Source organism: Carassius gibelio, chromosome A22 (assembly GCF_023724105.1).
Source record: "Carassius gibelio isolate Cgi1373 ecotype wild population from Czech Republic chromosome A22, carGib1.2-hapl.c, whole genome shotgun sequence".
Taxonomy (NCBI): Eukaryota; Metazoa; Chordata; class Actinopteri; order Cypriniformes; family Cyprinidae; genus Carassius; species Carassius gibelio.
The window spans coordinates 18,682,581-18,753,945 of NC_068392.1; the positions used below are offsets into that span (position 1 = coordinate 18,682,581).

The window sequence follows — 71,365 nt, forward strand, 5'->3', positions numbered from 1 at the left end:
ATGTGATAAATGAATTTGTCCCATTATAATGAGTGAGATGAAAAACGTTTCACAACACATTCAAGATTTCAGACATTGAGATAGTACAGTCATTGCAAAACATGTCTGTAACTTTCATTGCAAAATGTGTCTTTTAGAATTGAGTAACCTATTAAATAATAATAATAATAATAATAATAAAATAGAGGGAGAAGAAAAGTTTGACAACTGAAGTATTTGACTTAAATTGTTTAAATTGTCATTGACTCCTAGATGACCTAAGGAAGGTTCCTTCAGGTGAACAGTATACCGTATATAGTAGACTTATGTATATGTATGTATAGTAGACTTGTGTTAGACAGTACATTAAATGATTAACTCTTATTGTTAACTGCTGTCACTAAGTGCTTTGCTAGTATTTTAAGACAGTTCAATCTCAACAAAGAAAAAGAATGTAAACAGTGAAGTGACATTCAGCCAAGTATGGTGACCCATACTCAGAATTCGTGCTCTGCATTTAACCCATTCAAAGTGCGCACACACACACACACACACACACACACACACACACACACACACAGGGAGCAGTTGGGGGTTCAGTGTCTTGCTTAAGGGCACCTCAGTCGTGGTATTGCCTGGTGTAGTGAAAAAAAAGTGGAAGTGACGTGACATTCAGCCAAGTATGGTGAACACACACCCGGAGCAGTGGGCAGCCATTTATGCTGCGGCGCCCGGGGAGCAGTTGGGGGTTCGATGCCTTGCTCAAGGGCACCTAAGTCATGGTATTGAAGGTAGAGAGAGCTGTTCATGCACTCCCCCCACCCACAATTCCTGCGCAGTTGCAATAGCTAAATAAGAGGGAGACCGTTGCTATTGAGTGACTATATTGTATTGCAACATGTTGCACTTCAAAGCTAATACTGAATCAAATGAAAAATGGTGTGTCTGATTGGTCCAGACACTACAATAAAGTTGTGTTGAATCTGTGACATAAGTACACATACATACATGTATTGATCATTTATAACATGTGAGTTAAAAATGGCTCACTGTTTGGCAGGTATTGAATTAAAACCACTCTTTAAATCCAGATTCATGATTTATTGAAAGATGCAGTAAAAATAGACTTTTATAATGAGACTGAAGGGTGTTTTATTTGTGGTTTTCTTATTGTGGGGAGTGGGAACGAGGGGTGGGGCGCAGGTGCCCCATGTCATCCTGGATTTGAACCAGTGCAGCCTGTACAAATCATCTGTGATTCCCAGGGCCTGTGGACAGACATACAGTAAAGAAACAGAAAGAAAAGGCAGACCTCATTTTTGTAGACTGTTTGTTTAAAGTGCCAAACAGTTATTTCCTTTTGAGACTAGTTCTGTTTGAAAGGTCAAACTACTTCAGTCACAATTATGTAACATCCTGTATAGACCGCAAACAAAAATAAGCAACAAAATAAAGTTCCAAAATAGTGGATGTTTGGATGTACAAAAGCTGTGACGTTTCAATAGGAACACCTTTGTGCCTAAAAGGACCATAAGACACGTACAGTTGTCTAAAAGGTACAAAAAGAAAGCATTATTGTCCCTGTTGGACAGTTTTTTTATATCATTTCCTCAATCAATTGTGTATTCTGTAACAGTAGTGGGTTACATCACATTTGGTTTTACACATGCCTGATGTACTTTCTTGCTGTTGTGGGTGGATGTATGTGTTTCACTACTCGGGTATGTTAATTGGTATTTAAGAGAAACTGTAGTACTCTTATGAACCATTTGAATATAAAAATGCTTTCCATTTCTAATTATTAGTAACAATATTATTATTTGTATTACTATTATTATTATTATTATTATTATTATTATATTTAATGTAAGTGTGTGTTTGAATTCTATTTCCGGCGAGGTTATTAGAAAGGCAATGCAGAGCAAGCATCACTGTTAACCGTGCATGAATATTTCAGTTTTACTACTCTTAATTAAATCACACGTGACAAAAACCCAGCTTTGTGTGGATATTTCTTTTATTAACATCACAAAAATCAACATGGTGCTGAGGAACAACCACTACACATTCCAAAAAAATAAGAATGAATAAATAAACTGAATTAAAACAGGATTGATACATGCACTTTTTTATTTTTATATTGTTTAAAAAAAAAAAAAAAAAAAAAATATATATATATATATATTTCTCAAGCATCAGGGAATTTTGGGATCTTTTGTAATGTTTGCAGCAGTATCTTGTAAAATATTACACATTTTAAATTATATAGAATGATATAAAAGAAATACCACATTCCTTGTTATTCCTTTGTTTCCATTGTGAAAACCATTTATAATAATAAATAAGAACCATGCGCTGATTTATCTGTGTCAGTTGGCCTGAGTGCAGACACCCTTATGACAGGCTTCACAGTGAGCAGTTTCATGCGGCCCATTAACTCTGCCACTGAACACGGAGGATCTGTTCGGCTGACCCAGGTCTTCTCTGTAGCATTTCACACGGATATTTTTAACCAGTCTCTCAACAAGCACATCGATGTTTTCCACTGGGAAGTTTGGTTCCTCCCACGGAGCTTGGGTACATCTCCTGCACTTCTGTTTGAAGCGTCGCACTTTAATGGTTCCCCGATTTCTTGCTGAGTTCAGGTGGAAATGGAACAGCACCTGCACTCTTTTAGACCCCCAGCCTTTTTTACAAAGAGAACACTTGAACCTACAAATGAAATGGAGAATAGATGTTTTAGTACAGTCTATACTGATACTTCTAGGACCATTCATTAGGACAGTGTGTCTGATGTTTTAATGATTCACTCATATCTTTTATTTCACCAGGTTGGCAGTTTTGGGCAGTATTTATATCAAAATGAAAGTGAAAGTGAAGTGACATTCAGCCAAGTATGGTGACCCATACTCAGAATTTGTGCTCTGCATTTAACCCATCCGAAATGCACACACACAGAGCAGTGAACACACACACACACACACTGTGAGCACACACCCGGAGCAGTGGGCAGCCATTTATGGAGCAGGGTTCGATGCCTTGCTCAAGGGCACCTAAGTCGTGGTATTGAAGGTGGAGAGAGAACTGTACATGCACTCCCCCCACCCACAATTCCTGCCGGCCCGGGACTCGAACTCACAACCCTTCGATTGGGAGTCCAACCCTCTAACCATTAGGCCACGACTTCCCCCTAAAATGTTGTTGTTGATTAAGTTTCTGTTTTACTGATAACAGCCATAAACTTTTGTAGTGGTCATATGCATGTTTATGGTTATTGCATTCATACAATATTAACATGACACATAAACTTGAATTTAGATGTCTTACATTTCATTTATAACGTTTTAGCTGAGGAAATCAACCGGCTTAGCCTTGATTGTTTGTTTAAAAATGGTAACGTAAATGAAAAATACATCTAAACCATTTATTTATCTTAATGTTAATTTGAACATTTACTAATACATACTGCCAAAAGTTGTATTTGTTGATATTATTTAATGCACAAAAGCTTACATGGAAAGTTGTAATTGCAAGACCTATACAATTTCAAACTAAGCTTTTTAAGCCAGATTCTGCATTAAATAAGCAATAAAGCATACGACACATTTGTGTCTTAATAGTCCAAATACACAAATACATATTTGACATTTGTGCTCTTACTGTGCAAAGGAGCCAGAAATGTACTGGTGCCAGTCACGAGCTGGTCTGTTTTCCTCAATCGAGTCATTAATTTCAATGCTCCAGGTGTCGTCATGAAGCTCGCCTATCTTCTCCTGTAAAGAACTGTCCCACAGAGATATCATGTCTGTTTCCTCGCAGAGATCTCACTGGAAGGATGCTCTGCTTTCTTATTACCCGCTATATATATGCAGCTAAGCTCTCAGTTCACCAAAAACGAAACTGAAAGTAACAAGTAGGTATCTGTTTTCTACAACACAAGAGTGAACATTGCTTTGCAAGTCAAAGAAACAGAGACAGTGAATAAGGACTATGGAAGAATAAGTAACTTATCACCAGTAATAGTGTTTGAATGGTTTTTATTATTATTTTACTGTAAACATACGGTAAACCCGCCTGGATTTCCTGATGCTTAAATCCAACAAACAAACCTTTATAATCTGCACTTCATTAACACATAAAGATGCTATATATATATATGTGTATGTATGTATGTATGTATGTATATCTGTATATATGTATATACTGTATATCAAATAATTTCAGATAACAGAGACCGTGGTCACACTGTTTTATTACTGAATACTCAATCAATCTTTCTTAGAGAAACTGCAAGTCTCTTTTGCAGGTGTGTTCAGTGTTATACTGTTGAGCCAGCAGGACATTGGGAGATAGAGAGACAAGCCTGACTGTCTTGGTGCCGATTGATTTGAGGGGCGACTCCACGCACTGACAACCATCGTGATTCGTGATTGACTCCGGCAGCGAACTGCGGTCAAGCCAGCCGCCAAGTAGAAAAGCACGGTCAATCTAGCCGCCACGTTATTTCGAGGGTCGCGTATAAACTACGTATTACGGTAACACCGTCAGAGAACTGATCTGAATGGAGTGCTCTTCCAGCGATCGCTACTTTTTTCCCCCAACACACAGTCCGTTACTGTCTGCTGCTGAATACCAAAATAAAAACCCTCGAATACTCATATTACAAAATAAGAACAATAATATATGCTTGTTGCATCTCTACATTCGAAAAGCTATACAAATAAAAGTTCTAGAATGCACAGACAGAAAGTACAGTGTCAGCTGCATGCTGCTGCATCTACTTTAAAAAATCTATAAAAATTAAAGTTATAGATTGCACAGGCCACTTTCACCTCAGATTGAGAGTACACCTTGCCACGATGTCAGATGCATCGTTTCAGGACAGTCCGATGTGGAATTACAATATAAGAGCCTCCCAAATCTCATAAATGGGATGCTGCAACTCTATTTTCAAAAATCTATAAAAATCTAAGTTATAGATTGCACAGGCCACTTTCACCTCAGATTGAGAGTACACCTTGCCACAATGTCAGCTGCATCGTTTCAGGACAGTCTGATGTGTAATTACAAAATAAAAGCCTCTCACATCTAAGAAAAAAAACTGCTGCATCTCTACTTTGAAAAATGTAAATTTAAAAAAGTTATAGATTGCACAGGCCACTTTCACCTCAGATTGAGAGTACACCTTGCCACAATGTCAGCTGCATCGTTTCAGGACGGTCTGATGTGGAATTACAAAATAAGAGCCTCCCAAATCTCATAAACAAGCTGCTTCATCTCTACTTTCAAAATTATATATTTAAAAACAGTTATGGATTGCACAGGAAACTTTCACCTCAGCTTGAGAGTACACCTTGCCACAATGTCAGCTGCATCGTTTCAGGACAGTCTGATGTGTAATTACAAGATAAGAGCCCCACAAATATAATAAATGAGATGCTACATCTCTATATAAAAAAATCTATAAAAATTAAAGTTATACATTGCACAGGCCACTTTCACCTCAGATTGAGAGTACACCTTACCACAATGTCAGATGCATCGTTTCAGGATGGTCTGATGTGAGATTACAACATAAGAGCCTCCCAAATCTCATAAATAGGATGCTGCATCTCTATATTCAAAAATCTATAAAAATCTAAGTTCTACATTGCACAGGCCACTTTCACCTCAGATTGAGAGTACACCTTACCACAATGTCAGCTGCATCGTTTCAGGACAGTCTGATGTGTAATTACAAAATAAGAGCCCCCCAAATATCATAAATGAGATTCTACATCTCTATATAAAAAAATCTATAAAAAGTAAAGTTATACATTGCACAGACCACTTTCACCTCAGATTGAGAGTACACCTTACCACAATGTCAGCTGCATCGTTTCAGGACGGTCTGATGTGGAATTACAAAATAAGAGCCTCTCAAATCTCATAAATGAAATGCTGCATCTCTATATTAGAAAATCTATAAAAAATTAAAGTTATAGATTGCACAGGCCATTTTCACCTCAAATTGAGAGTACACCTTGCCACAATGTCAGCTGCATCGTTTCAGGACAGTCTGATGTGGAAATACAAAATAAGAGCCTCCCAAATCTCATAAACAAGCTGATTCATCTCTACTTTCAAAATTATATATTTAAAAAAGTTATAGATTGCACAGGCCACTTTCACCTCAGATTGAGAGTACACCTTGCCACGAAGTCAGATGCATCGTTTCAGGACAGTCTGATGTGTAATTACAAGATAAGAGCCCCCCAAATATAATAAATGAGGTGCTACATCTCTATATAAAAAAATCTATAAAAATTAAAGTTATACATTGCACAGACCATTTTCACCTCAGACTGAGAGTACATCTTGCCACAATGTCAGATGCATCGTTTCAGGACGGTCTGATGTGAGATTACAACATAAGAGCCTCCCAAATCTCATAAATGGGATAGTGCATCTCTATATTCAAAAATCTATAAAAATCTAAGTTCTAGATTGCACAGGCCACTTTCACCTCAGATTGAGAGTACACCTTACCACAATGTCAGCTGCATCGTATATGGACGGTCTGATGTTTAATTACAAAATAAGAGCCTCTCAAATCTCATAAATGGGATGCTGCATCTCTAAATTAGAAAATCTATAAAAAATTAAGTTATAGATTGCACAGGCCACTTTCACCTCAAATTGAGAGTACATCTTGCCACAATGTCAGCTGCATTGTTTCAGGACGGTCTGATGTGGAATTACAAAATAAGAGCCTCCCAAATCTAATAAATAGGATGCTGCATCTCTATATTCAAATATCTATAAAAATCTACGTTCTAGATTGCACAGGCCACTTTCACCTCAGATTGAGAGTACACCTTGCCACGATGTCAGATGCATCGTTTCAGGACAGTCTGATGTGGAATTACAAAATAAGAGCCTCCCAAATCTCATAAATGGGATGCTGCATCTCTATATTCAAAAATCTATAAAAATCTAAGTTATAGATTGCACAGGCCACTTTCACCTCAGATTGATAGTACACCTTGCCACAATGTCAGCTGCATCGTTTCAGGACAGTCTGATGTGTAATTACAAAATAAAGGCCTCCCACATCTAAAAAAAAACTGTTGCATCTCTACTTTCAAAATGTATATTAAAAAAAGTTATAGATTGCACAGGCCACTTTCACCTCTGATTGAGAGTACACCTTGCCACGAAGTCAGATGCATCGTTTCAGGACAGTCTGATGTGTAATTACAAGATAAGAGCCCCCCAAATATAATAAATGAGGTGCTACATCTCTATATAAAAAAATCTATAAAAATTAAAGTTATACATTGCACAGACCATTTTCACCTCAGACTGAGAGTACATCTTGCCACAATGTCAGATGCATCGTTTCAGGACGGTCTGATGTGAGATTACAACATAAGAGCCTCCCAAATCTCATAAATGGGATAGTGCATCTCTATATTCAAAAATCTATAAAAATCTAAGTTCTAGATTGCACAGGCCACTTTCACCTCAGATTGAGAGTACACCTTACCACAATGTCAGCTGCATCGTATATGGACGGTCTGATGTTTAATTACAAAATAAGAGCCTCTCAAATCTCATAAATGAGATGCTGCATCTCTAAATTAGAAAATCTATAAAAAATTAAGTTATAGATTGCACAGGCCACTTTCACCTCAAATTGAGAGTACATCTTGCCACAATGTCAGCTGCATTGTTTCAGGACGGTCTGATGTGGAATTACAAAATAAGAGCCTCCCAAATCTAATAAATAGGATGCTGCATCTCTATATTCAAATATCTATAAAAATCTACGTTCTAGATTGCACAGGCCACTTTCACCTCAGATTGAGAGTACACCTTGCCACGATGTCAGATGCATCGTTTCAGGACAGTCTGATGTGGAATTACAAAATAAGAGCCTCCCAAATCTCATAAATGGGATGCTGCATCTCTATATTCAAAAATCTATAAAAATCTAAGTTATAGATTGCACAGGCCACTTTCACCTCAGATTGAGAGTACACCTTGCCACAATGTCAGCTGCATCGTTTCAGGACAGTCTGATGTGTAATTACAAAATAAAGGCCTCCCACATCTAAAAAAAAACTGTTGCATCTCTACTTTCAAAATGTATATTAAAAAAAGTTATAGATTGCACAGGCCACTTTCACCTCTGATTGAGAGTACACCTTGCCACGATGTCAGATGCATCGTTTCAGGACAGTCTGATGTGGAATTACAAAATAAGAGCCTCCCAAATCTCATAAATGGGATGCTGCATCTTTATATTCAAAAATCTATAAAAATCTAAGTTATAGATTGCACAGGCCACTTTCACCTCAGATTGAGAGTACACCTTGCCACAATGTCAGCTGCATCGTTTCAGGACAGTCTGATGTGTAATTACAAAATAAAAGCCTCCCAAATCTCATAAAAAAGCTGCTGCATCTCTACTTTCAAAAATCTATAAAAACAAAAGTTATAGATTGCACAGGCCACTTTCACCTCAGATTGAGAGTACACCTTGCCACAATGTCAGCTGCATCGTTTCAGGACGGTCTGATGTGGAATTACAAAATAAGAGCCTCCCAAATCTCATAAACAAGCTGCTTCATCTCTACTTTCAAAATTATATATTTAAAAACAGTTATGGATTGCACAGGAAACTTTCACCTCAGCTTGAGAGTACACCTTGCCACAATGTCAGCTGCATCGTTTCAGGACATTCTGATGTGTAATTACAAGATAAGAGCCCCCCAAATATAATAAATGAGATGCTACATCTCTATATAAAAAAATCTATAAAAATTAAAGTTATACATTGCACAGGCCACTTTCACCTCAGATTGAGAGTACACCTTACCACAATGTCAGATGCATCGTTTCAGGACGGTCTGATGTGAGATTACAACATAAGAGCCTCCCAAATCTCATAAATAGGATGCTGCATCTATATTCAAAAATCTATAAAAATCTAAGTTCTACATTGCACAGGCCACTTTCAACAGAGATTGAGAGTACACCTTACCACAATGTCAGCTGCATCGTTTCAGGACAGTCTGATGTGTAATTACAAGATAAGAGCCCCCCAAATATAATAAATGAGATGCTACATCTCTATATAAAAAAATCTATAAAAATTAAAGTTATACATTGCACAGGCCACTTTCACCTCAGATTGAGAGTACACCTTACCACAATGTCAGATGCATCGTTTCAGGACGGTCTGATGTGAGATTACAACATAAGAGCCTCCCAAATCTCATAAATAGGATGCTGCATCTCTATATTCAAAAATCTATAAAAATTAAAGTTATACATTGCACAGACCATTTTCACCTCAGACTGAGAGTACATCTTGCCACAATGTCAGATGCATCGTTTCAGGACGGTCTGATGTGAGATTACAACATAAGAGCCTCCCAAATCTCATAAATGGGATAGTGCATCTCTATATTCAAAAATCTATAAAAATCTAAGTTCTAGATTGCACAGGCCACTTTCACCTCAGATTGAGAGTACACCTTACCACAATGTCAGCTGCATCGTATATGGACGGTCTGATGTTTAATTACAAAATAAGAGCCTCTCAAATCTCATAAATGGGATGCTGCATCTCTAAATTAGAAAATCTATAAAAAATTTAGTTATAGATTGCACAGGCCACTTTCACCTCAAATTGAGAGTACACCTTGCCACAATGTCAGCTGCATTGTTTCAGGACGGTCTGATGTGGAATTACAAAATAAGAGCCTCCCAAATCTAATAAATAGGATGCTGCATCTCTATATTCAAATATCTATAAAAATCTACGTTCTAGATTGCACAGGCCACTTTCACCTCAGATTGAGAGTACACCTTGCCACGATGTCAGATGCATCGTTTCAGGACAGTCTGATGTGGAATTACAAAATAAAAGCCTCCCAAATCTCATAAAAAAGCTGCTGCATCTCTACTTTCAAAAATCTATAAAAACAAAAGTTATAGATTGCACAGGCCACTTTCACCTCAGATTGAGAGTACACCTTGCCACAATGTCAGTTGCATCGTTTCAGGACAGTCTGATGTGTAATTACAAAATAAAAGCCTCCCAAATCTCATAAAAAAGCTGCTGCATCTCTACTTTGAAAAATGTCAATTTAAAAAAGTTATAGATTGCACAGGCCACTTTCACCTCAGATTGAGAGTACACCTTGCCACAATGTCAGCTGCATCGTTTCAGGACAGTCTGATGTGTAATTACAAAATAAAAGCCTCCCAAATCTCATAAAAAAGATGCTGCATCTCTACATTCAAAAATCTATAAAAACTAAAGTTATAGATTGCACAGACCACTTTCACCTCAGATTGAGAGTACACCTTGCCACAATGTCAGCTGCATCGTTTCAGGACAGTCTGATGTGTAATTACAAAATAAAAGCCTCCCAACTCTCATAAAAAAGATGCTGCATCTCTACATTCAAAAATCTATAAAAACTAAAGTTATAGATTGCACAGACCACTTTCACCTCAGATTGAGAGTACACCTTGCCACGATGTCAGATGCATCGTTTCAGGACAGTCTGATGTGGAATTACAAAATAAGAGCCTCCCAAATCTCATAAATGGGATGCTGCATCTCTATATTCAAAAATCTATAAAAATCTAAGTTATAGATTGCACAGGCCACTTTCACCTCAGATTGAGAGTACACCTTAGCACAATGTCAGCTGCATCGTTTCAGGACAGTCTGATGTGTAATTACAAAATAAAAGCCTCCCAAATCTCATAAAAAAGCTGCTGCATCTATACTTTGAAAAATGAAAATTTAAAAAAGTTATAGATTGCACAGGCCACTTTCACCTCAGATTGAGAGTACACCTTGCCACAATGTCAGCTGCATCGTTTCAGGACGGTCTGATGTGGAATTACAAAATAAGAGCCTCCCAAATCTCATAAACAAGCTGCTTCATCTCTACTTTCAAAATTATATATTTAAAAAAGTTATGGATTGCAGAGGAAACTTTCACCTCAGCTTGAGAGTACACCTTGCCACAATGTCAGCTGCATCGTTTCAGGACAGTCTGATGTGTAATTACAAAATAAGAGCCCCCCAAATATAATAAATGAGATGCTACATCTCTATTTAAAAAAATCTATAAAAATTAAAGTTATACATTGCACAGGCCACTTTCACCTCAGATTGAGAGTACACCTTACCACAATGTCAGCTGCAACGTATCAGGATGGTCTGATGTGGAATTACAAAATAAGAGCCTCTCAAATCTCATAAATGAGATGCTGCATCTCTATATTAGAAAATCTATAAAAATTAAAGTTATAGATTGCACAGGCCACTTTCACCTCAGATTGAGAGTACACCTTGTCACGATGTCAGATGCATCGTTTCAGGACAGTCTGATGTGGAATTACAAAATAAGAGCCTCACAAATCTCATAAATGGGATGCTGCATCTATTTTCAAAAATCTATAAACATCTAAGTTATAGATTGCACAGGCCACTTTCACCTCAGATTGAGAGTACACCTTGCCACAATGTCAGCTGCATCGTTTCAGGACAGTCTGATGTGTAATTACAAAATAAAAGCCTCCCACATCTAAAAAAAAAACTGTTGCATCTCTACTTTCAAAAATGCATATTAAAAAAAGTTATAGATTGCACAGGCCACTTTCACCTCTTATTGAGAGTACACCTTGCCACAATGTCAGATGCATCGTTTCAGGATGGTCTGATGTGAGATTACAACATAAGAGCCTCCCAAATCTCATAAATAGGATGCTGCATCTCTATATTCAAAAATCTATAAAACTCTAAGTTCTAGATTGCACAGGCCACTTGCACCTCAGATTGAGAGTACACATTGCCACAATGTCAGCTGCATCGTTTCAGGACGGTCTGATGTGTAATTACAAAATAAGAGCCTCTCAAATCTCATAAACAAGCTGCTTCAGCTCTACTTTCGAAATTATATATAAATAAAATGTATAGATTGCACAGGCCACTTTCACCTCAGATTGAGAGTACACCTTGTCACGATGTCAGATGCATTGTTTCAGGACAGTCTGATGTGGAATTACAAAATAAGAGCCTCACAAATCTCATAAATGGGATGCTGCATCTATTTTCAAAAATCTATAAACATCTAAGTTATAGATTGCACAGGCCACTTTCACCTCAGATTGAGAGTACACCTTGCCACAATGTCAGCTGCATCGATTCAGGACAGTCTGATGTGTAATTACAAAATAAAGGCCTCCCACATCTAAAAAAAAAACTGTTGCATCTCTACTTTCAAAAATGTATATTAAAAAAAGTTATAGATTGCACAGGCCACTTTCACCTCTGATTGAGAGTACACCTTGCCACAATGTCAGATGCATAGTTTCAGGATGGTCTGATGTGAGATTACAACATAAGAGCCTCCCAAATCTCATAAATAGGATGCTGCATCTCTATATTCAAAAATCTATAAAAATCTAAGTTCTAGATTGCACAGGCCACTTTCACCTCAGATTGAGAGTACACCTTGCCACGATGTCAGATGCATTGTTTCAGGACAGTCTGATGTGGAATTACAAAATAAGAGCCTCCCAAATCTCATAAATGGGATGCTGCATCTCTATATTCAAAAATCTATAAAAATCTAAGTTATAGATTGCACAGGCCACTTTCACCTCAGATTGAGAGTACACCTTGCCACAATGTCAGCTGCATCGTTTCAGGACAGTCTGATGTGTAATTACAAAATAAAAGCCTCCCAAATCTCATAAAAAAGCTGCTGCATCTCTACTTTCAAAAATCTATAAAAACAAAAGTTATAGATTGCACAGGCCACTTTCACCTCAGATTGAGAGTACACCTTGCCACAATGTCAGCTGCATCGTTTCAGGACAGTCTGATGTGGAATTACAAAATAAAAGCCTCCCAAATCTCATAACAAAGCTGCTGCATCTCTACTTTGAAAAATGTCAATTTAAAAACGTTATAGATTGCACAGGCCACTTTCACCTCAGATTGAGAGTACACCTTGCCACAATGTCAGCTGCATCGTTTCAGGCATAGACAGTAAAAGAAATGGACACAGCGACCCCATTGGAACTCAATTGAGACAAATGAAGCCCAGTTTTAGCGTTTTTTAGCACTTCCGTTTCTGACGCGCAGACTCAAACGAAGCTTGACGACGTCAGCAACCTGTCTGACAGATGTAAACCTTCTAGTAGCTGTGCGTGAAAACTGCCATCGTTAATCTTGCAGAGACGGCGAGCTTGAGCGGGGAGTTCTTTGTCGTGAGTGAGCAGGAGTAAGTATTCTGATTAATTATTTTGTATAGTATTTTAAAATGTAACGCCAGTACGCCATATTAAGTAATTGCCTGCGAGCTTCTCCACCTGTCTGTACGGTAATGCGACAGAGAGCCGAGTGGTTATGACGCAATCGTTAGCCTATTTTTTACAAAAACTGTTTATACGGGGCCATAATGTAACATAGAAGGTAATGGAGCCCTTTATACATTGTCGTGTATCTTTAGAAATAAATAATGGACAAACAGAGTCTTTAAATGCCTCAGATGTAAAGTTATTCGCTGCCAAAGTGACGCCAAAATGAATGGGAGTCAATTGGAATGCTAACGCAAGTGAAGTTCTGCTAAAAGATGGCAGCCCCCACCTGACTTCAACTTCCGGTCGAGTTCCTTGCCCCTTGGTTTCAGGACGGTCTGATGTGGAATTACAAAATAAGAGCCCCCCAAATATAATAAATGAGATGCTACATCTCTATATAAAAAAATCTATAAAAATTTAAGTTATACAATGCACAGGCCACTTTCACCTCAGAATGAGAGTACACCTTACCACAATGTCAGCTGCATCATATATGGACGGTCTGATGTGGAATTACAAAATAAGAGCCTCCCAAATCTCATAAAAAAGCTGCTGCATCTCTACTTTCAAAAATATCTAAAAATAAAAGTTATAGATTGCACAGACCACTTTCACCTCAGATTGAGAGTACACCTTGCCACGATGTCAGATGCATCGTTTCAGGACAGTCTGATGTGGAATTACAAAATAGAAGCCTCCCAAATCTCATAAAAAAGATGCTGCATCTCTACATTCAAAAATCTATAAAAACTAAAGTTATAGATTGCACAGGCCACTTGCACCTCAGATTGAGAGTACACCTTGCCACAATGTCAGATGCATAGTTTCAGGATGGTCTGATGTGAGATTACAACATAAGAGCCTCCCAAATCTCATAAATAGGATGCTGCATCTCTATATTCAAAAATCTATAAAAATCTAAGTTCTAGATTGCACAGGCCACTTTCACCTCAGATTGAGAGTACACCTTGCCACGATGTCAGATGCATTGTTTCAGGACAGTCTGATGTGGAATTACAAAATAAGAGCCTCCCAAATCTCATAAATGGGATGCTGCATCTCTATATTCAAAAATCTATAAAAATCTAAGTTATAGATTGCACAGGCCACTTTCACCTCAGATTGAGAGTACACCTTGCCACAATGTCAGCTGCATCGTTTCTGGACAGTCTGATGTGTAATTACAAAATAAAAGCCTCCCAAATCTCATAAAAAGCTGCTGCATCTCTACTTTCAAAAATCTATAAAAACAAAAGTTATAGATTGCACAGGCCACTTTCACCTCAGATTGAGAGTACACCTTGCCACAATGTCAGCTGCATCGTTTCAGGACAGTCTGATGTGGAATTACAAAATAAAAGCCTCCCAAATCTCATAACAAAGCTGCTGCATCTCTACTTTGAAAAATGTCAATTTAAAAACGTTATAGATTGCACAGGCCACTTTCACCTCAGATTGAGAGTACACCTTGCCACAATGTCAGCTGCATCGTTTCAGGACAGTCTGATGTGTAATTACAAAATAAAAGCCTCCCAAATCTCATAAAAAAGCTGCTGCATCTCTACTTTCAAAAATATCTAAAAATAAAAGTTATAGATTGCACAGGCCACTTTCACCTCAGATTGAGAGTACACCTTGCCACAATGTCAGCTGCATCGTTTCAGGACGGTCTGATGTGGAATTACAAAATAAGAGCCCCCCAAATATAATAAATGAGATGCTACATCTCTATATAAAAAAATCTATAAAAATTTAAGTTATACAATGCACAGGCCACTTTCACCTCAGAATGAGAGTACACCTTACCACAATGTCAGCTGCATCATATATGGACGGTCTGATGTGGAATTACAAAATAAGAGCCTCCCAAATCTCATAAAAAAGCTGCTGCATCTCTACTTTCAAAAATATCTAAAAATAAAAGTTATAGATTGCACAGACCACTTTCACCTCAGATTGAGAGTACACCTTGCCACAATGTCAGCTGCATCGTTTCAGGACAGTCTGATGTGTAATTACAAAATAAAAGCCTCCCAAATCTCATAAAAAAGATGCTGCATCTCTACATTCAAAAGTCTATAAAAACTAAAGTTATAGATTGCACAGACCACTTTCACCTCAGATTGAGAGTACACCTTGCCACGATGTCAGATGCATCGTTTCAGGACAGTCTGATGTGGAATTACAAAATAGAAGCCTCCCAAATCTCATAAAAAAGATGCTGCATCTCTACATTCAAAAATCTATAAAAACTAAAGTTATAGATTGCACAGGCCACTTGCACCTCAGATTGAGAGTACACATTGCCACAATGTCAGCTGCATCGTTTCAGGACGGTCTGATGTGTAATTACAAAATAAGAGCCTCTCAAATCTCATAAACAAGCTGCTTCAGCTCTACTTTCGAAATTATATATAAATAAAATGTATAGATTGCACAGGCCACTTTCACCTCAGATTGAGAGTACCCCTTGTCACGATGTCAGATGCATTGTTTCAGGACAGTCTGATGTGGAATTACAAAATAAGAGCCTCACAAATCTCATAAATGGGATGCTGCATCTATTTTCAAAAATCTATAAACATCTAAGTTATAGATTGCACAGACCACTTTCACCTCAGATTGAGAGTACACCTTGCCACAATGTCAGCTGCATCGTTTCAGGACAGTCTGATGTGTAATTACAAAATAAAAGCCTCCCAAATCTCATAAAAAAGATGCTGCATCTCTACATTCAAAAGTCTATAAAAACTAAAGTTATAGATTGCACAGACCACTTTCACCTCAGATTGAGAGTACACCTTGCCACGATGTCAGATGCATCGTTTCAGGACAGTCTGATGTGGAATTACAAGATAGAAGCCTCCCAAATCTCATAAAAAAGATGCTGCATCTCTACATTCAAAAATCTATAAAAACTAAAGTTATAGATTGCACAGGCCACTTTCACCTCAGATTGAGAGTACACCTTGCCACAATGTCAGCTGCATCGTTTCAGGACAGTCTGATGTGTAATTACAAAATAAAAGCCTCCCAAATCTCATAAAAAAGCTGCTGCATCTCTACTTTGAAAAATGTAAATTTAAAAAAGTTATAGATTGCACAGGCCACTTTCACCTCAGATTGAGAGTACACCTTGCCACAATGTCAGCTGCATCGTTTCAGGACGGTCTGATGTGGAATTACAAAATAAGAGCCTCCCAAATCTCATAAACAAGCTGCTTAATCTCTATTTTCAAAATTATATATTTAAAAAAGTTATGGATTGCACAGGAAACTTTCACCTCAGCTTGAGAGTACACCTTGTCACAATGTCAGCTGCATCGTTTCAGGACAGTCTGATGTGTAATTACAAAATAAGAGCCCCCCAAATATCATAAATGAGATGCTACATCTCTATATAAAAAAATCTATAAAAATTAAAGTTATACATTGCACAGGCCACTTTCACCTCAGATTGAGAGTACACCTTACCACAATGTCAGCTGCATCGTATCAGGACGGTCTGATGTGGAATTACAAAATAAGAGCCTCTCAAATCTCATAAATGAGATGCTGCATCTCTATATTAGAAAATCTATAAAAATCTATAAAAAATTAAAGTTATAGATTGCACAGGCCACTTTCACCTCAAATTGAGAGTACACCTTGCCACAATGTCAGCTGCATCGTTTCAGGACAGTCTGATGTGTAATTACAAAATAAGAGCCTCCCAAATCTCATAAAAAAGCTGCTGCATCTCTACTTTGAAAAATGTAAATTTAAAAAAGTAATAGATTGCACAGGCCACTTTCACCTCAGATTGAGAGTACACCTTGCCACAATGTCAGCTGCATCGTTTCAGGACGGTCTGATGTGGAATTACAAAATAAGAGCCTCCCAAATCTCATAAACAAGCTGCTTCATCTCTACTTTCAAAATTATATATTTAAAAACAGTTATGGATTGCACAGGAAACTTTCACCTCAGCTTGAGAGTACACCTTGCCACAATGTCAGCTGCATCGTTTCAGGACAGTCTGATGTGTAATTACAAAATAAAAGCCTCCCAAATCTCAAAAATAAGCTGCTGCATCTCTACTTTCGAAATTATATATTGAAAAAAAATATTGATTGCACAGGCCACTTTCACCTCAGATTTAGAGTACACCTAGCAAAAATGTCAGCTGCATCGTTTCAGGAGAGTCTGATGTGTAATTACAAAATAAAAGCCTCCCAAATCTCATAAAAAAGCTGCTGCATCTCTACTTTCAAAAATATATAAAAATAAAAGTTATAGATTGCACAGACCACTTTCACCTCAGATTGAGAGTACACCTTGCCGCAATGTCAGCTGCATCATTTCAGGACAGTCTGATTTGTAATTACAAAATAAAAGCCTCCCAAATCTCATAAATAAATTGCTACATCTCAACAATAAAAAATATATAAAAATAGAAGCTATAGATTGCACAAACCCATTCCACCTCAGATTGAAAGTACACATTGCCATAGTTCCACATCGTTTCAGGACTGTCTAATGTGGAATTTTTAAATAAGTGCCTACCAAAATTCACAACGTTGTGTCTCTGCAATCAGAAACCTCACACTTCCACTGTATCCAAACACACACACACACACAAGCACTTTTTTTTTTACAAGACAAAAAATATTTGAAGACATTGTCTACATACACACAGACACACACATATGTACAGGCCCCCTTTTATTACCCATTTCTGTGTTGTTTTTGAGGTTTGTGTTCTTGAGTGTTTGCTGCTAAAAAGCTAATTTTTTGTTTCATCTGACCATAGAAGCCAGTCCCATTTGAGGTTCCAGTAATGTGTGATATCTGAATATGCTTTAGTTTGTTTTTGGATGAGCTAGAATAATTTTTCTTGTAACCCTCCTAAACAACATGTGTTGATGTAGATTTTGTTTGACATTTTTTTTAAGGTTTTCTGAGACTAACTATTTTCTACAATTCTCCAGCTGTGATCCTTGGAGAGTTTTTAGCCACTCAACTTTCCTTCTCACCATGCATTAGGACGATATAGACATACGTCCTCTTCCTGGCAGATTTGTAACATTTTATGTTGATTGAAAATTCTTAATTACTGCCCTGATGGTGAAGATGGTCCACTTCACCAATTTGTGAATCTCAATTATCAGCAAAAGATAATTTTCATTCATCAGAAATATATTCTTTGGTTTTTCTCATTGAGATGGATGGTTGATGGATTTTTAAACTTTGTTTTCCCTCCTCTTTATATTTTTGTGAAACAGGTAGCCATGGCTGGATAATTTCATGTTTATAATCACGCTGGAGTGCTCAAAAATATATATACCTCATTTTTGCTATATGGAATGCAAAAACGTTTAAATTCAGTATATCAAAACTGCTCAGAATGCAGATATAACCTAAGGTTTTTTTCTGTATTGTGAGCAGTATTGAGATACTGATCTTCAAAGTTTTTGCAGAGTTTCATCTGTGTAAACGCAAACTGTTTACTTTTAAGATGTTTTAAAACATAAAACTAGTGTTGTAACAATGTTCTAGTTATAGTTCCTGTGGCTCAAGTGGTAGAGCTTTGCATAAGCACTGCAAGGCTGTGGGTTTGATTCCCAAGGAACACATGTTAGGTAAAAAAAAAAAATGTTAGCCTGAATGCAATGTAAGTTGCTTTGGATAAAAGTATCTTCTAAATGCATACATTTAATTTAATAAAATTAAAATTAAAATGTATATTTAATGTATTCATGACATTTATTTTATATTTAAAAAATCTCTCCGGACATCAGTATGGCTAAAATAACATGCAAACATTTATTATTGTAATTGAGACCAAATCAATTAAATTGTTCTAACTGAAAATAAATTCTAAGTATGGGTCACCATTACTTGGCTGTATGTCACTTCACTTTCTTTAACTTTATTTCTCTACACTGATTTACAGTTTTTCAGCGCTCTCCTCATCGCGCCGCAGTTCAGCGACATGACAAAGAAAGATGATCCTGATTGGTCCTCTTTTGTTTAAAAAAAAAAAAAAAAGTCCCAAAATGTACACAACTTTAAAAATATCACAAAATGTAAACAAGTTGTCCCAAAATATGAATATGAGAATAAGAAAAATGTCAGATAGTACTTTATAATGCCACATTTCAAAGAGCGCAAAATCGTAACGTTAATAAGTTCCTGTCAGGCACTTGTGAGACCTAAACAGCCATCCATCTTGAGGGCATCAACGCCCACTACAGTACGATTGACATTTCGCAACAATATTGCTGCATCAGAGTAAACACATAAAAATCGTAGGGTTGCACGAGGACTGGAAGGATGTCGAAGCAAGACGAAGGGTGACTGCAACTTTTATTACATAATAGAGTTCCTCTGCTAAATTGCTATATTTTGGTTGGACATTTAAGGAAAATTACTTGAATCGACAGTGACGGTGTTTGCTATCCACCATTAGCAAAATTAATGATCAACCAATTGAGTAGCACTATTCAGTCATTTATTTATATACCATTTTACTGTGATGTCTGAGTTAACGTAATACTTTATTTTAAATTAAAGACGTTTTACTAGGACACTCGTAAGATCAATCAATTGCAGAAACTGATGATGCTCGTTGACGCTATCATGTAAAAATAATCACGGTGATGATACTGATGTCATGGTTATGTTTTGAGCACTGTATAGGCCTAAAGCAGAAACATATTTTAATCGCAAGTTTTCATCATACTGACACTTTGGATTTTCTCCCAGAGTGCGCTCATTCAGGGTGTTTGGGGTGAGTAATTTTAGTTTTTTTTTTTATTTTACTATCCATCCATAAAAATGCAGTTCAATAACTATGTCCAACAACTATGTTTTTAACTGTATTAATGGACTTTTTTTCCTCTATAGAACAAAACCAAACTTGTATCAATTGAGGAAATTGTGGAGTCAGTTGAATTCCTGACAAAAAATGTCATCAAATTTGATGATAATGTGACACGAAAAGACGGCTTTTGGGGACAGGTGTGCAGTGCACATACCATTCCTAACACCAAAAACAATCGCTATAGACTTCTTAGAGCATTTCGTAAGGTGAGCACTTCTTTGTTTCACTAAAAGGTTTTCAAAACCAGACTCCTGACACAAATGGTTATTAAAATTACAGTTAAAATATGATTACACACACACACTTTTATGTATAAATATGTTTGTACATATACATTTCTCTTGTTGTTCTCTTGTTGATATGTAGTGTTTTTTACACAATCTTTTAAGGTTTAAAAATTTATCAGTTACATGCAATTTTATATATTTACTAGTGAAATTATAGAATTTTCAGATTCATAGACAAAGTCACAGGTTGACATGTCTGAACCAGTTAGTCAACCTTTTTGGTTCTGACATCTGTTTCATCTACAAATTCCTACCTTGTAAAGCCAACTTTTTCTATCTTTCTGTAAAAGCACCAGCCAGATTCGTCCCCATCTCCAGTGCCATCCGAGGACAGTGGAAGTGCCGCTGGAGATGAAAGACGCAAGTCTTCTGAACCAGTTAGTCAACCTTTTTGGTACCGACATCTTTTTCATGTAAGACTTCTTACGTTGTAATAACAGTATTTTCTGTCTTTCTGTAAAAGCACCAGCCAGATTCGTCCCCATCTCCAGTGCCATCCGAGGACAGTGGAAGTGCTGCTGGAGATGAAAGACGCAAGTCTTCTGAACCAGTTAGTCAACCTTTTTGGTACTGACATCTTTTTCATGTAAGACTTCTTACGTTGTAATAACAGTATTTTCTGTCTTTCTGTAAAAGCAGCAGCCAGATTCGTCCCCATATACAGTGCCATCTGAGGACAGTGGAAGTGCTGCTGGAGATGAAAGACGCAAGTCTTCTGAACCAGTTAGTCAACCTTTTTGGTACTGACATCTTTTTCATGTAAGACTTCTTACGTTGTAATAACAGTATTTTCTGTCTTTCTGTAAAAGCAGCAGCCAGATTCGTCCCCATATACAGTGCCATCCGAGGACAGTGGAAGTGCTGCTGGAGATGAAAGACGCAAGTCTTCTGAACCAGTTAGTCAACCTTTTTGGTACTGACATCTTTTTCATGTAAGACCTCTTACGTTGTAATAACAGTATTTTCTGTCTTTCTGTAAAAGCAGCAGCCAGATTCGTCCCCATATACAGTGCCATCTGAGGACAGTGGAAGTGCTGCTGGAGATGAAAGACACAAGTCTTCTGAACCAGTTAGTCAACCTTTTTGGTACTGACATCTTTTTCATGTAAGACTTCTTACGTTGTAATAACAGTATTTTCTGTCTTTCTGTAAAAGCAGCAGCCAGATTCGTCCCCATATACAGTGCCATCCGAGGACAGTGGAAGTGCTGCTGGAGATGAAAGACGCAAGTCTTCTGAACCAGTTAGTCAACCTTTTTGGTACTGACATCTTTTTCATGTAAGACTTCTTACGTTGTAATAACAGTATTTTCTGTCTTTCTGTAAAAGCACCAGCCAGATTCGTCCCCATATACAGTGCCATCCGAGGACAGTGGAAGTGCTGCTGGAGATGAAAGACGCAAGTCTTCTGAACCAGTTAGTCAACCTTTTTGGTACTGACATCTTTTTCATGTAAGACTTCTTACGTTGTAATAACAGTATTTTCTGTCTTTCTGTAAAAGCACCAGCCAGATTCGTCCCCATCTCCAGTGCCATCCGAGGACAGTGGAAGTGCTGCTGGAGATGAAAGACGCAAGTCTTCTGAACCAGTTAGTCAACCTTTTTGGTACTGACATCTTTTTCATGTAAGACTTCTTACGTTGTAATAACAGTATTTTCTGTCTTTCTGTAAAAGCACCAGCCAGATTCGTCCCCATATACAGTGCCATCCGAGGACAGTGGAAGTGCTGCTGGAGAGGAAAGATGTGAGTCTCCAGTCCAAGTAAGTTATCACTGTTTGTGATTCATTTAAAACAGTTCAGGGTATTTGAGGCCACTAGGCCTGTCTAGTAATTGAAAAGTTTCTGATCCAAATACCTTTGACATTCAGGAGAGTTTTTCACAGTATCCTTTAGAAAGACAATGGTCCACTTCAGGGTTATAATTGTTATGGTTTCACATGATAATAAAGGTTCAGTCTGTGATTTCTCAAAGTCATATTTTTTCAAATTTTGGTTCCTGAGGCTCAGTGGTAGAGCATTTTGTTAGCAGCGCAAAATGTCATAGGTTAAATTCCCAACATACAGTACAGACCAAAAGTTTGGACACACTTTCTCATTCAAAGAGTTTTCTTTATTTTCACAACTGTGAAAATTGTAGATTCACACTGAAGGCATCAAAACTATGAATTAACACATGTGGAATTATATATGGAATTATATACATAACAAAAAAGTGTGAAACAACTGAAAATATGTCATATTGTAGGTTCTTCAAAGTAGCCACTTTTTGCTTTGATTACTGCTTTGCACACTCTTGGCATTCTCTTGATGAGCTTCAAGAGGTAGTCACCTGAAATGGTCTTCCAACAGTCTTGAAGGAGTTCCCCGAGAGATGCTTAGCTCTTGTTGGCCCTTTTGTCTTCTGTCTGCGGTCCAGCTCACCCCTAAACCATCTGGATTGGGTTCAGGTCCGGTGACTGTGGAGGCCAGGTCATCTGGCGCAGCACACCATCACTCTCCTTCTTGCTCAAATAGCCCTTGATGCCTTCAGTGTGACTCGACAATTTTCATATTCATGAAAATAAAGAAAACTCTTAGAATGAGAAGGTGTGTCCAAACTTTTGGTCTGTACTGTACATACATGTTGTTAAAAACGAAGTAAAAAAAAAGTAAAGCCTGAATGCACTGTAAGTAGCCTTGGATAAAAGTGTCTGCTAAATGCATAAATGTTAAAACGTTGATGAACACTATTATTATATTTAAAATCAACCCAAACAAACACATATTCCCTTTATTGCTTCACCTTTAAAAGACATGAAAATGTAAAGCAGTTGTTGAAGTAACTTTGTCACAGCTGAAATGGACCAATATAATGCTTTAGAAAAATAAAGTCCCCCCCATCCACTGTTTAATTTTTTTAAATTATGAATTAAAATAATAATGTTATTTTATAACTATAAGTAATTTGTTTATTTTTGTAATGTCACTTTACATTTTTGATGTTTGAATTTCTACGTAGTCAGGTTTGACAATATTAATAACACAAAAACTGTTTTAGAATTAAACTACATAGTTTGGTTTGGAATATTGTGGAACCATAAATTGATAAATTAATAAAGAAGAAATAGTTATTGAAATTTTGCGCATCCATGTTAGAAAAATGCACATGGACAAGTGAACAGTCCAAATGTGTCCCCCAAATAAGCAGCACCATCTTAAGCAACAGACAAATAATTACGTTTTTCTAGTACAGATTAAACTTTCACACGTAACACATAAGTAGTTTAGTGTAGATGATCGTTTTTAAAAAACTATTTTTTCTTCATGGCAAACCATTAACATTGTACTTTTTCCATTAGGGCTTCATGATTAGTGAATCAGATGAAGACGGGTTTGTCAAAATCTGTGTGCCTAAGAACCCCTCCTTCTTTTTCATTGACAAGAGTGAGTGGGATAACCTGATAAAGAAGAGGAAAAAAAGAGGCTTTGCAGGACTTCAATGGACCACAGTAATTTCCAAAGGGCTGAGGACAATACACCCATACTGTTCATTTGCTTTTAAAAGACACAGACTGAAAGGATTGGGTTTGAAACAAACCAGCCCAGAATTTTCATGTCTTGCCTACTGCCGATTTGAAGATTGTCCAGTCACTGTTACAGTGACTGTGGATAGTGACAAGGACCTTAAAGCAACAGTTGAATTTCAGGGTGAACAGTGCATACATAATCGCACTGAACTTAAAAGAAGACCTGTAAGAGCAAATGACAGAAAAACATTAGGGAAAGAATTACAAAAACAGCTCCCACGAGCAATGTTTCTAGAGAACATAGCCAAAATACCTGAGGATGTAATGGAGTCCGGCTGTAGAGATGTTGCTCCGAGTCGCAATGTCTTGAAAAACATTTCATGGGAAGCCCGTAAGTCAAGCCGCCAACACAGCAATGAAATAATCAGCCTTCAAATAATGCTACAAAAGAGAACAAAGAGTCCAGATGAGGTACTCCAGAAAGTGATGCTACACCCAAAAGGGGTCCTGCTGTGGTCAAAAAGGGGTATACACATTTATCAGGAACGATGCCAGGAGGACATAATTTATCTAGATGCGACTGGAAGCATAATGAGGAGAGAGACAGGATCACCTCCATTCTATGTATATGAGTTGGTGGTCAGAAATCCACACAAAACCTCATCTCCATTTCCTGTTGCCACGTACCTTACTTGCGACCACACCACAGCCTCAGTTTTGTATTTTCTTGAGGCATTTCTAACAGACGTGGCAAGGTGGTTTGGAAGGAAGGGCATGCGGTCACCTGTCATGGTCATTTGTGATGGGTCAATTGTGTTAATGCAGGCTATATGCATGGCATTTGCCAAAAAAAACCTGACTGACACAATAAACCACTATTACAACATTGCAAGTGGAAAAGGGAAACCGGAAGACTTTGATGTGCCAATTCTGCATAGATGCCTCAGCCATGTGATGAAGAATGCAAAGGAAATGTGCAGAAAGTAGTAAGCAGAATGTATTATTACTACAAAATCCTTGTAGTATACATTAAAAAAATATATTATGAAATTTGTCTGCATTAAGTACATTTCTAATACAGCAGCAAGTCTTAAATGCAGAGCATAATGGGGTTTTAGTTCACACAAGTAACGTAATATCCATAAATGCTGTCATGTTAGTTTTTAAAAATTCAAATTCAATTATGATATTACTTTCCTCAGTGCAACAAACCACTACCACCTGGCAATGCATGTCTTTGGTGCCCTCACAACTGCAAGCACTTTAAAAGAACTGGATGACATGGTTCAAAGTGCTACAGTTGTTTTCTCCAGTCCATGCTGTGGTGCAAGTGTTGAGAAGCACTTCAAGAACCTGCAATCGTGGCTGCAGAAAAAAGGGACTCCATTGGATGAGACTACCAAGTCTAGAGGTGATGCAGAGGACTTGAAGGTAAATGTTAGATCTATCATCTGACCTTCCTGATCTATCTATCTATCTATCTATCTATCTATCTATCTATCTATCTATCTATCTATCTATCTATCTATCTATCTATCTATCTATCTATATATCTATCTATCTATAGGACATGGTAACTGTCAAAAAGGTCAAAGTGAGAACTTTTATTATTTTATTATGTTGGGGAATTTACAGTTAAAACCCAAGGACCAGACATTTGGCAATGAAGACCAGGAGTCAGAGATGAGTTCAATTAATAATAATAATTTTATTTGAAGAAAATAGTTTGCAATTTCATCAGCAGAAGTCAGCTTCAATACTCTCGACGGAGTTCGTAGGCCAGCCCCGTACAATACAAAATCAAACACAGTTATACTCCAGACAGAAGACATTAGTTGCGTCAAAGCGCTGGTCAGCAGCAATCTGAGTGGTTCCAAAACCTAGATAAACTTAGACAATCTTCACATATGGGCATAAACATCTTCAGCATATCTCCAATAATTGTAGCAGGCATCATCACGGGTGAAGAAGACACCTCATCTCAGGTCCAGATGTCAGCAATGTCAGCAGAAACTATTCTTCTGTACAGAACATAGGTGCTGACACACACACATACACACAAAGCCCATATCTACAATTCAAGGTTCTCTAGCACTGGCAAGTCTCTTATCACTACGGTTGGATACACACACATAATAGGCCGACATTAATCTTGAGGAATAGAAATAGAGGATAGAACAGGATTCACAGTTCTATATTTCTTTTCGTCCCTCGCAGCGCACGTAGAGGAAGGGCCTCCCCTGACCCTTTTAGTTGACCTTGTGACCCTAGGAGAAGGAATACACTCACATATGCTCCTGTCTCACATATGCTCCTGTCTGTTACTTCTAAACACTTCTAAAAGGGAAAATATATATCTGTGTAAGCAGCATGCATCTATCTATACGTATATAGATGGCTTTTTACTTATTAAGTTAAATCATACAACAATCTTGGAAGTTAAATACTGATCAAACACTTTATTAATAATTACACAATATTAATTAGATAATATATATATATATATTGAAGAAAGGATATGATCAGCGGCATCCACTCAATCCTCTCCTTCAATTATTATTTTGGTTATTGGACTAAGGAGGACATACTGGTAACCACAAAGACTGTTGTCTTCTCTTGAAATGCTGCAAATGTGACAAGTACTACAATTTACAGTTATTATCAGTTAGTTTGGAGAATTTCTTAAATCATTATTAATATTGCAAACCAGTACGTGCATATCTCAAAACAATTTGTACAAACAGCATTCAACAATGGATTACTTGCAAAAGTATTACTCTCCAAAAATCCATAGTTAATCTCTTAAAAGTAAGTATTTGTGTCAAGAAATAGACCATTAACATGATAATGACAAATGACAAAACCCTTTTGTCATTGTTCACAAATGTCAAAAATATTTAAGTCATAATGTCAGTCCGTAAAAGCACGGTTTTCTTACGTGTGTGTTCCTGTGGCTCAGTGGTAGAGCATTGCATTAGCAGTGCAAAAGGTTATGGGTTCGATTCCCATGGAGTACACATGTTAGGAAATGCACAAGGCCGAGTTTCTTATGTATGGAATATATACATTTCAACAGCCCAAATTTACACATTACTGCATGTGCGATATTAATTACAAGACAATGGACATGATTCAAAATTCTGCTGTACTGTACTTGTGGTCTGACCATAAAAATGCATTACAATGTCATTGTGATAGAAAATTAAAAGACACGAAACCAGTGGAGAAAAAGATAAAATAACAGAGGTAAACACACAAAAAAAAAACTTGTGCATGCAGTGTAATTTTAACAGAGAACCAGTATAATATTTTTGGATCATCATTACAAAAAACTATTTATAATGTAGAAAACAGCAAACAGTTGTGCACAGTCAGTAAAATGGTTGTACAAAAGTGGTCAAAATTTGTTCAGAGTAGTGAGAGATTGCTTTTATGATGATGTGCACAAGATAATATATGATGTGGAGGTTGAACAAGTAGTTTTGAAAATTTCATTTCTGATCTGAAAATGCTCCAAAATATCTGAGAAAAACTGTAAAACACCTCTAATAACACATTGTTGCATTCTTTTTAGGATATTACAGGAAGCAACAGATTTGCAAAACGTTGCAATGCAATTATTTCTAATGCCCCACTGGACAAGCATGGAGAGGTCAATGTGTACCAATGCAAAGGGCTTATTGATCACCTCAAGAAATATGTTCTGCCATTTGCTGGATTATGGACCGGGATAATGCTAGGTTTGTCATATAACTAAGTCACATTTCCCTTTTTGGACAGAAATATCAGACGGTGTGTTCTCTGACAATTTGAAAAAAAATGTTTTTTTTTTTTTAATACAAAGGTGACCTTGGACGACATGGGACAGGACCACGATATAAGCAGTGCTCCAGGAGATAACAATGCCCTGAGAAAGCTTACAAGACAAGTAATTATATAGTTTGTACCATTCGAGTAAATTGTGACACAACTCTTATTTTGTCGTACAGATAAATTATGTTTTCCCCTGTCTTTGTATCCTTTCTCAGAACATTACAAAGGACAACAAAACTCAAGGAGTAATGGAAAAGAGCCAGTGGGACTTGAAACATATTCGTTTTACTTCTGGCCGGCTCACCAGGCTTGATGACTTTGTAGCCCAGTATCGGATTAGCCACACTGCACTCCTGAAGGAGTATGAGGACTCCGAAAGAGTTTTCCGAAGGAAGGTTAGAATATTTTGGAAAGGACAGGAGAATTACATGTAGTGTGTCATTCCATTCTATGCTTTGATATGTAAACCATATCTACAAATCCCGTACTTTATGTAGACTTACAGAGTAGAAAAAGAAATATGGAAAGAAAAGCAACAGAAAAAACGGGGAAGATCCAAGCCTTTCCCTTTCAAGACATCAAAAAAGAAGGTATAGTGTCAATGTAATGCTTTCATGCGTTCTACAGAAATAAATGAAATTCATAATCTTCACATAACATAACAGTCCTAATTCTTATGCACCAATGGAAATTTCATCCACTCCAAAAAAAAACAACAAAAACAAATTGATTTAAAAGACAAACAGAAGCACTTTCTCATGAGGCTCCTTAAAAATCTGATCTGTTTTTAAACTGTTGATAGTCCTCAGTTTCTGAGGGTCCCATTGGAAAACAAATCTCGCCCCCACAGCCAAGGTCATCCCTGGAGGGGGACCATGAAAACATTGTTGATATCAAGTCAAAGACAACAGCAACCCCACAGAATCAAGTAAGAATGCTTTATTTTATCAAATGTTCATACTCATAGTATTACCTTTTAAATGTTCTAGTTTGTTTTAATATTTTAAAGAATAAAAACAGTCTTATTGAATCTTATTGAAACACATCACCTTTCTGTTTAACTGTCTTTCATGTTTGGTTGAAATTTGTAGCTCACCACTTTGTGGAAAAGGAGAGACACTGAGGTTGTGGTTTCTGTGGTCCCTACACAAACCAAAGTAACATCGTTTATCATTCATCACAGTGAACTGTGTACACTTCGGCCACACCAGTGGCTAAATGGCGAGGTACAGCATACATTTATTTTTTATATTTAAAATAAGCTTAAGTAACTTTTCATAACTATAAACCTGTATATAAAATTATAAATATACTATAAAATAAAGGTCCATGTTTCATACATAACTGTAAAGAATGTAGTGCAGGAATAATGAGTAGATCTACATTACCACTTAATCTACCACGATTAACAAATATGGACACAACAAATCTGAAAGTAAAATTCCATGTAGGACTGCCTATTAGGGGACAAAAAATAACAGAATGAAATTAGACTCATTAAGAACTACAAATTAACAAGGACAAATAATAAAGAGCTACTAAATGATTACATACTCGCCACAAAAAAACATAAACAAAACCAAATTAAACCCTGTGTCTTGTAACGATACATTGATGTTTAAAGGCACAAAACGATCAGTCTATGCTAGAACCTGAAAAGTATTTATATAGTTTTTTTTACGTCTTCATTCATGTCCAAACTGTTCTAAGCACGTCCTTCTGAGCATGTTCTCAAGTAGGCATGTCATGCATCGTCTTGCATTATGGCAGATCACAGACTTAAAAGTTAATGTATCAAAACTAAATTTTTTATTTGTAATATGCATTACTAAGGATTTCATTTGGACAAATTTAAATCCGATTTTCTCAGTATTTTCAAATTCTAATAAACCATAAATTAATGGAAAGCTTATTTATTCAGCTTTCAGATGATGTGTAAATATTTTAAACAATTTAGCCTTATGACTGCTTTTATGGTCCAGGGTAACATATGGATAAATACTGTGTGGTTCTTTATAGCATGTGTTTATGTGTGTATACATTGCAATATTGAAATGGTTAAATTCAAACACAGTTACTCATTTTGAGATAAAAGTACAAATTGCTGCAAATGTTACATAGACAATAGCATTTTGTATATTGTAAATAATAATAAGACAAATATTTATTCTAGATAGAACAATGATGTGATCAATGGTTTGTAAATGTTGTACTCTTAATGTATAACACTAATTTTCTAAAAAAATATGCTTTTCCAATTGTTTTCCATAGATAATTGAAGCCCTGTTTCATATTGCTGCCAGTGAGCTAGAGATCGGGAATTCCATTTACATTCTTAATCACTACATGGCAGGTGTGATTCTGTTTGGGGAAAAACCTCAGCTTGCCCGGCAAAAATTGTCAAAGGTAGTTATGGTGGACTGACTATAGTATGGATATGCAATTTCGTGTGTATGTGTTTCCAAAGACCAATACTATATATCTTAAGTATTATAACCCTAACCACATGCAGAATTATGGTTAATGTCATAATATTTTTAAAAGGCAAATGTACTTAATAATTGCAAAGCTGATATAATGTTTGTGTTCTTTGGTAGATTAACTTGAACAATTACCAGGGAATTGTTTCTTTTGTGAACATTGACAATGTCCATTGGAAGTTTCTGGTGAGTAGGTGGATAACTTCATTTTGTCATTACCAAATCTGGATCTACTCAGTATTAGTATCAGTTGTTTCACCTTATCATTTTCAGTTCATAAATGCGGTCAACCACACAGTGTACCTGGTAGACCCATCAAGAAGTCCCACAGAGAAAGATGACTCAATTCATGCTGCCCAAAAACTCAGGTATTCTTTATGTAACTCATTGTCACATCCTTAAGCCACATTCTATGGCTACGTGAATGCAGTTGCACAGAATTTTCTATATTTATTTACCTACCCACTAACAAAGTTTTAATGACTTTGTCTACTGTTATTACACATCTAAAGGTTTTGCTTTCATGGCATAGAATGTGTACAAGTTATTGATATTGGTGGAACATTTCTCATTATCTTTAGATACAGCTTAAATACAACTTTATTTTCATTAAACATTACAAGTAAATAATAATACAAGTACTTGGTAACAAAATACAATTTAGCATTTGTAAAATTCCAAATAGTAGTTTTGTGCTAGTATTATAATAATATATAAATAATATTTATATTATATATAAATCATCATTGAATAAATAACTGAACAGTAAATACACACAGCAGGTGAAAAAAAATATGGATAGATAGCTCATCGACAAACAAACATCGATTATTGTGAAGATGTTCAGTTGCTGGGGATACTAAAGATACATTTTAATAGATTTGCATTCACCACAGTGGTACACCAAAGAACCCAATAAGCATGCATAGACTGAAGTGTTTAAAAGATGTCATTATGTCATATTGCTATTTTTCCCATATCACAAGTAATTGCTGACCATCAGGCCTAAAGGTTAAATGAATCAAATCACAATTGATGCAAACATTGTTTAGACTTTGTATGACTTTAAAGTAATACAATTATTTACATAATTTACATTCTGGAAACTAAGAATTAAAAAAAAAACACTATAATAATTAAGTTATAAACATATGCATATTAAACATTTGGAATAGAGTAGTAATTTGATTTCAAATTTTATGTACTTTGTTCCTAATTAACACATATTTTAATTATACATCACACCTAGTGAGTACATACAAATGAGGAATACGCAACAAAGAAAAACAGAGTGGCAGAATATACAGTGGAAAGGAGGAGTTATGACACATCCAGTCCAGCAGGATGGCAGTAGCTGTGGCGTCATTGTTGTCTTGGTATGTGACATGTACTGTAATACCTCTCTCTCTCTCTTATCTTCTTTATATTAAGTAAATATTTATGTGCCATTGTCTTATTCATACTTGATTGTACAAAATGACAAGTAAAAGATTAGGGGAATTCTAGTTAAAAAAAGCTGCCATATGCTGGAGTCTGACATATTACATGATGGTCTTATATCATTGATTTTTTTAGATGGCAAGGGAAATAATGAAAGCATTTCCAAATGTTCCCATTTTACAATTTGGAACTTCCAGAAAGGAAATGGCCAATGAACGAAAAATGATGGCTCTACAGATACTCAAAGCATCAGGTTTGTAAAACAAGTTCTTGTCTGCTGTATAACAAATTATTATAGTATAACAAATAATTTATAAATTGAAGTTATTAGAGTTATTAGTAGAAATGCATAGGCACACATTGTATCCATTGGCATTATTATTAGGGGCCAAGCACCAAAGTTCTTATTCTTCTTTGTCCATTTCTTCCACTCGAGTCTATGGCAGCCCATAGAGCCACTTGCAGGAAAGTTGTCAAATTTGGTACAATGATAGAGGACAGTCTCAACACATTAACCAAAGCAAATTTGGAGTCTCCAAATTTTTACTCATGATTATTATAATAACTTTTAAAGCATAAGCCACAGAAGGAAATATTGGCTCATGCTGAATCGATGATTTCCAAAATTGTAAAAGTCATAAGGTTATTTTTTCGCTAATTTCTATTGTTCGAAATACCTACTTGTTGGATTGTCTGATTTTCAGCAAAAATTTGCTCATATCATCTTCAGAAAATGCGGGCATAAAATTTTGGCATTCAAATTTATTTGTCCAGCCATTATCGAATAAGACACGTACGAATTCTACGAAAACATCTAAAAAAGGATGAGAGGCTATATCTCTGCAACTGTTTGGCAAATCGAGACTTTGTGTGTGTTATAACAAGTATGACCTAAGACTACCTTCAGTGTTTTGGTGTTGTCCTACCTAGTGGTCAAGAGATATGAAAAATACATATTGTTGCTTATAACTTCTGAATGTAACTATGAATTAGTTAATGTTGAAAACATAGGTTTAACTAATTTAGTCAGCATGGACTAAGAATGAACAGTACTTTTACATAACTTATCAATTGTAGTAAGTTAAACAATGGAAATGTATTATTAAAAGGTTAATAACAGTGTTGATTCCAGTGACATTGACTTACTAAATCAGTGTTTGTATGAAGTTGACTAATGTACTAATGGCACTTTGTTAACTATTAGCTTATAATAATCAAAAGTTTTTAAGTGATTTTGTACTTTACAATATACAGTGCCAGTCCAAAGATGGTAAACATCACTATTTGAATGGCTTTCTCTCCGGAAATGGAAACTCTCATGCATACCAAGTCTGTTAAGCAGCTTGACAGTTAGATATGGTTATAATAAGAATGTCACTTTTCAGTTACAGTTACGGTATATTATAATCTTGCATTACCTACATCTGATAGGTCTCTCTACAATCAAGGGTAATCCATGGTAACAAAAATTTTAGGTTAACAACTGAAAAATAACAACTACAGATGCCAGATGACTATGCAGAGGCCTAAATACATGAAAGTATTTGATCTCCAATGTCATATAAACATATGTTCACCAAATTGAAGGGGATGTAAATGCCACGTTTGTCTACATGCCACCACCAATGTTGAAAAAACAAGTAACACACATTGTTATTGTCACTGGAGGTAAATTACTGTTTTGAAGCCTGATTTAAAGGCTGGATCGAGAGTAAAATATTTGTTTGCTTTACTAATTTTTGTTTATATGAAAATTACAGTGTTCGATGAAGCCGAAAACTGTTCCATGTGTTCCCTTAAAAAGCCTACTGGATGTGTGCATCGTTTCATAAATTGGGTGAGTTTAACCACTAGATAAAGTGAAAAGCAATAGCAATATTAAACTGTAGCAGTTCCCTGATATTTCCAACTAATACATTTCTAGATCCAATGTGACTCATGTGAAAGGTGGTACCATGAAAAGTGCCTGGGTATGGCCAAAGAAGACCTGGAACAGGCCAGAGCTAACAGATGGAGCTGCATATTGTGCTCTTAAAGTGTTTTAATAAAACAAACTTTTTTCTTTTTCCTTTTTTTTTTTTTGAAGTGTGCAGTTGTTCTTTTAAATTGTTATTAATAGTTGTAAATGGTAAATTGTTTTGATTAAATTGAGTATAAACACTGTTTTGTGAAAAATGTGAAAGAAAGGTCTTAAATTATTATAAAATTAAACATTTTTATGTGTGAAATTCAACATCAGAACATTATGTCTTTTTGTAGTTGATGTTGTACTCTTAATCTGAGTTGAAAATGGTATGTGGACCCTAGAACTTTTATTTTTATAGCTTTTTGAAAGTAGAGATGCTCAAAGCTGACATTGTGGTAAGGTGGTCTCTCAGTCTGAGGTGAAAGTGGTCTGTGCAATGTATAACTTCAATTTTTATAGATTTTTTTATATAGAGATGTAGCATTTCATTTATGATATTTGGGGCGCTCTTATTTTGTAATTACACATCAGACTGTCCTGAAACGATGCAGCTGACATTGTGGCAAGGTGTACTCTCAATCTGAGGTGAAAGTGGCCTGTGCAATCTAGAACTTAGATTTTTATAGATTTTTGAATATAGAGATGCAGCATCCTATTTATTAGATTTGGGAGGCTTTTATTTTGTAATTACACATCAGACTGTCCTGAAACGATGCAGCCGACATTGTGGCAAGGTGTACTCTCAATCTGAGGTGAAAGTGGCCTGTGCAATCTATAACTTTTTTAATATACATTTTTGAAAGTAGAGATGCAACAGTTTTTTTTTTTTTTTGATGTGGGAGGCTTTTATTTTGTAATTACACATCAGACTGTCCTGAAACGATGCAGCTGACATTGTGGCAAGGTGTACTCTCAATCTGAGGTGAAAGTGGCCCGTGCAATCTATAACTTAGATTTTTATAGATTTTTGAAAATAGAGATGCAGCATCCCATTTATGAGATTTGGGAGGCTCTTATTTTGTAATCTCACATCAGACCGTCCTGAAACGATGCAGCTGACATTGTGGTAAGGTGTACTCTCAATCTGAGGTGAAAGTGGTGTGGGCAATGTATAACTTAGATTTTTATAGATTTTTGAATATAGAGATGCAGCATCTCATTTATGATATTTGGGAGGCTCTTATGTTGTAATCTCACATCAGACCATCCTGAAACGATGCATCTGACATTGTGGCAAGGTGTACTCTCAATCAGAGGTGAAAGTGGCCTGTGCAATCTATAACTTTTTTTAATATACATTTTTGAAAGTAGAGATGCAACAGTTTTTTTTTTTTAGATGTGGGAGCCCTTTATTTTGTAATTACACATCAGACTGTCCTGAAACGATGCAGCTGACATTGTGGCAATGTGTACTCTCAATCTGAGGTGAAAGTGGCCTGTGCAATCTATAACTTAAAATTTTATAGATTTTCTGAAATAGATGCAGCATCTCATTTATGATATTTGGGGGGCTCTTATTTTGTAATTACACATCAGACTGTCCTGAAACGATGCAGCTGACATTGTGGCAATGTGTACTCTCAATCTGAGGTGAAAGTGGCCTGTGCAATCTATAACTTAAAATTTTATAGATTTTCTGAAATAGATGCAGCATCTCATTTATGATATTTGGGAGGCTCTTATTTTGTAATTCCACATCAGACCGTCCTGAAACGATGCAGCTGACATTGTGGCAAGGTGTACTCTCAATCTGAGGTGAAAGTGGCCTGTGCAATCTATAACTTTTTTAAATTTACATTTTTCAAAGTAGAGATGCAGCAGCTTTTTTATGAGATTTGGGAGGCTTTTATTTTGTAATTACACATCAGACTGTCCTGAAACGATGCAGCTGACATTGTGGCAAGGTGTACTCTCAATCTGAGGTGAAAGTGGCCTGTGCAATCTATAACTTTAGTTTTTATAGATTTTTGAATGTAGAGATGCAGCATATTTTTTATGAGATTTGGGAGGCTCTTATTTTGTAATTCCACATCCGACTGTCCTGAAACGATGCATCTGACATCGTGGCAAGGTGTACTCTCAATCTGAGGTGAAAGTGGTCTGTGCAATCTATAACTTTAGTTTTTATAGATTTTTGAATGTAGAGATGCAGCATCTTTTTTATGAGATTTGGGAGGCTTCTATTTTGTAATTCCACATCAGACTGTCCTGAAACGATGCATCTGACATCGTGGCAAGGTGTACTCTCAATCTGAGGTGAAAGTGGTCTGTGCAATCTATAACTTTAGTTTTTATAGATTTTTGAATGTAAAGATGCAGCATCTTTTTATGAGATTTGGGAGGCTTTTATTTTGTAATTACACATCAGACTGTCCTGAAACGATGCAGCTGACATTGTGGCAAGGTGTACTCTCAATCTGAGGTGAAAGTGGTCTATGCAATCTATAACTTTTATTTTTAGATATTTTTGAATGTAGAGATGCAGCAGCTTTTTTATGAGATTTGGGAGGCTCTTATTTTGTAATTCCACATCAGACCGCCCATATATGATGCAGCTGACATTGTGGTAAGGTGTACTCTCAATCTGAGGTGAAAGTGGCCTGTGCATTGTATAACTTAAATTTTTATAGATTTTTTTATATAGAGATGTAGCATCTCATTTATTATATTTGGGAGGCTCTTATTTTGTAATTACACATCAGACAGTCCTGAAACGATGCAGCTGACATTGTGGCAAGGTGTACTCTCAATCTGAGGTGAAAGTGTCCTGTGCAATCCATAACTTTTTTAAATGTATAATTTTGAAAGTAGAGATGAAGCAGCTTGTTTATGAGATTTGGGAGGCTCTTATTTTGTAATTCCACATCAGACCTTCCTGAAACTATGCAGCTGACATTGTGGCAAGGTGTACTCTCAATCTGAGGTGAAAGTGGCCTGTGCTATCTATAACTTTTTTAAATTTACATTTTTCAAAGTAGAGATGCAGCAGTTTTTTTTTAGATGTGGGATGCTTTTATTTTGTAATTACACATCAGACTGTCCTGAAACGATGCAGCTGACATTGTGGCAAGGTGTACTCTCAATCTGAGGTGAAAGTGGCCCGTGCAATCTATAACTTAGATTTTTATAGATTTTTGAAAATAGAGATGCAGCATCCCATTTATGAGATTTGGGAGGCTCTTATTTTGTAATCTCACATCAGACCGTCCTGAAACGATGCAGCTGACATTGTGGTAAGGTGTACTCTCAATCTGAGGTGAAAGTGGTGTGGGCAATGTATAACTTAGATTTTTATAGATTTTTGAATATAGAGATGCAGCATCTCATTTATGATATTTGGGAGGCTCTTATGTTGTAATCTCACATCAGACCATCCTGAAACGATGCATCTGACATTGTGGCAAGGTGTACTCTCAATCAGAGGTGAAAGTGGCCTGTGCAATCTATAACTTTTTTTAATATACATTTTTGAAAGTAGAGATGCAACAGTTTTTTTTTTTTAGATGTGGGAGCCCTTTATTTTGTAATTACACATCAGACTGTCCTGAAACGATGCAGCTGACATTGTGGCAATGTGTACTCTCAATCTGAGGTGAAAGTGGCCTGTGCAATCTATAACTTAAAATTTTATAGATTTTCTGAAATAGATGCAGCATCTCATTTATGATATTTGGGGGGCTCTTATTTTGTAATTACACATCAGACTGTCCTGAAACGATGCAGCTGACATTGTGGCAATGTGTACTCTCAATCTGAGGTGAAAGTGGCCTGTGCAATCTATAACTTAAAATTTTATAGATTTTCTGAAATAGATGCAGCATCTCATTTATGATATTTGGGAGGCTCTTATTTTGTAATTCCACATCAGACCGTCCTGAAACGATGCAGCTGACATTGTGGCAAGGTGTACTCTCAATCTGAGGTGAAAGTGGCCTGTGCAATCTATAACTTTTTTAAATTTACATTTTTCAAAGTAGAGATGCAGCAGCTTTTTTATGAGATTTGGGAGGCTTTTATTTTGTAATTACACATCAGACTGTCCTGAAACGATGCAGCTGACATTGTGGCAAGGTGTACTCTCAATCTGAGGTGAAAGTGGCCTGTGCAATCTATAACTTTAGTTTTTATAGATTTTTGAATGTAGAGATGCAGCATATTTTTTATGAGATTTGGGAGGCTCTTATTTTGTAATTCCACATCCGACTGTCCTGAAACGATGCATCTGACATCGTGGCAAGGTGTACTCTCAATCTGAGGTGAAAGTGGTCTGTGCAATCTATAACTTTAGTTTTTATAGATTTTTGAATGTAGAGATGCAGCATCTTTTTTATGAGATTTGGGAGGCTTCTATTTTGTAATTCCACATCAGACTGTCCTGAAACGATGCATCTGACATCGTGGCAAGGTGTACTCTCAATCTGAGGTGAAAGTGGTCTGTGCAATCTATAACTTTAGTTTTTATAGATTTTTGAATGTAAAGATGCAGCATCTTTTTATGAGATTTGGGAGGCTTTTATTTTGTAATTACACATCAGACTGTCCTGAAACGATGCAGCTGACATTGTGGCAAGGTGTACTCTCAATCTGAGGTGAAAGTGGTCTATGCAATCTATAACTTTTATTTTTAGATATTTTTGAATGTAGAGATGCAGCAGCTTTTTTATGAGATTTGGGAGGCTCTTATTTTGTAATTCCACATCAGACCGCCCATATATGATGCAGCTGACATTGTGGTAAGGTGTACTCTCAATCTGAGGTGAAAGTGGCCTGTGCATTGTATAACTTAAATTTGTATAGATTTTTTTATATAGAGATGTAGCATCTCATTTATTATATTTGGGAGGCTCTTATTTTGTAATTACACATCAGACAGTCCTGAAACGATGCAGCTGACATTGTGGCAAGGTGTACTCTCAATCTGAGGTGAAAGTGTCCTGTGCAATCCATAACTTTTTTAAATGTATAATTTTGAAAGTAGAGATGAAGCAGCTTGTTTATGAGATTTGGGAGGCTCTTATTTTGTAATTCCACATCAGACCTTCCTGAAACTATGCAGCTGACATTGTGGCAAGGTGTACTCTCAATCTGAGGTGAAAGTGGCCTGTGCCATCTATAACTTTTTTAAATTTACATTTTTCAAAGTAGAGATGCAGCAGTTTTTTTTTAGATGTGGGATGCTTTTATTTTGTAATTACACATCAGACTGTCCTGAAACGATGCAGCTGACATTGTGGTAAGGTGTACTCTCAATCTATGTTGAAAGTGGCCTGTGCAATGTAGAACTTAGATTTTTATAGATTTTTGAATATAGAGATGCAGCATCCTATTTATGAGATTTGGGAGGCTCTTATGTTGTAATCTCACATCAGACCGTCCTGAAACGATGCATCTGACATTGTGGTAAGGTGTACTCTCAATCAGAGGTGAAAGTGGCCTGTGCAATGTATAACTTTAATTTTTATAGATTTTTTTATATAGAGATGTAGCATCTCATTTATTATATTTGGGGGGCTCTTATCTTGTAATTACACATCAGACTGTCCTGAAACGATGCAGCTGACATTGTGGCAAGGTGTACTCTCAAGCTGAGGTGAAAGTTTCCTGTGCAATCCATAACTGTTTTTAAATATATAATTTTGAAAGTAGAGATGAAGCAGCTTGTTTATGAGATTTGGGAGGCTCTTATTTTGTAATTCCACATCAGACCGTCCTGAAACGATGCAGCTGACATTGTGGCAAGGTGTACTCTCAATCTGAGGTGAAAGTGGCCTGTGCAATCTATAACTTTTTTAAATTTACATTTTTCAAAGTAGAGATGCAGCAGTTTTTTTTCTTAGATGTGAGAGGCTTTTATTTTGTAATTACACATCAGACTGTCCTGAAACGATGCAGCTGACATTGTGGCAAGGTGTACTCTCAATCTGAGGTGAAAGTGGCCTGTGCAATCTATAACTTAGATTTTTATAGATTTTTGAAAATAGAGTTGCAGCATCCCATTTATGAGATTTGGGAGGCTCTTATATTGTAATTCCACATCGGACTGTCCTGAAACGATGCATCTGACATCGTGGCAAGGTGTACTCTCAATCTGAGGTGAAAGTGGCCTGTGCAATCTATAACTTTAATTTTTATAGATTTTTTAAAGTAGATGCAGCAGCATGCAGCTGACACTGTACTTTCTGTCTGTGCATTCTAGAACTTTTATTTGTATAGCTTTTCGAATGTAGAGATGCAACAAGCATATATTATTGTTCTTATTTTGTAATATGAGTATTCGAGGGTTTTTATTTTGGTATTCAGCAGCAGACAGTAACGGACTGTGTGTTGGGGGAAAAAAGTAGCGATCGCTGGAAGAGCACTCCATTCAGATCAGTTCTCTGTCGGTGTTACCGTAATACGTAGTTTATACGCGACCCTCGAAATAACGTGGCGGCTAGATTGACCGTGCTTTTCTACTTGGCGGCTGGCTTGACCGCAGTGGCAGCGAGAGGTCTACGAGATTAATCAACGCGCTGTATTCATTCATATTGAGGGAAGTGGGAATTATTAACGTACACGATCAGGTGGGCACTGACGTGTATCTATTCCGAACTGATTGCCCTTCCTTGTCTCGCAGCTCGGATCGGTTCCGGTTTCCTCCGCTGGGCACTGGGAGCGTCCTGACGATTGATTTGAAGCCGGGACTTGTGTGTGTCACTGCAGATTACCTCTATCTCTTTTTTTTTTAATTTTTTTATTATTATTATTATTATTATATTCAGAAATAGGACATACAGTAGGAAAACAACATCTTCTGTACATCTATAAAGTCTATGGACAGATTAGAAATAAGCCAAGGAGGTCAAGGGGTTATCAAAAACAAAGTAATGAAGAAAAAAAATAATAATTAAACAAATATCTTGTAAAGCTTACAGAGGTCATATGATCTAACAGCTTTTTTGTTTGTACACTCAGATATTGAGAGAACATAGTGCTTAATATTAGCAGCAAGTTCCAGAAAGCTTGGTTTCTTTTTTAAGAACTTTGACTTGTGCAAATAAAATTTGGTTAAAATAATAATTAAATTTATCACATAATACTCTGAAGATTACCTCTATCTCGCCTTTAGCGCCTTCTGTGTGCATTACGAGCAGCGAGTGGGCGGGGTCGTGAGTGACTTGATTGACAGTGTTCTATGAAACTCTGCTAAATGTTTTGCTTGTTTACACTTCTCTTGGCTTAGTGAGATAATGGCTGCTCGCCGACGCCTAGGTTTAAATTTTGTCTGTCTTATCCTACATAATGGAGTGAATTGTTTTTAAGGGTATGACTAATCAAAATAATGTGGTTATATAATTATTCATATATAATTATTCATATATATATATATATATATATATATATATATATATATATATATATATATATATATATATAGTAAAGACCAAAAGTTTGGACACACCTTTGGACATACATAACAAAAAAGTGTGAAACAACTGAAAATATGTCATATTCTAGGTTCTTCAAAGTAGCCACCTTGTGCTTTGATTACTGCTTTGCACACTCTTGGCATTCTCTTGATGAGCTTCAAGAGGTAGTCACCTGAAATGGTCTTCAACAGTCTTGAAGGAGTTCCCAGAGAGATGCTTAGCACTTGTTGGCCCTTTTGCCTTCAGTCTGCGGTCCAGCTCACCCCTAAACCATCTGGATTGGGTTCAGGTCCGGTGACTGTGGAGGCCAGGTCATCTGGCGCAGCACCCATCACTCTCCTTCTTGCTCAAATAGCCCTTGATGCCTTCAGTGTGACTCTACAATTTTCATAGTCATGAAAATAAAGAAAACTCTTTGAATGAGAAGGTGTGTCCAAACTTTTGGTCTGTTATTTCTTAATGTGTGGGTTTTATTTTGAAGTGATTACACCTGTACATTGTCAAACTGGCTATTTGCCCTTGTTGTGTAAATCTCACATGTGATTGTGTGCTTTTCGATATATGAGCTGGGAAGATTACTTCCTGTAGCTCAATTGGTAGAGCATTGGTTGAGCAATACTGTACAAGGTTGGGGGTTCGATTCCCCAGGAACACATGATAGGTGAAAATTGATAGCCTGAATGCACTGTAAGTCGTTTTTTTTAGCGTCTGCTAAATGCATAAATGTAATTTAATTTACCTACAAATTTTAGTCTGTAGAAAACTACATGATGAAAATTGTAGTCAGTAATGTAATCTAGAATACTCCTATTAGGAAACGTATTCTGGCGATACTTTTGACCAAACTTGTTGTTAAGATTTGAATATTATTATTGTAATAAAAAACCCAGATACAACATATTATATTTTTTGTTATCAAGATAATGAAAAGCGCTGAACATGACATTATTCTAGGGTTTCCCAAACTACCCTAACGTTTCCTGTCCTGGATGCTGATTGGTCAAAACAGACATCCAGCTGTATTATATCCCTCGATGTATACTGACCTCTCATTGGAAATACTTGTATAGTGATGCTATGTTAGTGATTTGAAAGAAATGCCACTATCGAATGAGAACCAAACTTGAACTGAGCTGGATAATAACACTATTGTCTTTTGTAGCAATGCTTTAAAACCAAAATGAAATTTGCTGATGAAGTTTGACACAGGGTATTGTGAAAATACTGTTTCTGCTACTATTACATAACATATATTATTGCTTAATATTTGTAATAAAGACCTACCTTAACTTAAGTAGCAGGATGCAGTCTCAAAGAGGACTGTGAATGGAAAATGAGATGCATATATATTTCTAGAGTAAGCTAAGAAAAATGCTTAGCGAGGACTACTTTTTGCTGATTGAAAGGAAATGCTTCACTTCAAACTGAAAATAAGTGAAACTTACATGCAACGATATAGATCGTCCCTACAGTTTTTTTTATTGCATTATTGCATTTCTCATTAGATATTCAAGACAACCTGTGTGGGTGCTGGAAACTGTTCGCAATGCAGCTATAGAGTCATGCATATTTTGTGGTTTGAAATGTTAGGTTTTGATGCGCGCAGAAATTTCTGAGAGAAAGGCGTTTTCATTTTCTACAGCTCTCGGTTTAAAACGCTGTATATGTGACTCCATCATCACTCCTACTCACAACTGCCAACACATGCAGCCACATTTGATGTTATCTTCACGGCCATGCTCATGTGAACCTTCAGACAGAAGTAAACACAATCAAATGCTCTCTGGCGTTCAAGATGGTGTTTCAAGTGCTTCTGCACTAGGCTGTTTGTTTTAGTGTTGAATCAGGATGTTTGTGTTCAAAAAATGTGTTCAAGTTTTACTCCATTTAGCAGTTTTACAAATTTTATGAGATTCCTTTGTCGCTATACATTCATATGTAGTACAGAACTCATTCAAGTACAATATTTACACACACAATGCATTAATCAGCATATACAATTTACATAATACACACACTGCTGTGACTTACATTTTAAGATAAATAGTGTTAGGATACACAGAAACATTTCAGTAGCAAACAAGAAAATAATAACAGGAGAATAATAAAATAAAAAAAATAAATGTTACATTTCTTTTAGAGAACGTGAGTGGCGTATGTGAATGCAAAACTGGCTGTTACTCTCAATTCTCTGGTCTCGAAATGACTCAGGTTACTCCATAAATGTAAGTCCTGGGGATTTTGGCCAGTTTTATCAAATCGGAAGTATTTTTATGTAATAGCACATAAACCTTTCCTCATAAGCCCCACAGTGTGAAGTATCATTCTTGTGTATATCAGAGATGGTGCAAGAATGAGAAATAATACGCTTGTGGTTGCAACATGGGCTCATCGGAAAAAAAGTGTCTCTATATCTTTGCAAAACTACAGAAATGCACCTATGCATACAGTTCACTGCAGTTTCCAGCTGAAATGAACACTAGTGTCAGTAAAACACCAACAACTTTTATTCCTTATCACAACAATTATGATCAAAGGATCAGATTATTGATTTTTCATGCCGTTCTTAAAGTAATAATATGGCATGACCACAAAACACTTTGACCATAGTGCGTGGATTTTAACAGTGATGTATTTGCATCACATAACAAGCTCCATTTGTATGGCATATGGCACATGTAAAGATGCTCAGTAGCGTACCCGGTACAGCATTGCACTTGCAATGTGAAGCGCTCGGGTACGAGTCCTGCGAAACACGGGTTAAGAGCTCAAAGACTTGTAATAGCTACTTAAATGGCTACTCTACCCCAAAATGAAAATGTTGTCATTAATCACTTACCCCCATGTTGCTCCAAACACGTACAAGCTTCGATAGTCCATCTGCCATCAGTGTTTCAACCGTAATGTTATGAAGTGGCGAAAATACTTTTTGTTTGCGAAAGACACAGAGTGGACGAATTGTTGAATAAAGTCGTTATTTTTTTGTTTTCTTCTTGTACAGAAAGTATTGTCGTCGCTTCACAACGTTATGGTTGAACCACTAATGGCAGATGGACTATTCTTATGATGCTTACTTTTCTGGACTTTGACAGTGTAATTCATGTGGCAGTCAATGGGCCAGTCACAAGCCTCATCCAAAATCTTTTAAATTGTGTCCTGAAGACGAACAGAGCTTTTACGGGTTTGGAACGAGATGGGGGTAAGCGATTATTGACAAAATTGTGTCACACTTTATTTTAAGGTCCAATTCTTACTATTAACTAACCATTAACTATGACTTTTGCATCAATTAACTCCTTATTTGCTGCTTATTAATAGTTTATAAGGTAGTTGTTAAGTTTAGGGTATTGGGTAGGATTATGGATGTCATGCATTATACATACTTTATAAGCACTAATAAACAGCCAATATGTTAATAATAGGCATGCTAATAAGGAGCTAGTTATTAGTGAGAATTGGACCCTATACTAAAATGTTACCCAAAATTGTCATCTTGGGATGGAGTATCCCTTTAAAATAGCACAGTTGCTCCTGCAAATGAGTTTTCCCCTCATGTTTGCTTCTATTAACACTTGGTTAGGTGTAAGCGGTACAGTATTTTCAGATGCGCAGTTCTGGGAAGTAACGGATTACATGTATTCTGGATCCACTCCCATCTGTACTTTCATTGGTTTCTGCTCTCATGCTAATTTGCCCTGTTTAGTAAATCTGACCCTATATTTTCTAAAATGTAATGTAATGGATTGTGCTATACCAATTAATTTCTTTCATGTAATTTGTAATCAGTAAAGTGAAGTGACATTCAGCCAAGTATGGTGACCCATACTCAGAATTCATGCTCTGCATTTATCCCATCCAGAGTGCACACACACAGAGCAGTGAACACACACACACACACTGTGAACACACACCCGGAGCAGTGGGCAGCCATTTATGCTGCGGCGCCCGGGGAGCAGTTGGGGGTTCGGTGCCTTGCTCAAGGGCACCTAAGTCGTGGTATTGTCAGCCCGAGACTCGAACCCACAACCCTAGGGTTAGGAGTCAATGTCTCTAACCCCTAGGCCACAACTTCCCCAGATTACAGATCACAATTTGTAATTAATCTACCCAGCTCTGCAAACGCGGTAGAGCATTAGCCTCTTAGCACCAGACATTACATTAATGGACTGCCACAACACATTCAACAACCAACATAATAAAACACTGCCACATTCACGTTCATCTGTTTTAGATTAAACTGAACCTAAACTGTGCTCTAAGTGCCACTCGCTGGCCCAAAAAAACAAAAACAAAAGAAGCACAGCAACATAATATAATTTTGCAGAATAAGAGTGTTTTTTTTCCAATGAGCCTGGTTTATGCAATTCACCTCAGGTTTGTTTATGGGGGCTTCTGTGGTTAGCACTTCATTATGATTCAGTGTTGAACTCTGTGGCACGTCTACAGTATCGTTGTGAACTAGTTAACGGTGAGATTATCACTTACGTGGCACTTTGTGATAATTTAATTATTAAAAAAAATCATAACAGTCTTAAACTGTTTAAGATTTCTATGCACTCTCAATAAAACTCCCAAATAGTACATTAGGTTTACATGAGCATATATTCAAACAGACTAACTTTAGTGGACAATGCATGATATGGTTTAATGAGGCTGACTATCACTTAATGGCAGGTACTTGCTGTTTATTTCTCATCCGCCCACTCGGTGGCTGTTTTTGCTGAGGGAAAATGATGGCAGCATATTCCACTCCGTCCTGGTCCTTCGATGTCGTCTCGGCAGGTTCTACTCTGTCATCTCTTTCAGGTCTATTTTGAAAGTCTAACTCTCCATACTCCACACAGCTGACAAACACAGCACCGGATGTCCCACACTGCCCCTGCTAACAGACCAGGCCATAACATACTGTTAGTGTTTTTCAGTAGTTTAGGGGAAATAAAGAGGTCATGAACATACCTGTTGTGTTGTGTTGGTGTGAACTGGAGGGTTTTCTGCGTCTGAAGAGCCATAGAGTTACAATTAGCGCATTTTTCTAAACACGTTATGGCATTTTAGTAAATGTGCATATTTACTTTACTTATTTTAATTGAATATTCATTCATTTCTAATTTTAAATTTCCTTTTACAGACATTTTGTTTATATTTTTCTCCGTTTTAGATTTTGTCGATGACAGTGTGATGCAATGTGTTTTTTAAAATACTCGAAGCGGTGTCCCAAATTGCATATCAAATTTATGATCTACCACATTTATTTTCCCTTTTAAAAAGTAATGAACTACTCCATACATCATTTTATTTTATGTTTTACAGTAATGAACGATCGTAAAATGTGAACCCTGCTACTGTACTATCATTTAAAAGTTTAGAGTTCAATACATTTTCGATGTTTTTTAAAAAGACTCTTCTGCATTTATCCCATCCATAAATACTGATGTCGCTGTATTTATTTGATCGAAAAAATAAGAAATATTGTGAAATATTATCATTTTAAATAAAAGTTTTCTACGTGAATGTGTTTTAAAATGCAATTTATTTCTGTGATGAAAAGCTGAATTTCGAGCATCATTGCCATCAAACCTGATCCTTCAGAAATGTTGAAAGTTGAAATGATCCTTCAGAAGTCATTCTAATATGCTTAACATCATCAATGTCAAAAACCTGATGTATTTATTCATTTATTATTATTTTCTTTTTTTTTTTGTCTTATTTTATTTGAAAAGGAAATCTTGTCTGACATTTTTGATATCTTTACTGTGACTTATGATCATTTGAATGTATCCTTGCTGGCTAAAAGTATGAATTTCTTTCTAAAAAAATACCTTACTGATCCCAAACTTTTGAATGGAAGTGATATATAAATACTGAATTTAGCATAAGATGGCACAATGCTGTTCAATAACACTCAACTGTCTCATGTACAAAATCATACAAACATATTTTTAAAATCACTCAGTCAATCTGTAAAAGAAATCTGATTCAAAACAATGCATGAATACCACATTACCTGGTTTTCTTGGATAGGTCCTAAAAAGCCAGAACAATATGCCCACAACGAGACATATAAATATAAATATTGTAACTAATGCACTTAAGAAAATGAAGAATGAGTTTTGTTCTGATGACTCCAGTTTAGGTGAATTAGTCCCTAAGTTTTCATGCACAGCTTCTGTTTCTTTATCAGTTTCTGAAAGGAAAATCACTTTGTTTGTCAAAAAGGCATGCGACACAGAGTATAAATTAAAGAATATTATACATGCAGTGACAATTACAATAGCACATGCACATATATGAGCACGTCACTGAATGAACAATTCTGTTAAAACACTAAGCTTTAAAGAGAAAACTTACCTGCTGATTTATTGACTAATTTGACTTTAATACTGATTTTATTGCTCTCAAAAATAGACTCAACGCCATCTGTAAGCACTACAACATGATATGTCCCTTCATCTTCCAGTGTGAGATTGGTGATGTTCAGTGTCACAGTTTGGTTTTTCACATCACTCAGGGCAAACCTTTCTCTGCAATCGTTGGATTCTATCGAAGTTGCTATCTTTTCCCCATTTTTGTACAGACTAGGTTTGGAGGGTATAACAGAGTCTTGAAAAGTGAATTTAACCGTGATGTTTTCTTCCGATGAGCCATTTACTACATGCGTTGATTCCACTGAAATAAAAACAACACTTGGTCACTTCCACAGAAATCGTACAATAGACTGTTTAATAGCAGATTGAGATTTGTTTTGTAAATGTTCAACAGCTTTTTGTAGCCAAGTTTTTAACTTTTGGGTCAATAACGAACAAACTACGATGAAAAGCATTTGCGCGAGTAAAACTGGTCCTACAGTGGCCCTCCTCTAAATCACGAAAACTGAAATCTCAACCAGTCTGTGTCGCGATGTTTCTTTTTAATGTTAAAAAGACTTACTCACTGTTATTTCACTGATGGTATGATACAGCTATGAAACTCTTCAAAGGAAGAAAGAGCTGTTGTTCTGCAGATCTCGCTCATATTTTCCATGAGTCAGAGGAAATTTCTTGGTACTTCAATTGCCCTACACTACAAATCCGTTCAATCGAATGTTACGTGCATTTACTTTGGCCTAAAATCACTTTAGAAACAAGTGTGAAGGCACAATTATTCATGTATTATTCCAAATAAAGACTGGTATTTGATATAAGGTTTACGTTGGGCCTTAATGTAAGAAACATTGTGAAAACACCGTACAATTCAACAGACAGTTAAGACAAAACCCCCAAATGATCATGACCTCTTTTACTCACCGTTAAGAGTCAAGTAGAGCATGAATGTGAAAAGTAAGAGTTTGTTCTTGAGGTCACGCTTCATGCTGCAGAAGGAACGGAGCGAGTGAACGCAGGCAGCCACCGGAGATGCGAACGTCTTCCCGTTTCTGCTGATTTATGCTTCGCACTCACAGCATGTTGAGGATAAAACCTACGTCTTTCAGGGGGAGGTACAGACAGGAACTGGATCTCATTATGCTTTTTTTTTTTTTTTGCTTTTCTTTTCCTTTTGTTCACTCTCAGATCTCTGGAAACCAAAAAAAAAAAAAAAAAAAAAAAAAGTGGAAAATAATAATACTAATAATAGCAACAAGATCATTGTTTCAATAAACAGCATTACAAAAAAAAAAAAAAGAAAAAAAGCTGCTCTGTTACATATATGTACAGTGACTGTAGATCTTAGTTTTTTTGTCAAATCACTTCATCTCTCATCACACAATCCCACCACAAGACCACCGACAGACCACCTTGAGTTTCACAACCCCTCGGAGGAAATGAGACTGTGTTAAACTGCCACACAACACACTGGTGGCTCACGACTGCATGACATTACATTTTAAACACCAAAATAAACATGGCCAAACCTAACATTTACCGAAAAGTGCCCTTGCTCTAAAAACACATGTGAAGCTTTCAGTTAAAGTGTACCTTCACTGGGCCTCGTGACTGAGTTTGATGACTAACTTATGTCCTCCAGACTCAATTAATTTTGGCTATTTATGTTTTTTGGGTGGAAATCAGACTTAGGGGAAGGCGAATGTATACGTGTGTTTTTACCCCTGTGAAGATAAGATCTGAATGTGCTTCCTCCAGAACACGCTGAACGTGCGGAAACAGCGCCTCACGTGTTAACGTGAACGCGCCCGACGCTCATCACGCCCTCACAGTTCCCCGGATGAAGCCGAGTTGTTATGGTAACGACGGTCAAGCGGTAAAGCGAAAGTAACGGCGTCGCGCACCAAACGCTCGTTGAACTGCCTTTAAAAGGGTCGCTAGTGCGGTTATATTCTTAATATGATTAGATTTCTACCCTACCCATATTAAAATCTATCTATCTATCTATCTATCTATCTATCTATCTATCTATCTATCTATCTATCTATCTATCTATCTATCTATCTATCTAATACTTCAGACATGGTGAACTTGGAAAAGTGTACTTTGTTATAATTTTTCACATTTTTATATGAACATATTTTATTTAAATGCAGTATTTTGAAAGCAGCACCCCAGTTTATTGGTCTTTAAAAAAATCGTCAAAAATTATGAGAACATATAAGGCTAGGAAATTCGTTTTGAACAGTGAGATAATTTTGGGGATGCACCGGTTGACCGGCCATAAATCGGAACCGGCCGGTTCGTTGCTTAAAATACGCGATCAGCAATCGGCTGATTATCGGTTTTTGGTCTTTTTTTGTCGGCCGATTTTTCCGGAAATGTGCCCCCGTGGACATAAATTGTAATCATTCGCTATCATGTCATTTTTGTGGAGGTCACGGGCAGCCGTTCAGCGCTGGAAGTGCAGAGCTACCTTTTTCTTTTACTGTCTATGAGAGCTACACGTCTGAGGCACAGATAACAGGAAGCAAACAGCTGTTGGTGTACTGTAGCACAAAATAAGAGTCCCTGTCCCGCGCGAGCGTCCTGTACCTGTCCCTGCACAAGCGGAGACAGTGAAGCGATGTTCAGCTCAACTTCTCACATGTTGGATGAGAAACGAAACAGACTAAACTGAGACAAAACTGAAATGCTTTTTCTGTAAACGTCAGTTCGGTATAGGATGAATATTTTTATTTTACCTCAAACTTACATCGACTTAATTTGATTTAAAAATCACCTGCTGTAGCACACTGCAAAAGTTCATCCAATTAAAACATTTTAGTGTAATGATTCACATCTATATATTTTTTTAAAAACTTGAGACAATAGTTTTTCATTGGCTGAAGCAAAAAAATATAGATGTGAATCATTACCCTTTTTCTTTTTTTTTCTTTTTTTTATTGGATGAATGAAACAAACCAACATTATTTGATTTTAACATTTTGGAATAATGTATTTATATAGCATACTTTTATTTAGTCTCACTGGTAAATAACCTTTTTAATTGAAAAGCAAATGTGTGTTGATTGTGTTGTAGAACTATGCAGACTTTAATTTCACATGATTACAGTTAATCTTTTAATTTAATGCCAGTTACACAATTCAGAAACACAAGCTAAATGCTGTCTGTACCATCTGTGTTTGTATTGAATGTAGGCTACTTACTGTGCAGTTACTGCTGTTAATTTCAGATGGTTACGGTTATTGTTTTCAATAGCCAAAAGCCAATTTGGCCTATTAAATATCAAATAAACATCTTGTTTATGCACACTTTCCTTCTTTTTTGTTTGATGCTTAAAGATATATATAAAAAAAAAACAAATCGGTATCAGATTCGGCCAAGAAAAATCATGATCGTGCATCCCTAATATTTTTAATCACTATGATCTTGTTTAACCGCCCACAGTGTGTATTAATGTTATTTAATTGTAATCTATTTCTTGCATTTTTGTTTCTCGTTTGTAGTATCTATCAAGTATATATCAGTTTTATCTTGTTCTGTTAATGTTGAAACACACACACACGCACACGCACACACACACACACGCACACACGCACACACACACACACACACACACACACACACACAAAACTTTACCGAAGAAAATGCCACTGCCAGAGTTCAGCAGTCTTCGTGTCTGGAGCGAAATCATTTCACATACAGTTGAACGTGAAATCTTTGGTTTGTATTGATAGCAGCAGACGGGTGTATTTTCAGACGTGGGCTTCGACAGATACAAGCTCATCGTGCAGGTGGTCGTTGGAGAGCAGCGTGGGGAGGGAGTCAAGCAAGCGCAATACTTCTAAGGAAAACAAATGAATTGTGAAATCAGGATGCTTTCAAACGAACCTTGAGCAAACCTGAGCAGTGGCGCTGTGTTTTTTGTGCAGTAGACCCATGACCACAGACATTATCACGGGCACAAGACGCATCCTCAGATGCTTAGCTGTGACCTTTGGGTTGTTTGTCACGTGTCTGAGGTTTCTACTAATCTTTCTAGGTCACCCACATTAAGTAAGATACAGTCTGACTCAATGTGGTCTCATGATGTGAAACCAATATTACAGGGCATCTGAAACCCACGGTTCTTCGTAAGATACAGTTTGTGGCAACTTAAGGAAACTTTTTTTTCACTCAGTATGTTTTCACAGGATGCTTCTGGGTTGCAGATACAGACAGCTATGCTCGAGATATATTTATGAATGTAAGTGAGGAATCATTTTTATATTAAAGTGATTTAGAAATGTGATTTTTTTCATCTCCTGCGTTATTATTTTTATGCTCTTTTTATGATAGGACAGCTTGTTCTGTGTGGCTGTGTGATGTGATTTATATATATTATATAAATCACATCCGTGTTTGTCTGTATGACAACCTCACTATATGATTTTTGTTAACAACTTAACAATGCTGAAAATGTTTAATTTTTAAATAAATATTTACATAAAATACATAATTTGTTTGTCACTGTCATTCTGTCTTGGTCAAGCTTTTATATATAATAGTTTTGCTTTTCACGCGTATTAATTTGATAACTGTATTGTTTTCTAAAAAAAAAAAACTTTTACAATTATATAATTATATTATTATCATCAAACAAATTATTATAATAGCTTTAACATGCACTTAAATGGATATAAATGCCACATAAATGAAAATATTGACATTATTTTGGTTAAATGTGTAAGGTGGCCCCCTACTGATTGTCTGTGGGACTTACAAGAGCCAGTTTATTGGTTTATCCACTCTCCCACTTGAATCTAGAGATATGGTGAATTACTTTAAAACCACATTGACTTTCTCAACATTGTGGAATGGATTTCTAAACGACCTTTGACCCTGCAAGGATTATTATTGTGTTGTGTTGTTATGCACATCAGGAAAATCAGCGTTTGCTTTTTCAGGAAACCTTTCGGTTTTAATCTAAGAACTGGGATGTCATGGATTTCAGTCACTATTGATGAGATATAATTATGTGATGAGAGACCGGTGTCCATTTCCCTGCCCATATGTCACTGGCCATTTGTTTTGCAGCTGTGAAGCAGTCAGTGTGATATCAGGACTGACAGTGATGGACTCGCTTAGAAAGCCCACAGGTGTGAAAATAACTCCATATGCAAACAGATCATACTGTTATAAACAAAAAGGGCTGTGTTATTAATAGCCAAAGCCTGTAAAACAAAGTGACTCTATTATGAATAAAAATGTAGGGGTACAGGATATTGCTTTGTGGCTTTTAGTATCTCTTCAATGAAATTCTCAGGGACAAAACAACTGATATTTCTGGCTCCTCAGACTCCCTTTACCTTACCCAAGGGAACTATGCCATTATCCATCTTCCCTTTATATCCTGACTTCCACCATTTTTGTACATTTCATAAAGGAGGACGCTGCCAGAACATTTCTGTTATTTATAGATGTGTTTGGGTTATCGTAGATTTCAGCAAATGGTTTGAAAACATTCTGCTGCGGTCTGCAGACCAATCCTTTTTATTTACAAAGCTTTTCAGAAGAAGAGATAGCAGTATATTTCAGTTTAGTTTCACAGTCAGAAATATAATACACTTTTGGACATTAGAATTTAAATATAAAACATTTCATCACAAAATAAAAGCTTTTTTTCTGGTTTGTTGTCTATGAACATTCCATGGAAATATAATTGCTGAATATAATTCTTTTTATTCACTTATTTGGATCATGTAAGTTGTCTCCATATGATTTCAAAAGCAAACATTTTCATTCTCAGCAATAATGTGGATTGATAAATCATGGACAAAAATAACAGCAATGTACTTTAAGCAAGTAAACAAGGCCACGTTTGACAGTTTTGACTCACAAAACATATTTAAATAAATAGTTACAAATATTTTCATGTGAAATTACTAAATTTTCCATATGACATTAGCACATGGTTCATAGTATATGCACAAAGCATTTCGTGTGAATTAGCCATCTGTCTTATTTCTCTTTCTGTAAGCCTGTATCTAATGTCAAATGTCATATTTAAGGTCATGCAGTTGCACAGCAAATATGTCAAATTAATATTTGTACATCTTGCATAATAGATCTAGAAATACAGGTATTCATCTGTACATTTAATATACATGAAATAACCCCCATATACGACACGCATGAAATCACCTAATAGCAGATCTATACAGATGGAGCTGGGGAGGTGGAGGGTTTCTGAAGCATGCTGCAACTGCTACTTTCTTAGGAAAGGTTGGTCTTATTTTCCTGGCAGTCATCCATATCACAATCTTCTCCTTCTGTAGTTACTGTGCCATTGCAGGGTGGGACTTCACTCAAGGTGCTGCGCACAGTAACCCTCGTCATGCTCAGCGAGCGTTTCCTTGGGACAGGATGCCATTTGTGGTGACACATCACCTCTTTAAACATCTCCCTGAAGCGGGTGGACATGAGGTTGTAGAGAATCGGATTAATGGCTGAGCTCAGATAGAAGAAGACCCCTGAGATGACATGGACGTATTCATAGACCTGGAAAATCTTCATGTGCTCGCTGCTCTTCTGGTCCAGGAAACTCCACATGAGTCGATCGGTGTGGAACGGAGCCCAACAGATGCCAAACATGACCACTAGCACAACTGAGGAGAAAATAGTGTGTTACATATAATTTAGGTCCATATTTAATCTGTTTAACCCAAAATATTAAACCAAAATACCTGTTTTTTCCCCTTTGTGAACATTGTCCTATTAAAAAGACATTTCAAAGCATAAAACCTCTCAAATGTACCATATGTGTTTTTGCCATGTACTTATGTGTCACTGATACAGGGGATAGATAGGGAGAAAACAAATATGAATTGTTAGTGCTGTTGAGTGCTAACACATCCAATTTAATGTTAATAACAGTCAAAATGCATACGACTAAAGCGCTTGAAGAAAGATGGTTAATTTTCAAATTATTTAGCCAAATAAAATTGTAACTCAAATAAAATGTTATACTACTGCTCGCCAATATTACATTCCAGCTACTGCAGTTTTATTTTTTATTTTCTATAATTACTTAAATCGAGGTCATCTTATGGCTTGGGAAGACTTTTAATATAGTGCACAAAAATAAAGGGTCCATAAGATTTTATTTAAATGATGTGTATTTGAATTATATTTTGAGTTTGACAGTCCCTATATAGGCCTTCTATTGTAAGGAAAACCAAATATTTTTTAATAATCTCTAGCTACCTTATTGACATTTGTAACAATTGTTTGAATTATTATTATTATTTTAATTCAGTTGATTTATTTATGCAGCTGATTCATTACTCAAAGGATGACATATGCAATAATTAAATAATGATTTAATTATATTTTATGTGCTTCAGTATTTTTACAGTAATTTTTACTGATATCTTGGTGTTAGTTACATTTCAAAATGTATTATTCTTTAAAAAAAAAACATAATAGTAACAGGTTGCCTAAAAAAGCTTGAATAATAGAAAATCAAAACATCTAATAGTAATCTATCTATCTGACTATCAGTTTTACATGCATTCTAAATCCTAAACATCTTAAAGATAATTTCTAAATGTCTACTTGACATCTGATAGGAAACGTCTTATAGATGTACATTATTACAGATGAGCAAACACTCTAAAAAATACGTTTGTGGATGTTAATACAGATGTCAGATAGACGTCTTCGTGATGTATGTGTGCTACCAGGGTAATTAAATAATAGTGTAATTACGTTGTATGTGCCTTTAAATCTTTAACGCTGAATTTCGTTGACATTTTAGTGTTATTTGAATTTAAAAATCCTTTCAGATCTTTAGGACCAGCACATGACCAACCCACAGTGGGAACTCTTCAATAAGAATCCATTAGAATGCAATCTATTCAGTGCATAAAACTCAAGATGTATTCAAAATGACTCAAGTGATGGAGCAGGACACAAATATGCTTGTAGTGTATTATAATTTAAAGGGATAGTTCACCCAAAAATTTAAATTATCCCACAACTTACTCACACTCAAAACATCCTAGGTGTATATGACTTTCTTCTTTCAGAAAAATACATTTGCGTTATATATATATATATATATATATATATATATATATATATATATATATATATATATATATATATATACATATACATATACATATACATATTGTGACGAGTCAGCTGCCTCCTCCCTGATTGTCACCGGCACCCCGTCCTAAATCGCCGCCCTTCACCAGGCTCCCGACTGGAGTGGGTGTGTGAGAGGAGGGGCGCTGGACGAGTCAGGGCTGGCGGCGTGTGATGGGGCACACCTGATGTGAATGGAGCCTCATCCCCGCCGCTGTTTAAAAGCCCAACGCGCCTCTCCTCGGGAGACCGGTCTCTTCCCCGTGCATGCACACTGGTGTCCTCGTGGGTCCAGGAAGGGTGCGTTGAGGGACTCCCGCGCCACCAAGACGTGAGCTGCCGGACCCGCGATCCGGATGGGAACCGCACCCGTATACACGGCCGACGGGCCAGGATGCCGGGCCGTCCATCCCCTACCAGCGCCGCGGCCAACGAGAGAGACGCGGCCGCTAGGAGAAGCCGCCGCCCCTCGCGCCCCGGACCAAGGAGGGGAGCGCGTGCGGCCGCCGGACTCCGCCCCTTGCCTGGACCCTTCCTTGATGAACACTGCCCGACCTACACAAATCCCGCAGCACGACGAGGACACCAGATTCCCTGTTATTTTGGACACTTTCCCCCTTTGGCCACTTTTATTCCCTTTGTTTTATGATTTCTGTTAATAAAAGCCTCTCCGAGGCCTGACGCCACGCCCACTGTGTCTGTCTTGTGCTCCTCCCGTGACACTGGTGGAGAATGCAGGCAAGGCGGAGCCTAGACAGCGCAGTTGGGAAACGTCTGGTGACGTCACTCCCTCTCGCTTGCAAACGTTCGTGAGAACCCAGACTGGGACGGAGGAAAACTGGGGACAGCCTCCCAGCCACACAAGGGGTAAGTGACTTTTCCATTGTCATTTTACCCTGTGGTTGGTTGAGGCTGTCACTAAAACCCGGTTTCTCTGTCCCTGTTCTGGTGCGCTGCGAGAGGGAGGACCGCCCGGAGAGGAAGCCCCGCCCACTCCGACCGTTTGGAGCCTGGTTGAGGATGGTAGCACTCCCGTGTGGGTGGCGCCCTGGGGACGGGGATGTCGCTTGGGAGGGGGAATGTGACGAGTCAGCTGCCTCCTCCCTGATTGTCACCGGCACCCCGTCCTAAATCGCCGCCCTTCACCAGGCTCCCGACTGGAGTGGGTGTGTGAGAGGAGGGGCGCTGGACGAGTCAGGGCTGGCGGCGTGTGATGGGGCACACCTGATGTGAATGGAGCCTCATCCCCGCCGCTGTTTAAAAGCCCAACGCGCCTCTCCTCGGGAGACCGGTCTCTTCCCCGTGCATGCACACTGGTGTCCTCGTGGGTCCAGGAAGGGTGCGTTGAGGGACTCCCGCGCCACCAAGACGTGAGCTGCCGGACCCGCGATCCGGATGGGAACCGCACCCGTATACACGGCCGACGGGCCAGGATGCCGGGCCGTCCATCCCCTACCAGCGCCGCGGCCAACGAGAGAGACGCGGCCGCTAGGAGAAGCCGCCGCCCCTCGCGCCCCGGACCAAGGAGGGGAGCGCGTGCGGCCGCCGGACTCCGCCCCTTGCCTGGACCCTTCCTTGATGAACACTGCCCGACCTACACAAATCCCGCAGCACGACGAGGACACCAGATTCCCTGTTATTTTGGACACTTTCCCCCTTTGGCCACTTTTATTCCCTTTGTTTTATGATTTCTGTTAATAAAAGCCTCTCCGAGGCCTGACGCCACGCCCACTGTGTCTGTCTTGTGCTCCTCCCGTGACAATATGCATATATATATATAAAATTCCTGCCACTTCCAAGCTTTATAATTGCAGTGAATAGGTGTTAATTTTCAATAGTCCAAAAGAAGTCCAATAAACTGCATCCATCCAAAATAAAAAGTGCTCCACAAGAGAGTGGAGTCCAGCGGATGTATATAGGTTTACAGAAAAGGAAAACCAATCTCCTCTGACATTTTTCTTTACAAATCCTCGTTTGCATTTCTAATCTGTGAGCGGTGTTTTGTTTTGCTGTCTCATCTACGTTTCCATGTTTGTCACTTCGGGGAAGAAAGTCATACACACCTAGGATGGCTTGAAGGTGAGTCATAGGTCAGTTTTCATTTTTGGCTGAACTATTCCTTTATAACAGCGGTGGCACTGTCATACAGGAGAATTCAGTTATTGGCCAGCTGGCCTACTTACACAACATTTTAGTGACCTGCTGGCGACGGGTTTTCTGCTGCTGACTGCGCACATTAGAGGAGCTGTCTTGTCCCACACTGGCATTTGCCTCCAGGACATGCAACATCTTTTCCCGTTTTAGCTGCATGCCGATGAGCAAATACAGCACGCTGATGGTCAACATGGGCAGGAGGAAAAACAGCAGAGTGGTGATTTGGATGATCAGGTTGTACATCCAGCGTGGCTTGACCAGCATGCAGGTGGCAGACGTGGACAAGGCACCTACTCCTTTCCCTTTGGGAACAGGGAGGGTGAAGATACCATGGAGGCTGGTGTTGGGAATGGCACATAATACAGACACGCTCCACACGCTCAAGATCACCCGCTTGGCGTGAGTGCGTGTCACTACGTATTTGACCCTTAGTGGATGGACTACAGCAATGTAGCGCTCCACACTCAGTGCTGTTACATTCAAGATGGAGGCGAAGCATACAGTCTCAAAGAGGAAGGTCTTGAAGTAGCAGCCACCTTTGCCAAAAAGGAACGGATAGTTACTCCACATTTCGTAGAGCTCCAAAGGCATTCCCAGAAGAAGCACCAGCAGGTCAGACACCGCCAGACTGAACAGGTAGAAGTTGGTGGGCGTCCTCATGACCTTGTTGCGAGCAATAACGATGCACGTAAGAATGTTCCCCACCGCTCCCACCAAGAAGATGAGCAGGTAGGTGATACACACAGGCAGAAACACCGGGGAACGTCTGGGCCCCAGATATTTCTCCAGATACTCATCTTGGTTGAGGCAAAACTCATCCATCTCTACCTCACTAAGGTTCAACACACCACTGGTGTTGCACAGCAGATCTTGAACACATCTTGATACATAGGTATTTGTTGAGGAACAGTTGGGTTTGGCAATCATTCTGGACCTAATGATGGAAGAAGAAAGAGTGGGAGACAAAGGATCAAATTTGCTTGACGATCACAGACAAATTGACACTTTTTGAAAGTGTTTCTAGACAGTTTAGAGTGAGACAGAAGGAGCTTGGGGAAATAAATAAGGGACTGTGGGGGATTTGATATTAAAACTATAATATTCTCATATTTTATCTAATAAAAAAATGGTAAGTTGATTTATACACAGGGCCCATGGGGTAGACGGTAATGGTCACTGTTATTATTGCAAAACTTGACGCCATGAGGTGAATCTGATGAGGTAATTGTGTCTTCCGTATGGCAATACACACATCATGCAAAAAGGCATATAATTTTTTCAAGCTAGATTTTCCTCAATTCCTTCCATAACATATTTTAAGCCATTTTAACTGGTTCCAAACCATAATACACTGAAAATGCATCTTTTCCAACTAATATTGCTCAGAATATATATATATATATATATATATATTTGTATGTATGGACTAGAAAGTTAAGTAATCATAGATAACTGTGATTATGCTAAACCTATAACAAGGTTTTCTTTTAATTGATGAAACAATCATTTTATTCACGATTCAGTACTGCTGTATTTAAGTCTGTTTTGTAACAGATACATTTTCAAAGGTTTCTTTTTTTTTATAGCATGGCTAAACAAAGCAAAGATGCTAAAACGTAGGTCTCAATTATTAACATTAATTAATGTATTAATTAACATTGACCAATAATTTTTAACAGCATTTACTAACCTTTGTTAACTGAAGTGAATTTTGGCAAATGCAGACACGTACGATCCATATCAAAGACAATCTTAGGGTAAGAGTGAGAGTTAGGGTAAGGGTGGTGGCTTGAGCAGTACATTGCCGTAGGAGTATTTCTCTGTAGTGAAAGGATGACAGAATTTAAAGTGGATCGATTTTGTGCATGTAAGATCACTCGGAAAGCTTTCTAGGCCTAAAAAAGCTCAGCTCATGGAAATCGTAGAACATTATGAAACTGATGAAGTGGAGGGTGATTTTAGGAAGTCTGAAGCTAATTAAAAAGCTTTTATTGTATTTTGGTGTACCTGATGTGATCGCTGAAACGGCAAGAGAGGACATGAGGAAAGAACATGAAGCCATTCGGAAGAGAAAAGGGCAGGAGTTGGAAAATGATCGTGTGCGATTGGAGCTGGAATGTCATCAAGTAAATTAAATAAATAGACTGTGACAAAGGGAGCATGAGGTAAGATTTGATATACAGTAATAAGTGTTTCGCACGTATGCCTCGATTTCATGCTGATGCAGTTGATGTATTTTTCGAAGGATTCGAGAGAATTGCTACAGAAAGAGATTAGCTGCAATGTGAGTGGGTGATATTGGTTAGGAGGGAGTATGCTGATAAAACGCAAGAAGCACATGTAGCTCTTGATGCTGTTCAGTGCACAGAGTATGAAACTGTGAAACAGGATGTTTTGTGGGTAAATGAGTTGGTGCCTGAGGCCTAAAGGCAGCAGTTTAGAAAAGGTAGGTTAAAGCCAGGCCAGACATATACTGATTTTGTTAAGCAGCAGGAAACACTCTTTGATAAATGGTTGCGAGCAACTGAAACATATTCCTTTCAAGATTTGAAGCAGTTAATGGTGTTGGAACAGTTTCACAAGAATTAACCTAAACATATTGTAGTGCATTTGAACGAGCAGGAGGTAACTAAGGTTCTTGGTGCAGGGGAAATGGTAGATAATTACGTCTTAGTGCAACAGGAGCCGTGGATGGCAGAGAAGAAATTGGGTCCTCCAAGACAGTTTGAGGAAGGTTTAAGAAGGAATCTAAGAGTGAAAGAGGATTCACAAGGTTCCAGGAGTTAAGTAGATTCCCCAAAGACATTATTTGTCACTACTGGAAAAAGACTGGGCATATAAAGCCCCGTTACCCTGCCTTGCAAAAGTGGAGTGGAAATCACCCTGGAAATCGCCGGAAGTTCCTGTGACTCTACACAGATCTACGGGTGCAGCTGAGTCTCTGATACTTAAAGATGTTATTGATTTACCTCCCCATAGGGCAAGGGCACCTCTGTTTTGATTGAGTGCCATTGGTGTTTTTGTACAAATTCTAGTTTGGTCACAGGCAATGTCATGATTGGAGTCAAGTCTTCCTTACCCATTAAAGGAGTTTGCTGGGTAATAACTTGGTGGGGACCAGATTTTAGAAAAGGAATATCTGGGAGAAATTATAATTAGTATGTAAGGTTTTAATGAAATGTGTAAAAAGGGAAAAGGAGTAAAGAGAAAATGGGTGTTTAAAAAGTGTTAGGTTGTGGTAAACAAACAAACAAAAACTTAGCATTAGGTATTTAAAAAGCAATCAGTTAACTGTTTTTGGGGGGGGGGGGGGGGGCAGGGCAGGCTATATGATCAGCGTTTAAAAAAAAAATGGGGAAGAAAAATGCAACGGGGGGTTCACGTGAGGGACTAATGCTCTCGTTAACCCTTTATCGTTCTCCCCTTCTTTGTTTTGGGATAAGATTTTGTTTTGCAGTCGAACAGTCAAAATAAGCGTACTTCGATAAAGCAAGACAAAAGACTATTAAAAATGATTTAAAATGTACTTTAAAGCTGAAATTTGTAATAATGTTACTGAAAAGTGTACTTAAGTGCGTTAAGAAATAGTCTTGAACGTGACTCTCTTTAAAGGGATAGTTCACCCAATAATCAAAATTATGTCATTAATAACTTACCCTCATGTCGTTCCAAACCCGCAAGACCTTCGTTCATCTTCGGAACACAGTTTAAGATATTTTAGATTTATTCCGAGAGCTCTCAGTTCCCCCATTGAAGCTGTGTACGGTATACTGTCCATGTCCAGAAAGGTAAGAAAAACATCATCAAAGTAGTCCATGTGACATCAGAGGGTCAGTTAGAATATTTTGAAGCAACGAAAATACATTTTGGTCTAAAAATAGCAAAAACTACGACTCTATTCAGCATTGTCTTCTCTTCTAGGTCTGTTGTGAGATTTCAAAACACTACAGTTTGTCATATCTAGGGATGGGTATCGTTAAGGTTTTAACGGTATTACTACTCTTACCTATACTGCTTAACAGTCCGGTACTTTAACGGTATTGTTATCGGTACTTTGTGTTGTGTTACTTTGTGTTGTGTTAGGCAGTTGAAAACTTTGCATTTCTCTGTCTGCACATAATGCATTTTTGAAAGATGCTTTGACAGATTGCTTGTGTTTCCGCCCCATGCAAAAATTTTGATGCACTTATGACAACCAGCGTTGTCTGCATCAACTCTAGTGAAGTATAACCACAATTTGGAAGGTTTTACTTTCTCCGCCATCATCACTCTTTGTATTTATGCGGGAGTTTTCGTTCTGTAAGGGGCCATTCACATATCGCGTCAAAAACGCGTGGAAAACGCTAGGCACGCCGCTTTCTGATTTTGCGACGGAAGCCATAGTGCGCCAGAACGCCCACCACACACCAGCTTACTGATGGAGAGGAGACAGAGTGATGAAGCCAATCAGCAGGTATGGGGATTGTTGGGAGGGCATGATGGTCAGAGGCCAATGGGCGAATTGAGCCAGGATGCCAAGGTCACACCTCTACTCTTTTCGAAGGAAATCCTGGGATTTTTAATGACCACAGAGAGTCAGGACCTCGGTTTAACGTCTCATCCGAAGGACGGTGCTTGTTGACAGTATAGTGTCCCCATCACTACACTGGGGCGCTAGGACCCACACAGACTACAGGGTGAGCACCCCCTGCTAGCCTCACTAGCACCTCTTCCAGCAGCAACCTAGTTTTCTCAGAGGTCTCCCATCCAGGTACTGACCAGGCTCAGCCCTGCTTAGCTTCAGTGGGCAACTGGTCTTGGGCTCCAGGGTGATATGGCTGCTATACAATGCTGAATAAAGTCGTGGTTTTTGCTATTTTTGGACCAAAATGTATTTTCGATGCTTCAAAATATTCTAACTGACGGGTTTGGAACAACATGTGGGTGAGTCATTAATGACATAATTTTGATTATTGGGTGAACTAACCCTTTAAGGAGAAACACGTTCAAGACTATTTCTTAACGAACTTAAATACACTTTTTCAATTAAATTATTACAAATGTCAGCTTTAAAGTACATTTTAAATCATTGTGTTTAATAGTCTTTTGTCTTGCTTTATAGGAGTACACTTATTTTGACTGTTCGACTGCAAAACAAAATCACGGGGGCTCTAGGGGTTTATTAATGACATAATTTTGATTATTGGGTGAACTAACCCTTTACGTTTATTTCAGTGGACTTTTATTTCATTAACATTATGTTATCTGCAATTAAATTATTACAAAATGTATAAGACTTTAAATACACTACAAGTGCACATTCAGTATAATTAAGCACACCTTTTTTTTTATCAAGGGTAAATATATATTATAAGAACTACAGTGTGTTTCACAGCAGATTCACACATTTATATATTCAATCATAGCAACAGGCTGTATGTGTAAGTACAGTACATGCAATATAATAGTATTTATTAATGTTCTGTTTAATTTTTTCCCCCAAGTGCTTGCATGTATCAAGAGGAATTGATGTATACGTTCTGTTTTTTTAGCTTAATCAAATGAGATCAACTAGTGTGTCAGATATTCTAAAAGAACATGTATACATAAAGAGCCCTTATTTTACACAGTACCATGAAACAGTCAGACTGCAAACAGATCATTTCGTCTGAAACCTACTTTATAAATGTATTCCCTGGAACATTTCATTAAGGAAACCACCCAGATCAATTTCAATTCCAATCAGGCTCTAATATCTGACAAGACAGCAATAAAGCAACAATAAAAATTATTTGAATAGAAAACTCTTACCTTATAGTTTCGCACAATGCACAATCCAGTATGTTAAAACATTAGTGACATTAAAAATAAAGCTGAAGGTTCAGAAGGTTCTCATCAGAAGCCTTAGCTCACAGTCATAATGTAAAAATACAATTTTAGTCTGACAATAAGCCCATCACACAAGGTACTATGGGAGTGTTTGCTTGGTTATACAGGCAGACAGTTACGCTCTGTATTTCTGTCTCCCTCCCTCTCTCTCTTCGCCCCTTTTCTGTATGTAATTGCAGTTCTTGTTTAACCCTATACAAGCATGTGCATTGTGCTCTGTCCCTTTGCATCTTTCATCACACTCCAACACAGTGATTTAGCACAAAATAAACTAATTTCATTTGCGCTGACTGATTGAACTGTCAGCAGTTCTATGTTAAATTGAACTGGATTACTGAATAGAATTTAGCTAGCTAATTAAATTGAGGGCCTTCGTCACAATGCAGCACACCTCTGGTTTCCATGATGGTAATGACTCTCAAAGATAATGAGCACCTGCCATTGTTTCCTTCATTCTTTTAGCGGAAATCCAATCCTTCTGAATTATTCCAGCCATCTGATTCAGCCGAGCTTATTCAAATCAAATTCAAACCTAGCTTGTGCATAAAGGGGTACGTTCAAACAAATACATAAATTGTTTCATTATTTACTCACCCTCATGTCATTCCAAACCTTGTTTTTGTTCTGTGGAATATAAAAGATTATTTTTAGGAATGTTGCAACAGTTTTTGTCCATGTTATGAAAGTCACTGATGTCCCTTCCTGAATCAATGACCAAGAATAATCATTATTATTTCACACAGAATGCATTTTTGCATTGCACTGCACAGCTTTTCAATTGATTTTCTTATGTGCTAGACGCATGTGTTTGTCCGTTGTTTGTTTCATGTTGTTTTATTTTTGTCTTGCTCAAAACACAGTATTCTAAAAACATGGTGCTCAAGTTGAAATTTGTTAAACTTTTCAAAAACGCTTCTGGAGACCTTACACATTTTTCTTTTACTGAGCTGGTTCACATAGGAACAGGGAAAAATACACAAGTGAATGGCCCCTAACTGAGACAATTACAATGTTCACTGTGCTCTCACTTGGAGATGCAAAGGTGTGAGAATCTAATGGTGCTTTTCCACTGCATGATAAGACACGGTATGGTTCAGTTTTGGGGATTTTTTCACTAGGTACAGTACCTGGTACCTGGACCTTTTTTTTTAGTACCACCTCGGTTGAAGTTCCAAGTGAACCGTACTTCTACGAAAACATGACGTGTAAACTCTGCTGAACACGTAACTACCTGTGTCACTAAACTTGGAACATAAACACGAAATAACTGCTAGATTTAAATCAGCAAGCCAGCAAAGGATCAAACGATTTTGTTGTCTGTTGCGGAAGTACAGACTTTCCTTTTGTTGATAGCAGAGGAGTGGATCCAGCAAGAGCTTGGGGTAATGGAGATGTCACATCAGATGACGTGCAAAATTGGGATCTCGCCAGAGAAACCAGTCCACTTCGAGTGTAACCAAACGAGCCAATGGCACTTGATTTTTGTAACCAGCTGGCGCTGATCACAGCGTGAGTATAAGAGCCAGCAGGTGCATGCATTCATTCATGCTTTCGCTGATGAGCCAACCTGTTGACCCGGCACCTCAGCTGAGGTACAGAATCTGTGGCGATGGTACGTGACATCTCCTTTCCCTTCTTCAGGGAATGAGGATTACCATACGTAACCGAGACGTTCCCTTTTAGTTGGTCACTCTTGGTGTCACGCCGGATGGCTGACGAAATTGGGATCCCTACCAACACGCCACAGGTACTGCTCCTACCATTGCCCTGTGTAGGCTTCCTGATCCTTCCTATAAGGCAGATGACAGGACCAGGCTTACACAGAGAAGGTCGACTACAGTCACACACCAACAGTAGGACTTGGATAACACTGGAGAAGCGTGTCCTTCCATTTGGAAGAGACACACTGTGGAGTCACCTCCTCCCAGAGGGGGTTAACTAAAATTTACTCACATGGAGTAAACCTGAAGGGCCTTACTGCGCACGGAAGTCTCTGAGACGGCTCGTGGCTGCATCATTTAGAGACTACAAAATGTGGTATGCCAGGGGAAACACGGCCTTAGTAGGTGTACCATAGAAATACAAATATGGGATCCCAACTGGGTCACTTATATGAGCACTAGCCTCGCACCAGATTTCATGAATTCATTGGCTGAAAGGCCTGGCACCGGATTCCTTTGCTACGTCTGGCCACCAGAGTGCTGGAGGACTTGACAGGGTCTGCCCGGTTAGGGGACTCTCTGGAGAACTAGGCATCTAGGCCGCAAGCTGACTCTGAACATGGCCTTTTAGTCCCACTACCCATTTGAGGTGAGAACACAGTAGGAAACTGGTTCAACGTGCAAGCTATAGAACCTAGGAAATGTGTTAGGAATCACCCTGCCTGCAGCTCTACAAATGTCTGCTAGTGAGACACCGTGAGCCAGTGTTCAGGATGATGTGACACCCATAGTGGAGTGAACACGCAGTCTGAGAAGGCATGGCACACCTTGTGCTTTGTTGGCTAAGGTGATGGCATCCACTATCCAGTGGGACATCCTCTGCTTGGAGAAAGCCTTCTCCTTTTTCTGTCCACCGTAACAGACAAAGGGCTATTCTGAGGTCCTAAAGCTCTGAGTTCTATCCACGTAATGTCGCAGTGCGCGTACAGGACAGAGCAAAGCTAGGGCTGCGTCTTCCTCCTCTAGGGGCAGCACTTGCAGGTTCAACAACTGGTCCTTGAAGGGAGTGGTAAGAACCTTAGGCATGTAGCAGGGTTGGGGTCTCAGTGTTGCACTGGAATCAGTCAGCCAAAACCGAAGGCACAATTCATCAACCGAAAATACCCGCAGGACCCCCCACGCCAAATCCCAAAAAAGGTATGTAGGGAGGCCTAGGAGGATTTAACCTTCTGGCCCCACAAAGAAACCTGACGACCAGGTCATGCTCAAAAGGTTGTACAAACACTGAAATTATTTATATAATGCATTGGACTATTTCTACCACCATGGTTAAAGTTAGCATTACACTTCTGGTTTCCTGACGCATGTCAGCGCTGTTTATAACGGAGATTTCTGTGCAGAGTTGGAATGATTCTCACTAAATCTCGCAGTAACTTTATCATTATGCGGCGAATTGAAATGCTTCTCAATGGGTCTCGCAGCACTGTTGCATATGTGCAGTAACAGTGTCACGAAATCAACTTTGATTTACACTCAAAGTGAATTGGTCTCTCTGGTGAGATCCCAAATTTGTCGGTCATCCGACATGACATCAAGAGTGACCGACTGAAAGGGAAGTTTTGACAATATATTTCATAGATTTTAAATTTGCCAGAAAATCATTTAAGATTTATTAAGCATTTATGAAGAAATGTATTTTTATATATTTTATTTGTGAATCTTGGCAGCAGAACTGACACGTCCATGAGCCTTTATGATAGATAGCAGATTCATATCATGTTGCATAATTTCGAGCTAGTACTCACCTTTATTTATATAGTGCTTTTAACACTTAATATCCAGCAATATCATATCACATATACTATTTAAACTGAAATGAGCTGGATGATGACATCACTGCATTCAATAATGAACTGCCTTTAAAGCTCCAATATGTAGGAATTGTGTAATAAAATTTCTGAAAATAACTTGCACAGTGTGATATATTTCCTCCAGTTGTGTACTTACAATATCTCAAAAGTCTCCTAAGACTTTTTATTTCAGAGAAATTCAGATTTTAAATAACTGGCCATCCCGGAAAAGAAATGTCGCCTCTCAGTGACGCAATGTCCGCTCAATACTTTGTTTCCGGTGTAGACCATGTGATGTTCCACCACACCGGAATATCACATGGTCAAATGCGGAAGTGGTGGTTATGTTATAGCCGCGCGTATGGTTTGGTTGTCGTTGTTATGGATCATGATTACTCTTTGGCAAGTATTGAAGTGCCAGTAAACGTAAGCGTCCATATTCGGATACACGCAGACTGTGTGACAAACGGAGGTATAAACCAAGATAAATATCGGCCAGGCGTTTACGAGATGGAGAGAGCTGCGCGAAAATCTTGCACTTGACAGAGACTCTGCTCTCGCGAGTGTATTGATAGACAGGTAAGCAAATAAATTATTTATTTTGTTATTGTACAAGTAACGTAATAGTTACAGTATTAAGGATGGTCCAGGTCTCATCTGGATTTGATAATTCCAGTGAGGATGTATCTGTGTTTCCCTGCAATACATGCAACTGTCAATAATAGCACTTATAAACAAAGTTATATTGCTCTTTGTACTAAGGTAAGGATTTTTATCACCTGTGGTGACCGAGATTATGGCAGTACAATTAAATACAATCGGATATGTGTTGTTAAATATATATTTCGTCATTACTTGCAAATGTTCGTTCAAATTTACTTTTAGAACGATTGGTTTGAGCACGTTAAACAACCCGGCATTAACCATAAACACGTAACATTAAGCCAACAAATCATTTAACAAATAGCTGTAAGTTGTAACGGGATAATATAGTATAACATTTCACGTTCCTTGCAGTTCATTAATTATGATGACATAAAATAATATGATCAGATATACAGGTAATACAAAAACGAATAAATTACTTAATCTGTGATCGTGATTCGTTTATCCAATTTAGATACATTGCTATGGTGAAAACGCATTAAAAAAGACATCTCCCATCGTCACCTGCTTCATAGCGTCATCAAGCTTCACCTTTGTTATTGTTGGAAATGCGCCCTCTTGTGGTCAATTACAAAAATCGCATACTGGAGCTTTAACTGAAAACTGAGTGTTTACTATTGTCATTTTGCATTATTGACACACTATTTTCCTATTTCATACTGTAAAGTGCTTTGACGACATTAAGTGTTCACTGTTCATAAAAATTCTATAAAGGCTTAAAACTATAATGAAGAAATTCATTTCTATATTATTTCTTACATTTTACTAGCCTCCCCTTTTTGATGATTTTATTTCTGTTTGCAAACAAGCACAAAACAGAACCCGCCTGACATTTTTTTCATTTATTTGTTTCTAAATGCGTTGAAGCAACTGCCATGTGATTGGTTGATTAGATAATTGCATTAATGAGAAATTGAACAGGTTTTCCTAATAATCATTTAGGTGAGTGTATATATATAAATATGTTGGATAAATTGTTAACTTTCTGTCACCATCCTGATGTATTCATTGTTTAATTTTGTTTTTCAAAGAGCAATTTTATACGTTTTTCTAATCTTTCTAATACTTTTTTACATTTATGACAACTGACACATCCTGTTCACTGTCATTTCAGAGGAACTGTGATTCTAAAGGAATTCATAATGACGCTGTGGAGGTGTCACTCCTTAATTCGACTAACTGCTCATCCATGTCAACTGGAAAGTCTTTGCCTGGGAAACTGAAGGGATCTTTGACCAAAACAAATTAACTGAAATCCTCAATGAAAGGAGACAGCCGAACTGTTGATTCAGTCCCTCAACATGTTGAGTGACTATATCAGTCAAAAGATAAATATTTATCCCTGTCTCTTGCACAAAGTCTGCGAAGTTAACATTTATTAATCACACCAATGATCCAATTTGCCAATGAATGTCTGAAAGAGACATTTCTAATCTCATGAGACTCAGGCATTTGCTTTGATGCAAGAGACTCACAATTAATCATACAGTGGCTAAAAGGGCTAAATTCCGGACATGAGTAACCAGACCACTAACCCTCCCAGTCATTGAATGGGCCTCTTATTAACTTGACTCATTCCGATAAAGATGATAAAGACAAACTGGATGTACGTCAGACATTGACTGAATATTTAGAAAATATACAAGGGTGGGATCAGGACATGTTAGTTAACTGTTTAGCCAGTTTGTGTTGGCCAGTTTGGCTCTCATATCATTTTAGGCATTTGCAAAGAGTGCGCTCAAGCAGAAGCGCCATGATGGGACTACTTAAAGGAGGTCATATGACATTGCTAAAAAAGAACATTATTTGGTGTGATGAATTGTGTTTATGTGGTTTAAGGTTAAAAAAAAACATATTATCTTCCATAATTGTTTCTAATCAATGCCGCGCCTTTCTGAAACATATACATTTTTGCAAAGCTCATCGTTCTGAAAAGCAAGGTGTACGTTGATTGGCCAGCTATCCAGTGCATTGTGATTGGCCGAATACCTCAAGCATGTGACGGAAATGTTACGCCTTTTGTCATACTGTGATGCTGTGTGTCCCGGCATTACGAGACAAAACGTATCAGGTTATGAATGTAACCACGGTTACCTGAGTAGGGAACGAGACACTGCGTCCTCTAGGGGTCCCTATGGGGAACATCTCGTCATGACCTGTGCCTGAAGCATACATTGAAAAAACAAACAGGTTGGCTGGCGACAGCCTCTGACATCACTACCGCCACGACTACAAACAGGCACTGGGAGAACACATCATTCATTTCTTCATCTGAAGCTTGCGTCCAAAACATGGCAGGGAGCTAGAGGACGCAGTGTCTCGTTCCCTACTCAGGGAACCATGGTTACATTCGTAGCCTGAGACATTCCCTTTCAAGGGAACTTCGAACTGCATCCTCTTGGGGTCGCTATGGGGAACAGTATACCCATGCTGCCATGCTGAGGGGAGTGCATGCTAGAATCATGGTGAACACTAAGTACCAACTCTACCTTTTCCATGGGAGTTGCCCCTGGGACGTTTCGACTTTAGACCGTAAGGGGTCTGTGACAGTACCCCTTAGGGCCTTAGGCCTAAGCTACATACCCAACTTAACTGTTAGGACCTCTGCCCAGGGTAGAGCGGAAGGCTTGGAATCAGGAAAGATTCCATTAAAGGAATACGGCTAAGAACCTAGAATTTTATACTAAGTCTTGCCTGTCACACAGCGGCTACCGCTAGCTAACGCATAAGCTTGCTGACGGAGCTGTCTAAACAGATCTCTAGTAGCAACACCCTGTTAAGATAGGTATCAGAGGATACATAGATGGAGTGGCACTCAAGATGAACGGGGCTTTTACCAACTCAAGAAAGGGCATGAAGTAACCGTGCGAAAGCCCTCACCATATAGGATTTTAGAAAGAACGCAGAATACTAGTGTGCGAACTTACTACCATGTGGATTTCAGAAAGTGCGCAAAGACTTCACATGCACACTTACCATAGCATGGATTTTAAAATACTGTTCTAAGGAGGGGCTCTCGTTGCACTCTGAAAGAGCAGATTATAGATGGAATGATGCATCTCAAAACAGTATGTTTGAGAGTCATCAACTCGATCTGTGGAAATAATGCTGGAGCACTCTGGGGAAACCACACTGACCACCATGTGGTTTTCAGAAAGTACACAGAGCGTGTGTACCTAAAGGTTTCTAAGCCTCGTAGAGGCGCTGAACCACACGGGAGAGGCAAGCTCAAATTTTACAAACCTCTGGCGAGGGGAGCATTACCTGAGGCAGCATATACAAGAAGAGTTCTGTAACTGCCACCTCCACTTCCTGCTGGATGCAACAGCACAACTAAGCGGCTAGGAAACCCCTCAGGGTGACCTGGCCGGACATCCATGAAATTCCCTGCAGTGCTGTGCCAGGCCTGATGATCAAGGAGGCTCCCACAGAAACCTGTGATCTCAGCCGCCTAATACCAGAACATAAAGCTGGATGGCAGGTGCTGACAAGTGTTTAGTGAACACTGTAACTGAGCACTGCAAAGGATACTCACAGAGTTTAT

The 71,365-nt window shown here is 37.8% G+C and overlaps 5 protein-coding genes, 1 long non-coding RNA gene and 1 other non-coding gene across 26 annotated transcripts; 3 read left to right on the plus strand and 4 right to left on the minus strand.

Moving 5' to 3' along the window:
- Positions 1-1,978: 1,978 nt before the first annotated feature.
- Positions 1,979-3,826, minus strand: LOC127943162 (receptor-transporting protein 3). Its single transcript, XM_052539382.1, has 2 exons — positions 3,640-3,826; positions 1,979-2,691 (listed from the first exon to the last, which is right to left on the minus strand). Exons 1-2 carry the CDS (start codon positions 3,780-3,782, stop codon positions 2,349-2,351), a joined length of 486 nt encoding a protein of 161 aa, XP_052395342.1. The 5' UTR covers positions 3,783-3,826; the 3' UTR covers positions 1,979-2,348.
- A 605-nt stretch (positions 3,827-4,431) lies between these two features.
- Positions 4,432-17,577, minus strand: LOC127942754 (uncharacterized). 3 transcript variants are annotated; one of them, XR_008149394.1, is made up of 4 exons: positions 17,342-17,577; positions 16,310-16,494; positions 6,819-6,985; positions 4,432-4,811 (listed from the first exon to the last, which is right to left on the minus strand). It is a non-coding gene; the product is annotated as an uncharacterized LOC127942754 (long non-coding RNA). The 3 variants fall into 3 exon arrangements; XR_008149396.1 differs by lacking the exon at positions 17,342-17,577 and adding an exon at positions 16,811-17,092 and having other exon boundaries at positions 16,310-16,476; XR_008149397.1 differs by lacking the exons at positions 16,310-16,494; positions 17,342-17,577 and adding an exon at positions 7,819-8,287.
- Positions 17,578-20,011: 2,434 nt separating this feature from the next.
- Positions 20,012-23,997, plus strand: LOC127942751 (uncharacterized). Of its 14 annotated transcripts, none has more exons than XM_052538694.1 (10): positions 20,012-20,430; positions 20,802-20,888; positions 20,975-21,061; positions 21,148-21,234; positions 21,321-21,407; positions 21,670-21,753; positions 21,840-21,926; positions 22,013-22,099; positions 22,186-22,272; positions 23,851-23,997. In XM_052538694.1, exons 2-10 carry the CDS (start codon positions 20,863-20,865, stop codon positions 23,858-23,860), a joined length of 642 nt encoding a protein of 213 aa, XP_052394654.1. In that variant the 5' UTR covers positions 20,012-20,430; positions 20,802-20,862; the 3' UTR covers positions 23,861-23,997. The 14 variants fall into 14 exon arrangements, with proteins under 14 accessions (XP_052394654.1, XP_052394655.1, XP_052394659.1 ...); XM_052538695.1 differs by having other exon boundaries at positions 21,324-21,407; XM_052538692.1 differs by having other exon boundaries at positions 20,013-20,430; positions 21,667-21,753.
- Positions 23,998-26,960: 2,963 nt separating this feature from the next.
- trnaa-agc (transfer RNA alanine (anticodon AGC)) lies at positions 26,961-27,035 on the plus strand. The gene has a single exon. It is a non-coding gene; the product is annotated as a tRNA-Ala (tRNA).
- A 574-nt stretch (positions 27,036-27,609) lies between these two features.
- On the plus strand, positions 27,610-33,984 carry LOC127942748 (uncharacterized). 3 transcript variants are annotated; one of them, XR_008149391.1, is made up of 14 exons: positions 27,610-27,758; positions 27,863-27,946; positions 28,047-28,226; positions 28,329-28,421; positions 28,634-28,759; positions 28,923-29,057; positions 30,103-30,237; positions 30,429-30,497; positions 30,585-30,679; positions 31,561-31,687; positions 31,887-32,004; positions 33,183-33,291; positions 33,512-33,588; positions 33,676-33,745. XR_008149391.1 is itself a non-coding variant. In XM_052538686.1 (13 exons), exons 2-13 carry the CDS (start codon positions 27,878-27,880, stop codon positions 33,784-33,786), a joined length of 1,335 nt encoding a protein of 444 aa, XP_052394646.1. In that variant the 5' UTR covers positions 27,610-27,758; positions 27,863-27,877; the 3' UTR covers positions 33,787-33,984. The 3 variants fall into 3 exon arrangements, 2 of the variants coding, with proteins under 2 accessions (XP_052394646.1, XP_052394647.1); XM_052538686.1 differs by lacking the exon at positions 33,183-33,291 and having other exon boundaries at positions 33,676-33,984; XM_052538687.1 differs by lacking the exon at positions 33,183-33,291 and having other exon boundaries at positions 31,935-32,004; positions 33,676-33,984.
- Positions 33,985-45,745: 11,761 nt separating this feature from the next.
- LOC127942750 (uncharacterized) lies at positions 45,746-49,306 on the minus strand. Of its 3 annotated transcripts, none has more exons than XM_052538689.1 (6): positions 49,208-49,306; positions 48,410-48,677; positions 47,475-47,792; positions 47,131-47,310; positions 46,083-46,123; positions 45,746-46,008 (listed from the first exon to the last, which is right to left on the minus strand). In XM_052538689.1, exons 2-6 carry the CDS (start codon positions 48,471-48,473, stop codon positions 45,787-45,789), a joined length of 825 nt encoding a protein of 274 aa, XP_052394649.1. In that variant the 5' UTR covers positions 48,474-48,677; positions 49,208-49,306; the 3' UTR covers positions 45,746-45,786. The 3 variants fall into 3 exon arrangements, with proteins under 3 accessions (XP_052394649.1, XP_052394650.1, XP_052394651.1); XM_052538690.1 differs by having other exon boundaries at positions 49,079-49,225; XM_052538691.1 differs by lacking the exon at positions 47,131-47,310.
- Positions 49,307-53,409: 4,103 nt separating this feature from the next.
- LOC127942749 (neuromedin-U receptor 1-like) lies at positions 53,410-58,703 on the minus strand. The gene is made up of 2 exons (XM_052538688.1): positions 57,806-58,703; positions 53,410-54,136 (listed from the first exon to the last, which is right to left on the minus strand). The coding sequence occupies exons 1-2, from the start codon at positions 58,701-58,703 to the stop codon at positions 53,745-53,747; spliced, it is 1,290 nt and encodes a 429-aa protein (XP_052394648.1). The 3' UTR covers positions 53,410-53,744.
- Between the last annotated feature and the right edge of the window lie 12,662 nt (positions 58,704-71,365).

Excerpts from the sequence above, each read along its gene's own strand:
- LOC127942750 (XM_052538689.1), bottom strand. The coding sequence starts at position 48,473 with ATGAAGCGTGACCTCAAGAACAAACTCTTACTTTTCACATTCATGCTC. Across the intron at positions 47,311-47,474 it reads ATTAGTCAATAAATCAGCAG|AAACTGATAAAGAAACAGAA; the intron begins GTAAGTTTTCTC and ends TTTTCCTTTCAG. Across the intron at positions 46,124-47,130 it reads GACCTATCCAAGAAAACCAG|ACGCAGAAAACCCTCCAGTT; the intron begins GTAATGTGGTAT and ends ATGGCTCTTCAG.
- LOC127942749 (XM_052538688.1), bottom strand. The coding sequence starts at position 58,703 with ATGATTGCCAAACCCAACTGTTCCTCAACAAATACCTATGTATCAAGA. Across the intron at positions 54,137-57,805 it reads GCAGGTCACTAAAATGTTGT|TTGTGCTAGTGGTCATGTTT; the intron begins GTAAGTAGGCCA and ends TTTTCTCCTCAG.
- LOC127942751 (XM_052538692.1), top strand. The coding sequence starts at position 20,863 with ATGAAAGACGCAAGTCTTCTGAACCA. Across the intron at positions 20,889-20,974 it reads GACGCAAGTCTTCTGAACCA|CACCAGCCAGATTCGTCCCC; the intron begins GTTAGTCAACCT and ends TTTCTGTAAAAG. Across the intron at positions 21,408-21,666 it reads GACGCAAGTCTTCTGAACCA|CAGCAGCCAGATTCGTCCCC; the intron begins GTTAGTCAACCT and ends TTTCTGTAAAAG.
- LOC127942748 (XM_052538686.1), top strand. The coding sequence starts at position 27,878 with ATGGGACAGGACCACGATATAAGCAGTGCTCCAGGAGATAACAATGCC. Across the intron at positions 28,422-28,633 it reads TCAAGACATCAAAAAAGAAG|TCCTCAGTTTCTGAGGGTCC; the intron begins GTATAGTGTCAA and ends AACTGTTGATAG. Across the intron at positions 31,688-31,886 it reads GTGGCGTCATTGTTGTCTTG|ATGGCAAGGGAAATAATGAA; the intron begins GTATGTGACATG and ends TGATTTTTTTAG.
- LOC127943162 (XM_052539382.1), bottom strand. The coding sequence starts at position 3,782 with ATGATATCTCTGTGGGACAGTTCTTTACAGGAGAAGATAGGCGAGCTT. Across the intron at positions 2,692-3,639 it reads ATTTCTGGCTCCTTTGCACA|GTTCAAGTGTTCTCTTTGTA; the intron begins GTAAGAGCACAA and ends TTTCATTTGTAG.